This window comes from Camarhynchus parvulus, chromosome 1, assembly GCF_901933205.1.
Source record: "Camarhynchus parvulus chromosome 1, STF_HiC, whole genome shotgun sequence".
Lineage (NCBI taxonomy): Eukaryota > Metazoa > Chordata > Aves > Passeriformes > Thraupidae > Camarhynchus > Camarhynchus parvulus.
Window position 1 is genome coordinate 29200069 of NC_044571.1, and position 72089 is coordinate 29272157.

Genomic DNA, 72089 nt, shown 5'->3' on the forward strand with positions numbered 1-72089 from the left:
GAAAGAGTTTGTCCAGCACTATTTTTCTTAATATTCATCTATGTGAACTTCTCTGGAAAATCTTTCTATACTTCTTATTTGGAATTTGAAGGATGCATGCTGGCCAAAATGCAATAGCACAAGGAAATTGAATAATAAACTTTCTGAGCACCTGGGGTGTTTTTTCCTATGTCCTTCTGGGGTCACTGTGTTGTTTTTCCAAATTGTTTGCATGTTGTGACTTGCTCTATAGAAGAATTACCATCCATGATACATTAAGATATTTTTTGATCTGTGATTTTCCACATTGGCATGTCTATGTGTTATATTCATATAAATCATCTGTGTCATCAACTGTTTTTGAACATAAGTCAAACATGTCCAGACTGGTCAGTCTATTCTTGAACTCCCAAGTAGGTATTTGAAAAAGTCAGTGATCATTTTCCCTTTTTTCACTAAACAAACTGAATGGGATACAGAACCCTTGATGATTTATTAAATGGCTCCATTGTAGTTGGAAATCTTACAGCAGCTGGCCAACAGCTGCAGCATGCCCTAGCAGTCAGTACCTCAGTCTTCAATCTGTTGGAAGGATTCCACTTTATTCACAGCTGTGCTTTTGGTTTTCAGTGGGGTGATCCCGAAATGCCCGGGCAGTTTGTTCCATTCACCCAGTCAAAGGCATTAAATAATACAGCCGCAACATTCTCTTAAGACTGTCTAACTTCTCTGCATGAATGAGCCCTTCTTGTTTTTATAATAAACCCTTGGAGAGTGCAAGTGTAGTCATTCATAATGTTCTCAGGTTATTGTCCATTTAGAATTTGTGAGGTTCTTCAGTATACGATTCTGTGCATGGAAATTATTTTCTACCTATGTCCAAAACAAACAGGATTGTGACAGTGGGCAAAAAATAACCTGTTCCAAATCACACTAAATTTACTGGACTTGTGATTTCCGAGGAAAAAGAAAATAAAGAAGAAAGGATAGTCACTGTTTAATCAGATTGTTTTGGGTTGGTTTGTAATTGGGTTTTGGTAATATAATGTGAAAACCTGAGGAACATGGACATAAATCTAGTTTGAACTCATGTGAAGCCCTTAATGTAGACAGACTGAGAAATATTACTAGCAGAAATAATACTTCAGCTATGAGAGTGGACTTTTGATTTGTCACACAGATGCTGGATAATACAGACTCAAGCACATTCCCATGTGGTACAACATGCTGTAGCCTCCACTATTAGCTCTTCTTACAGAGTTAAGCATAGAAATCATTGCTGATTATGGGGAAATTTGTCCTTTTTTAGATAGAAATTGTATCAGTCATAATATGCATTGATTTTCTCTCATATACTTTATTTTGTCTAAAAGCATATGGTGGTATATGGTGTCAGACACAGCTGATTGGCCTTTGAACACTGCATCTGTGCCCATATCACTTTCAAACCCAACTTCAGCAGGTTGAATGATGTTCAATGCTCAGCCAGGACATACTTTCTCAAGTGTAACTCAAGCTTACTTGGAAAGAAGGTGTTGTTCAGCCATTTGTGACAGACAATTTCTAAGTTACCTCAGTGCTTTATCTTTAAAATCATATATTAAAGACATTGGCTTGATGGAGTTTGGCTCTGGAGCATCCTTCCCTCTTTAGAAGTGCTTTAACACAAGCTTGTAACAATTTCTTAAGGGTTGTCTGGGTTGTCTCTGTAGCTTAGCATAAGTTATACAATTGGATCAGCCAGGCATTTGTCGCTGGTCCCAAATGTTATCCTTGAAATAAGTCTTTACTTTAGGCAGGTTCGCTTGCAGTGTAATGTGAAGATGGTACATATGATGGGACAGCCACTGGATCAAAAACTTTTCAGCTTGTCAGCCAAGAAGTCTTTCTCCTTCAAATTTTACAGACAGCAGAGGAGCAGGTGTGGTTCAGGTGCCTTAGATGCAGATCCTTTTGCTGGTCAAGAAACATTACTCATACCTGGTTATTCACATAGAATAAAAAGTGTGCTGAGGAGAAGCTGTGACTACTTGAAGCATGAGTGTGATCTAACTTTCCAAATGCTAATTCACTAAGTCTTTCCAGACCTTTTAGAAACTGCTGGAACTGAATCTGTTTTAAATTATTCTATTTTAAGTGATCACCAGAGTCTAGTCTGACATTCTGCATAAGACAGGCCAAGGAATTTCACTGAGTTCTCCAGACCACAAATCCCTTCTTAGATCCATCAAACCTTCATATCTTTGTCATGCAACTGCAAAATCACAAAGGGTTTGTAGGGTGCTTCCAAGTTGTGAATTTGTGGTTTTAAATCCAGATCTTTAGTTATTTAAGTAATAATATAATTTTTGTTAAGACAATAAGTTTTATGGAAAACTGTTGCAATGTACTAAAATTTCTTGCTATGGAGAAAGGAAATTATACCAACTATTTCCTTTAAGAATTTCAATAAAATAATCCTGTGTTTGAGCTTTGAAGTATTGTTGTCACTCAGTTTTTACACACATTTCCTTTTCACCTTGTAAGGCATCTTCAATAGGCATCTTATCCTGGCAGGACTGTAGGTGAAAAGGACTCCTGAATTCAGCCAGAATGGCCTGTCACTTTCCTGCATGACAAATGGGAACAGCAACAAAAGAGATATGTGTACTCCTTTATTTAAAAGTGTATTTTCAAATCTTTATTTTCCCCTAAACATGATTTAAAAAAACCTCATAGAAGTCCAGAAATTCTAAAAAAGATAACACCAGGTGTTTTGAGGGAAAGCTATGGGAACAGATGGCCTTACTGGAGGAGGTAAAATAAAAATTTCTAGATGCTATATTTGAAACCTGGTGAAGAAGAGCAGCTGAATCTGGAGGATGGTGCCAGTATCTACCCTCTGATTTGAGTGAAGAACTTGACAGAAGTGCAGAACCAAAGCAATAAGGTCTGTATTCCTTCTTATTTCCAAAAATCATACTGCAGGCTGAGACCAAATTAATAATATCACTTTCACATAAAGGCTGTGCTCTGACTTCATGTGTGCTACCATGTATGGCCCTGTTCCCAACAATTGTATAAGTCTAAAAGCTTCCATGGAGCCAGCACATGTAATCTCCACTGCTGGCACCAATTATGCTTGGCATTGTATCCAAACACCCACTTTGCACCAGATCTGTCAGTATCAAAGCCATGAGGCTGGAACTTTTCCTGTGCTCTGGAATACATTGATTCAAATAACTCGTCAAAGCTGTAATTACAAGTAACTGTTATATCTGCATGCTTCTTTGGGACTCGGTATCATGAGAGCCTAGAAAGTTAGGATTAAGATAATAACAACAGAAAACATTCCATACCATTCCATTCCATTCCATACCATACCATACCATACCATACCATACCATACCATACCATACCATACCATACCATACCATACCATACCATACCATACCATACCATACCATACCATACCAAGATCTGTTGTGCAAATGGCATCCTGTGCCTCAGGCACTTAGGGGCAGCAGGCTGCTGCCCTCTTGCCATGTTGGTCTACAGTTGGAAATGATAGCATATACCTCCTTTTTAAGTCTATATGCTCTTAAGGGTTTATACATATAAAATAAATATGCATATAATTTGTAGGATTTTAAATAGACATGCACACACACTTTAATCATATTTGTAAAGACTAGTCTAGACTGTGTGGAGGCAAGCAGACCTATGAGACAGTTAACAGGTGGGATCTATGGAGGACTACAGAAGGAGCAATGAGCTGAAAAGGCTCCTTGATGATCCACATAGGTAACCAGCAGGATATTAATCTGTGGTTCACATGGTATACTTTGCTGTTCACTCACCAACCTGTAAGAAGTCCTGATGAAATTCATGGGGCAGTTATTCAGCAGGCAGCTCTGCGTGTGCATGTTTACCAAGGAAGCTCTTAGGGTTTGGTTGTACCTTTCACCCTGCCTGGTGCAGAACACAGTCACACAGCTGAACAGCCCTTTTGTTCACAGCAGGTCTGCACCCTTTCCTGCTCTGAAAAATAGATCCTGTGCAGCAACAAGCACACACATTGACTATTAGTCCTCATCATGCAGCTTGTGCCACATTATAACAATCAGGGAGAAGACATGAATATACATCAAAACTTTAGGTCCCTCTCTGAAAATATCTTGAAATGCTCTTAGCAGAATCAAAATTTAACCATAATAGCTACGCAAGTTGTTTTGCAAATTGTTCAGAAGAATGAAAGCTGTATAAGTAAGAATTAAAAAGTACAATGAGATATGTATTTCTGAAAATAATTTTAGGGTATTCAGTCCAGCTGTGCATCTCTTTCATTGGCTCTTAAACACAAGTAGTCAATTATGTGAAATATTTAAAAAAGAGACATTGTCTTTGAAACTTGTAACATCGTTTACTTACAGCTCTGTTCTTTCATATTAGTTTGCATTACTAGAAAATGGAAATAAAATATTTTTTACTGCAGCTATATATCCACAGTAAGAAAAATGGGTTGCATTGCAAAAATGGACAAACTGATGCAAGCTCTTTCAAATTTCACACATGTGGCAACTGCATGTTATGGTTTGATAGACATGGAAATAGCAATCAAAATACCAGCTTAACCCTCCTGTCTTATATTACTCACCTCTCTCCTTTGTTCAAAGATTTCAACTGCCCTCCTCTTTTAAAAAGGACTTGCTTCCCTGAAGTTTTCCCAGTTTATTTCCTTAAATCTTGCCTCCCCCTGCTGGTTGTGCAAAACAGATATTCTGACTAAAAAACCACCGTCCCAGAGGTAATTGATGCGAGACAATCATGATCAATAAGAAAGTATAGTCCCAATTTATGTTCTAAAGCAGCAACAGCAAATCTCTATGTAGGCAATGGAGGCTCTTGGACCTCTTTCAAGCTGCATCTTTGCTTACTCAAAGAGAGCAAGATCCACTTTCTTCTCAAACATGCTAGTGGTGTTTATTGGATTTCTTCCTAATTTGTATGGAGTTTTTTTGGGGTTTGGGGTGTTTTTTGTTGTTTGTTTTTTGGGGTTTTTTTGTGGGGGTGTTCAGTTGCTTGGTTTGGTTTTTCTTTTTGTGTATGAAAAGGGCAGTACACCAAAGATTCTGTAGAAAGAAGATTCCACCTATCTTTTAATAATTGGGTTGAGTTAGAAAAAAACACTAGTGGGAAAATAATTATTTTTAGTTTCATATCCCGTGCATTTTTACTGAGTGACTGAAAGCCCATACTGTAAGTTGGTGCATTTTCTAACCTGCTAAAAATTTACGGAACAGCCAGCAATTTATTTCTGTAAAGTCTTAATTAGCTTTAATTGCCATAGGTCTATTTATACCTATTTTCGCCAATTTATTCAGTCTTCCTTTATGCTTCCAGAACCACTATAAGAACATCTAGACTGTGAAAATGTTTTGCTAATTCAAACGTATATGAACCACAGGATGTATAATTTTCAGAACTATGTCTACATGGGCTGCAATTTACATTAAATTGCTGTTTTGGTTAAATGGCACCTTAGCTACCAAGCAACTCTTTGAATAGTTGTTTCTTTAATTATTATTTAATTTTGTGGTTATGACTGGTTTTCAGTTAAAGAGGGTACTACTGACAAATTCAATTAAAGGAAAATAGAGGACTTAATGGTCCATGCTAATGATTCATTTCATACATAATATTTTATCATTTTCTGTGCAAATTTATAATGAGTGCTTAGCTTGTATTAATAAAAGCTTACATTTAGTCTACATAAACTATAGTGATTAAAATATTTTACTAATGATATCTGTTGATAAATGCTTTTAAAACAATTAGGTCCTTTACCTTAAAGTACTTTATCAGTGAAAATTTATATGAAAATGCATATTTTGTCATTAAGAAGGAAACACAAGTAGAGGAACATAATAACATCCATAAACAACACCTTTTGATATTAAAACAGCTATGATATGTATCTGCTACACTCAGAAAAACAAACTTTGAAGAATTATATCAATCAGTTCAATATGCTATCTGATTTTATAGTATCACATGAAGAAGAAGGAGTTTGATAAATCACCTTTTCAGGTATCTGAAGTAAGAAAAAGTACTTCTCTATTTCACAGAAGAGAGAAATTTCAGCTTCTAGAGTTTCTAAGTAGTGTGTGTGGGAGTGAAAGGGTGGGTAAGTAGCTATTACAGTCTCAATTTTACATTTTGCATCCTCACTGATGAAGATAGATTGTCTTCCAAAGTGAAAAAAATCATCATTTACAAACATTTAAGCATATAACATCCTTTTTTAAGATACCATGCTGTTTCAGGACAATTTTGTTTTCATGGCTTTTTCTTGCACTGAGAAATTAGTGCCCAATCATTTGCTTTAACAAAGAATGCTATTAGCTTCAATGGTAAAACAGACTTATTGTAATTACTTCGGCAAACTGCTTGACTGGTACTATTGGGACCCAAAATACGGGGGGTTTTTCAGGATTAAAGGCACAACAAAGCAAACAGAAGGGAGGGTCCAAAGATTTTTAAGAGCAAAACAATAATTCTGGAATGCAAGTCAATGCAAATTCAAGAAAAGTCCAATTCCTACATCACTTACATAATTTGTCAATATCCTAGTGATTTCTTAATTTTAGGTGGTGACAGTGGTTAAAGATTGGAATAAGCAGGTTACAATTAGTATAACTTCATGAGTCTTAACAGTGCTGAAATTCAGTATGCCATTTGGAAGTTGCTGTCAATTCTTCTATAAAAGGTGAAAAAAGAGGTGCCAGATTTCTTCTTTGAATCTTAGATCCTTGCCTGAAGAAACTCTTTATTTTGTCAGTCACAGCCAAAATTTTTGTGATTTGTGTTTCTGAAACTTCAACTGCAAAATCTGTTGATTCTAAAATCTCATGTTATTTAGGTTGCTCAATAGTAAATGATAAGAATTTATGAATGAACAAAGGTCAGGATTATCAGGATCAGTGCATGACAATCAGAAGCTTAAGCTTGTTTTCCTTTGTCAAACAGTAATGGTAACATATTTTTCAGATGTCATCAATAAGCAGGGAAGTTGCATTCTTTCCTTTATATGCTTCAGAGCTCCATACATGGTCATTTCAGTAGTTATATGAATGTCAGCAAAAGCAAAATGTTCCTTAGCCATGCTCTTTTTGTTTCTGGCTATTTCCAGAGAAAGGAGCTGAAAACTAAGATTTGCTGGTCAAGTACAAGCTAATAGCCTCCATAGCAAAACCTAGAACTGGCAACACAATCTAAGTCCTACGTAGATGTGTTTTTTCACATAGGAGGCCTACAAATGTAGATGACATACAAGGACTACAAATGAACTTGTTCTGTATGATGCATTTTCACCTCCTTCTTCAAATTTTAGTTAAAATTTCATTGATTTGTTCTAATATGTAGTCTATGATTTCTTGCCAGAACCTTGGTAAGACTGACTGACCCAGTGGTATCCCTGAAACATCACTACGAGAATCAACAGCCCCCAATGACCTTAATTTCAGACAACTGGCTGAAGGTGACCTAAATGGGGGCTTTGCCACCAACAGCTAAAACCTGATCTGCTTGGCTGTATTGAATCTGATTGAGGCAGCTGAATGGCAGCAGAAAGGCTGGGGGAGGGAGGGTGACCTTATTGTATCTTCTCTCTGTCTCTAGGATTTAACCCATAAGTGAGATTATGAACTGAAGTTAGGAACTCTGTCATTACCCTCGTGTACTTCTTGAGGAAGTATTTCAATACACAACTTGTTATTTATCTGTTTTCCCACTTAAGGTTATTCACATACTGAAGGATTCCCAAGTGTTTTGCAAGTAAGGAAAAAAATCACCTGTCAAGAAAATCCAGATGTTTATTTTTTAAAGTTTCTAAGGCATGGAGTGCTTACAGCTATCAATCAGGGAATAAGCCAAACAGGTGACATATTTTAAAGGATTCTTTGGCACTGCACAGACTTTAAGTGCTACACTCTTGGCAGAGGGGTTATGTTGCATTCATAACTTGATGATCTGGGTGGATCCCTGCTGCAACTGATTGCCAAATAGTATAAGTTACTGTGAGATCTTAAATGCAGCCTTGTGGCTTTTTCTTCCCAGCAAAGGGAGACAGTGGCAGTGAGATAGGCAGCCTCTAGGAGCAAACTCCACAGAGGTGCTTGCAAGCATAGCCACCCCTCCTGCTGCCACTGACCCCTGATGATTATCATAAAAATATTGAAAGGCGTTTTTACTTCTCATACTGACTGGCACAATCACTGAGAGTTATTCTCAGTAATATTTTCCATCTGTTTGTGGTTATAATCTTTGTTACTACAGTTATATAACACAGTTGTTCATTTTGTGGCACCATCCTCTGAAGTACTCTTTGGGGGTCAGCAGTGTTAATTGCCATAGCACACTGGTTTTCCACATCTAAATAGTTCTTGATATAATTTAAGGAATTTTTGCTCATCACTGGTAGCCACCACTACACTGAATATTCATATAGTGAAGACTGTGAGAGAAAATTCTTATAATTCCCTAAGATACCTTGTAAAAGATACATGAAACTGTATAGATAACCTTATATCACAGCAATGTCTTTGAAAGAGACAATTTTGAGACAGGAATGGTAAAAGGCAATTTCCCATGAATGTACAGTTTTGTTAAAAATTTTGTCTACAAAGAGACACCATTCTAAGAGACAACAGAAAACAGATTGCTAAAGAAAATTAGAAATACTAAATTTTGCTACCTTTGCTGAAGATTTCTAAATGCCTGTTTGATACCTTTTGATATTGTTGATACTGTTTGATAGGAAAGCTTTCTAAAAAGGAAAAAACCACATGGACTCAAATACAAGTAATGGGAAAAGGCTGCCATATCTCCCAGATTCCAATCTCTAACCTGTTAGATTATGACAGATTTCACAGACTTCCCAGCTATATAATGAAGTTAAAAGAGTGCTCATATGATCTCAGGCCTAGGGATTTTTAGAACATCTGGAATTTGGTCTTCTAAAGTCTCCTGATTTCTTTTTCTTAGTTTGCATTTGGAGTCATGGTACATTTTTCATTTTAGTGTCTACAGTTTAGTCTGATGAATTCCACCCAAAAATTTTCCAATTAGTCCAGTAAGTAATGCTGGGTTTAGTTGTGAAATTGCTGTTGCCTCCTGATTTTTAAGATGTCCACCTCCTTCTATATCAGTTTGATAACAAGATTATGGTCTAAATTGTGCAAGGTCAATACTTAAACTACAATAACACCAGCTACCTCAGACTTATTTTCACCAAGACTGATAAGGTGCTTTACAGAAAGACATGGAAGAATATTGTCTGACTTTATTTTATTTTTTAAAGTATCTATCAGGTCTTTAATATGCTACTCAACTTAGTAAAACTGATTTTTTGTTTTCGAAGAGCAGCCTAAGAAAGTTGATCAAACCTGTCTGAAGGCTGCAACACAGCCTGGTCATTTGTACAGCATAAAATTTTACTAATTATTTAATTTTTTTAACTGTACCATAAAAGACAATTTCAATTATTTTAAAATAGAAAACAGATGTTAGTGAATTTGCATGGGCTAATTAACTTTCTACAAATACCTCACTGTGAGTTCAGAAAGCTTCAATTGCAAAAATTAGACATATCAAAAGAACACAGTCTAATATGCCCAAAACAAAGTAGAATTGTCTGAAATGTGAGCAACATATTAATGGTTATTCAGAAATTGAATTCCATTGGGTTTTTTAATGTGAGCTGCATTAAAAAGGAAAAACAACAGAACAAAAAAGAATAAAGAGCATTTATTGTCCTTTTATAACTACAACACCACAAAAATCAGCCCAGAAGTCCCAAGGGTTAAATGTTCATCTGCAAATAAGGTAGGGACTCCTGTGTTTGTCCCTGAGCAAACACACAGTGTCACATTATTTAGCAGCCCTTCTAGTCAGTGCAGTTGCCTAAAGGGTTAAAATGAAAGTTCAGGCCTTTTCCTGCAGCTAGCAGAATCTCTCTAGCAGGGTGATATCTCCACAAATAGATCTTCTCCCCTCTGCTCTTAAACCCACTTGTTGGACCAACAATGTCTAGGAAGACAATGACTTCTCAGGACTTCAGGCATGGAGTATTGTGTTTACACAATTAATTACCAGCAGGTACATTGTCTTAATTTTTACACATAATTTGCTTTGTTTCTCATTCCTTCTTCCTCTTTCAGTCACCACTGTTCACTGCTTCTCCAAAAGACCTACTGTACTATTTAGAGACCTAATGTAGAACAAACTCTGGATGTCCTTCAGGAAGCCAGCTAGTTGGCCTTTCCATTGGCTGTGTAAAGGATGTGGGCATTCACTGTAGGATGGGTCCTGCACTGACCACTTTAGGTTTCAACACATTTTTGTCCCATGCAATTATTGCCTCATGTGGATATACTGGATCTGAATAAGAAGATTAAGCAAAAAAACAGTTTAGTTGTGAGAAAAAATGGAAGGAAGTGGCGGAAGTGGCGGAAGTGGCGGAAGTGGCAGAAGGAAGTGGCGGAAGGAAGGAAGTGGCAGAAGGAAGGAAGTGGCGGAAGGAAGTGGCGGAAGGAAGTGGCGGAAGGAAGGAAGGAAGTGGCGGAAGGAAGGAAGTGGCGGAAGGAAGGAAGGAAGTGGCGGAAGGAAGTGGCGGAAGGAAGTGGCGGAAGGAAGGAAGGAAGTGGCGGAAGGAAGGAAGGAAGTGGCGGAAGGAAGGAAGTGGCGGAAGGAAGGAAGGAAGGAAGTGGCGGAAGGAAGGAAGGAAGGAAGGAAGGAAGGAAGGAAGGAAGGAAGGAAGGAAGGAAGGAAGGAAGGAAGGAAGGAAGGAAGGAAGGAAGGAAGGAAGGAAGGAAGGAAGGAAGGAAGGAAGGAAGGAAGGAAGTGGCGGAAGGAAGTGGCGGAAGGAAGTGGCGGAAGGAAGTGGCGGAAGGAAGTGGCGGAAGGAAGTGGCGGAAGGAAGGAAGGAAGGAAGGAAGGAAGGAAGGAAGGAAGGAAGGAAGGAAGGAAGGAAGGAAGGAAGGAAGGAAGGAAGGAAGGAAGGAAGGAAGGAAGGAAGGAAGGAAGGAAGGAAGGAAGGAAGGAAGGAAGTGGCGGAAGGAAGGAAGGAAGGAAGGAAGGAAGGAAGTGGCGGAAGGAAGGAAGGAAGGAAGGAAGGAAGGAAGGAAGGAAGGAAGGAAGGAAGGAAGGAAGGAAGGAAGGAAGGAAGGAAGGAAGGAAGGAAGGAAGGAAGGAAGGAAGGAAGGAAGGAAGGAAGGAAGGAAGGAAGGAAGGAAGGAAGGAAGGAAGGAAGGAAGGAAGGAAGTGGCGGAAGGAAGGAAGGAAGGAAGGAAGTGGCGGAAGGAAGGAAGGAAGGAAGGAAGTGAAGAAGGAAGTGGCGGAAGGAAGGAAGGAAGAAGGAAGTGGCGGAAGGAAGGAAGGAAGGAAGGAAGGAAGGAAGGAAGTGGCGGAAGGAAGGAAGGAAGGAAGGAAGAAGGAAGGAAGGAAGGAAGGAAGGAAGGAAGGAAGGAAGGAAGGAAGGAAGGAAGGAAGGAAGGAAGGAAGGAAGGAAGGAAGGAAGGAAGGAAGGAAGGAAGGAAGGAAGGAAGGAAGGAAGGAAGGAAGGAAGGAAGGAAGGAAGGAAGGAAGGAAGGAAGGAAGGAAGGAAGGAAGGAAGGAAGGAAGTGGCGGAAGGAAGTGGCGGAAGGAAGGAAGGAAGGAAGGAAGGAAGGAAGGAAGGAAGGAAGGAAGGAAGGAAGGAAGGAAGGAAGGAAGGAAGGAAGGAAGGAAGGAAGGAAGGAAGGAAGGAAGGAAGGAAGGAAGGAAGGAAGGAAGGAAGGAAGGACGGAAGGAAGGAAGGAAATAGGGATGTACAACAGCAGAAAACAAAATTGTAAGATTTCTTGATCATCAGAAAACACAAAAACTGGTATTAATATTCAAATATTAATCTTCAATTAAAAAAAAGGTGGCTTCAAGGAGAAAGACTGCAGATTGCTGTCCATGTTTGTTGAAGATGCAAGAGAGGATAATGATAAAAACTGCAATATGGAGCTTATTATTGAGTTTAGACATTAGAAAAGACAAAAGAAGAAACAAGCTCTCTCACTATGAGGATGGTGAAGTAAATGAATAGATTGCCTAGGGAATTTTTGGAATCCCCAGACTGGAGGTTTTTAAAAACAGGATAGACAAACATCTGCCAGGGAAGATTTAGATACAGCTGGTTCTGCCTCAGGGTAGAAAAAGGGATTGAACATTCTTTCTATCTCCCTTCCAGCCCTACTTGCTATGAATCTATGATAAACAACAATAATACTTCAACAGTAGACACTGAGAGGTCACTAGGTAGGGGTAGAAAAGAAAGAGTAATAGCAAGGAAAATCAGTGAGGATTTTCTAGTCCTGTGTATCTCTTGCTTTCCCAACTGTGCCTTTTTCAGGAATGTTTCCAGAGAATGAAAAGGTATTATGAAAGAACATTTTATTAATATTTTGAGATGACAGAGCATAAGACCAAAGTGGAAACCTGCTATGGAAGATAAGACAAAAGACAAACTTAATCGGAATCCAAGCAGAGATAAGGTACCTGTCATAGACAAAGATATTTGTTCCCACAGTGGTTTTAATTGTGTATCAGGCCAAAAAAGCAAAGATTTTATATATTAATCTTTAAATGTTGCAAAAAGGCAATTCTTCTTTGGGTCACTTCCCAGAGACAATTAAGACAGATCAGATAGATGGTTATGACAACATTAATGCAAACATACAAAAATGGCATTTTTTCCCCCTAGGATTAATGTGCAAAAGTATGTAATAGTTTGCATTAAAATATGCAAGCTGAGAAGCTGATATATGTGACTATATTTGTGAAACTGATTGTATTTAAATACCTTTATTGCTAGGCATATGCACAAAACAACAATGTTAAGACAACCACATTATTTTTCCTTTTCATGAATTTTGCATGTTTTGCCATAGAGAACTAATGCTGTGTTCAAAATTACAATGGTATAAAACATTTTCCGTTACTTAAAAAATATTTTTGAATGCCTTTAGCCTGTATTTTTTGCTACATTTTAGCCTGTTAGAGATTCTCATGTTTGTTTGTTTGTTTGTTTGTTTGTTTGTGGGTTTTGGGGCTTTTTTGAGGGGGAGAGCAAATCACAAAAATCACAGCATCCATGTATACACTCAATCAGCTGTCACATCATAAGCATGCTTTGCATTTTCTCTTTCTGAAGTCAAGCAGCAATTATTTTCTGAATCTCATTCAGATGACCGGTCAACAATTTTACTTCAAACGGCACCAAATACAATATTTTAAATTCAAATACTGATTTTTAAAAGGTTGTACGAATTTTACCATTTTCTTTGACAGAAGTAAGTTTATTTTCAAAAACACACCTGGAAATCCTTCTTAAATACATATGGAAGCAGTAAGTAAAGGTCTTGCTTGATCAGCTCTATATTGCATGCTTCCTTTCTGTTCCTGTTTCACAGATAACTAATGATTTGAGGGTAAAAATGAAGAACTTGCATATGTATTAATCCTTTAAGGCTGTTCAGTCATCACTATGCATACATGCAGGTAGTATAATGCATAAATGTAAACAAGGGATGTGTTTTTCTTCTCACTTATGCCATCATTTTTCTGTGCTGTTTTTTCCTTTGTATGCAGTCAAGGGGTTAATCACTGGACTTTTTAAAAGGGATTATTTCTGATATATATTAAAATGGAATTAATTTAAGTACTCAGATAAGACCATTTTCCGCTATCTGCTGCCATTTTCATTTTTTACCCCAGAATGTCATTATCTGCAAAAAATATTTTACTTTTTCAATAAAAAGATCTGAAGAATCAACATTATCACTGGATCAGCCTTTATAGCACAAAATACACTCTGATTGCCTTGACTGTTTTGTTTGATGAGAGGGTGTATGCTTTGTGGGCAAAGCAAGAGGAGAGAAGAATCATCGTAGTATCCCAGTAAGAAACAGGATTTAAACGGCATAAATAGCACAGATTCTGTGATACAATGGAAACATCTCCTCAGCCATTCCCAGCTAAGCTTCACATCCTGCATTTCTACTCCAGTGATCCTGCAGCCTGTAATATACGCAATAAAGTTTGTCGGGGCGGCATGCCTGTGCTGACCGCCTTTGAAGGCTCCAAACCGGCACTGAGCTGCTCCTGTTCCTGCCCAGATTTCTGCTGGAAATTTCTGCTGTGTGATTGTTTCCCAAATGCAGCACTGCTCAGTGCAGTCACGTGTATCCCCAAGGGGGGAATGAAAATGGGGCAAAGTAGGGGTCAGCAGCAAGTGGCCATGCACAGCTGGGGGTTGGATGGAGTGGAGTGGAACAAGGACAACAAAAATGATGGCATTTTGTTTTCTCATGTTTTGACAGCAACTTATTGGAGACACTCTCCACCCTCTCAGAGACACTGCAGAGTAAACTGTCTTTTAGCTAAGAAGAGAGCCATAAAAGTCTAACTGCAGATGAGTTACAGACCTGAGCATAACATGTGTTTGGTGAAAGAAAGTGTAAACATCACTGAATATACCAGTTAATACTTCAGATGTGTAATTTTCTCCACTATGGGTTTCTCCTTAATCTTGCTCAGTTATTGGCACTCAAACAGATCTAGCCAAGCCCAAGAGAAAGCAGAGGATAAATACTTTGCTGCCCATGTCACAAGGAGACTACTTTCAATATTTCTATATTTGAACAAAGTCTAGATTTTAAAATATGTACCATAATTTCCCACAGATTATCTTAACTGTTTGCTATATTTAACATTACCTAAGTTAAAATGGGTTAAGAAATATTCCACAAAGACACTGAAAAGCCAGAGCTAGCATAAATTCTGGAATATGTACAAAGAAAAACAGGCAAACATCTACAATTTTTAATGTCTCAAACCAGTTTTAGTGACTGCAGCTCTGATTTATTTCCCCATCCTACTCTTTCAAGATCTGCACCTTTTCTTTCTTCTTTGGGATGAACAAAGATAATGGAATAGATTGTAAGTGAGGCAAATTACATGGCTGTTTATGGTTGTGTTACACATATTATATATATCATTTGCAAACTATTCCCCAAAGAAATGGTATCAAACTTTTGGGGACAGGAAAGGATCTGATGACAGTCTTTCGTTTATTTTCTTTCAGATGCTCCATGATAACTGAATGCATTATTTTCTTAGATTAATTTCTATTACTGCAGCTACTGATTTCCCACCATTGTCTATTTGGGGTTATTTTTGGTTTGTTTTTTTTTTTTTTTGCTTTAATGTCCATTAACTATATTATTTGATTGAATGATGCCATCACAATTAGAGGAATACAAGTCCAAATATATTTGAACAGAATCATATATTTACTCCATAAGCACTCTACTTTAGATAAAATGTAAAGGCTTCTGTATTTTTTGAGTTTGGGATTGGTTTTGGGGAGGTTTTGGTGCCTTTTGTTAATTTGTTTAACACATACACGCATTTGAAAATATAGCAGTATTCCAAAATCCCTAAGTTATGTACACAATTAATCTGAAAATTTCAGCACCATGGTAATTTTACTTGGATTTTTTTAAGTGACTTAGCATGAATGCCTTTATTTTTTAAGAAGCAAAATTTTAAGATAAAGTTCTGTTCTTCATCTTTTCATCTTGGTACACTCTGCATAGAGTTGGTTTAAGCAGTAATTATTGGACAGTTTGGACTAAAAGATAACTTCAGCTAAACACTAGGTAAGTGTTCAGGAAAGAAAAGGACAACTCCTCTGAAATGAACAGAATTATTAGCAGCATTTGCCAATGACAGAACTATTATCAGCACTTTGAAATACCTGTTAGTTAAACAAAAATTTATCAACTTTGACAGAACTTCCTGCCTGGAAGGGTAGTTTAAAATTACTGTTAAAATAAAAAATAATATCTATTTTTTTATTCCTTTTAAATGAAGTTTGAAAACCTGTAAATAAAAGAAAAATCTCCCCCTGAAGAAAAAAAAGAAAATATAGCCTTAATTTTCATTTCAATTCCATCAGCATGCAGCAGAAACAACTCCTTTAAATCAATAGGGTGTCATAAGTAATTTGAAGACAAAATCAAGCTGTTAAAAGCAGTTGCAATTTAAATATTTGGTTGCACTCTATGTCACAATCTAGAAAAATTAGTACAATGGTTTTTTTTTAATTTAAAAAGCAAGTAAGCAAACAAAACAGAAAAAGATTCAGTTCTTAGCTATTTCATGGAAGGAATAAAAAGGCTAACTCCAACCCAGGGAAAACTTTCAGTCAATCAAGTTGCACTGCAGATTCAGTCAGTAAGGAGTGTTAGGAAACTAAAACATTGCGATGTAAGCCCATTGTATTTACAGGTAATATTTGCTTATTCAGGTAATTAATCATCACGACTAATTATACTAGAAGGTGGAGAGATTATTTCAGTAAACCAAGATTACTTGCCTATGGGTAGAGATCTAGGAGCTGGATATGTACACTTTCACTAATAAAAGATAAGGATCACTGGTGAGGCAGGTTGTAGAGCTTGGGAAAAGTAGTAAGTTACTAAGTGAAACTGCTTTTGGCAACTATTGACCTTTGAGTTCTTAAACTGGAGCATATATAAACAACACAATGTTCTCTAGCAAGTTTTGCCTGATAACCTGCTGGCAAAGGGACAGAATATCCTCTAGCCATTTTGCATGCACAATTTAGCAATTATGTGGTCACAGGAAGGATGATTCTTTTAAGGTGTTGGTAGATGAATGGTAGATATTCACAGGCTTTACACATTTACAAAGGAATTTCAAAATCCAACACAGTGTAATCAATATCAACTCCAAATCTTCTATACTGAGATAAATGATATCGATCAGTCTACTGGGAACACACACACAAAAACAGAAAGAGAGGAAGGATTCAGAAAAGCAGGTCATACAGATCAAAAGCATAGCACTGACAATACTGGCTTAGGGACAAAATGTTAAAGGCTGTTTCACTCAGCATGGAAAATCTGAAAAATTATTTTGATGTATTTAAAAGCAGTGCATTCTAAGAAAGAAACTCTAAATTTATTTCAAGTTACTATTATAGTTGAATAAAAATTTTCCAAAGCATATCAAAAGTTAGTTTTAGATAATTATTATAATCAGGAACCATGCTTAGAATGAGAATACAAATGATTTATAATTCTACCCTTACTTGCAAATTAAATATTAATTTCAAACTTGAGTAAAAATTTTTCAAAATAAACGTTTTGTAATACATTTTGCAAAGTACTACAAACATTGCAATGCAATCCAAATTAAGGTGTGGATGTACAGAGTTTGCCTTTTGAATTTCTTTTATTTGTCAGATTTTCCAAGTTTTCTGGGAGCACTCAGGAGCACAGGGTAAGAGAAGCACATCCAAAATCCTTAGTGGCTAAGGTTTTATTTCTAATTGGTGTTTCCACACTCTTGATGCATTCATCAATCAGATGTAAATTACAGTATGCCTGATTGGGTCTCCTTCACCCTAACCACTCCCTGCTGACTGGCAGTGCTTGCCAACTGCTGCAGCAGGCAAGATGAGCAGCAGGAGCAGCAGTAACAGCACCTCTACTGTTCTGGAAGGTCTTGGCCACCAGCAGTATCATAGCTAACAACTGCTCACTTAACACCTATTGAATGTCTTGAGCACAATTGTCCCTTTGAAGAATGCAGCTGTCGCCTTTGATCAAGCATGAGACATCACTGGCAGCAAGTAATATAAAAGAGTAGGTCCATAAATTCAAACACTGTGGCAATTTCAGAGGAGTTCCTTTATTCTGGAAACAAGCACAGAAAAATGTCTAATTGGTGTGGAGGGAAGTGGCACAGAAGATAGAAGCTGCAGAAAAGCTTTTTTTCATAATATTTAAACCTAGTGAGTGATCAGAGAAAATACTATATAGTCAATAATCCCAACAAACAGGGGGATGGGTTGTGCACCACTGGAAAAATTTAATAAATACACAGGTTGAAATACTTGCAATCACTTTCCAATGTAGCACCCAGATATTATTGTATAGTCTTCAGTCTGCTAAAGCACAGTTCTTATGCTACATTACCATTGATTTTCTGTATTTTAGAGCAGAATGCTATATAAAATTACCTTCAAAGTGGCATACCCCCGCTAGCTGGCTACACTCCTAGCTGGCTATACCCCCTTTGAGATGATTACCAAGTCCAAAAGGAGCCTGGAGATGTTTATGTGAGGGGCGGTGGGGAGAAGGACAAGGAGGAGCAGTGGGAGGAGAAGGGCAGATATGGCGTTTTTTGGCCCAGTGGACAAGGAAAAGCAATCATGGAAATTCATAGATCAAACTTTTTTGGTTGTTTTTTTTTAATTGAGGTGTGCCAGTTTAATGGCGGTATAGATGGTAGCATGGAACTTCATTGACCCTAGCAGTATTTTCAGGGAATGGGAATAATGAGTCCTGTGGGTGTTGGTGACAAAAAGGTATGGGCAGAAATAGGCTCCCTTCATCTTAACTGATAGATGTCATTTTCTTCTTTGTTTTTCTTGAACCAACACCTTAAATGCAACCTTCTCTTTCTGGTTGACTAACACTGATGTTCCCTCATTGCTGCCTGTGAATACTGCAGGTGAGTTTGCTGTATCTGTGGCCAGCACTGAACAAAGGCAATGGGACATCCAGAATGGAAAGGCAGTAGCTTTTAAAAGGTTCAGGTTTGAACATCAGGAGTGGCATCTGTAACACAAACACCTTCAGCTTACATGAGAGGCAAATATACCATTTAGAGCACAAATATTAGTCCTTGTTGTGAATATCCAAGCTGCATGGGGGTTACAAACATTGTCAAATATTATGTAAAAGTGTACAGTAGAAATAATCTCATTTAATGATCCACTGACTTTTGAATATATTTAATGTCAATACGTGACCCAACAATATTTCTAACATCATTTGTATATCACAACTAAATCACTATTATATTACAAAATATACCTTTGTATAACACTAAGTGTGTTTTGTAATCAAAGGAAGTAGGAGTGTGGGAGGAAATAGCAAATGAAAAGTTTTTGCGGGATGTGTTATGAACATAAGATAATTTAAGAGGAGTGGTCAAATGCTGCCTGGAAGGATTTGGAAGGATGGGTGCTAGCTGTGACAAAAACAGAAACCCTTTTGCTGCTTCTATCTTTCTTTCAGGAACACAATTTTCAGTCTTTGTGCCCCTATTTTTCTTTTCATCCTCTGCTTTTCCTGTCAATTAAGCTGTACATGCTCCATGGACAGAAGTTATAAATGTACATCACGCTTAAAAAGCCATGAATGTGAATATGGCTGGGATGCATTTCTCCAGATGTTACTTCACTAGTAATAAACCCTGTGACTGTTTGTTTTATCCTCCAGAGCTTTGTGTTTAAGGAGATCCCAGTTTGCTTTGTCTCCCCTCTTATCCAGTGTGGTTAGATTATTCCCCTAGGTCATGGAAGACCCACAATCAGATTGGCACATTTGTCTGAGCAGACTGACATTCCTTCTGTCACATCTGTAAAAATCATGACATCATATGACATTTCAGAATGGGTTTCTTAGCATGCTATGCTGTTAATGCTGTTCTCAATGACAACAGGAGCATCAATTTCAATCAACCAGAAGGCCACTGTGTTTCTTTTAGTGCTGTTTTTCCTCCTTGACCCAGTGGAGTTAAACAGCAGCTCCTGCAGTGGGGCTGAGTTTTTCTCTCTTCTACTTCCAAGTCACCTCAGACAGCTGAGCTATCTGAGCTACATGCTTTATCAGTTGGTAAAAAGCCAATGGCAGTGCTTTTTGAATATTTCTAAATGTTTCTTCAGGCACAGTTAGTTCACACATTTGAAACTAAAGTTACAAACAGCTCTGAGTTGCCAGAAATTTAATTTCTTCAGCAAATAAATTCTTTCCCCTCCCACAAAAGAAAAAAAAAGTCACTGCACTACTCTGTTCCATCACTTTCATAGCTTTATGAAGAGAGTGGCTGAATTCATCAACAAAGGATGTTGGAAACAGACAGATCCATCTAGGGACCAAAAGTACAGCATTTTGGATGAAATAAACATAAATTACCTAAAAAAGTAGAGATAAGTCAAGAAATAGGCAGTATCTGTCAAGGAGTTTAGGATTACAGGTTGCCCATGAACTTGAAGAGGAAATTCAGCGCCTAAAGGAGACAACAAAATATTCAAGTCATCAATACATGCAGAAGAACTAATGACAGGTCTCAAAAAAAAAAAAACAGCTGCTACATGGTGGAAGACAATTTTTATTGACAGGGTCCAAAGTTATGACTGAGGAGAACAACATGGTAATTTGACTTTAAGAGGGAGTTAACTGTGGCACTTCTACCATAATGAAGAAGGCAGATTACAGGGACTTCAGAGAAATTAATTCTCAAATATGTGACATATCCTGACAATTATAAGACTAACTAAGCAACCCTAAGAAAAAAGAATTCGAAAATAAGAAGTCCTGAAACTCTGCATTTTAATTCATCTCTTCCCACTTTGGAGCCTGACAAAAAAATGCATTATTAGAAATAAATAAAAGGAGGGCATGAAATGGCTTCTGAGAATAAGCTGTAATTTATAGAAGGAAAGTAAAATGTCTTCTCTTCTATTTAAAAACCCCTGCAAACCAGAAATGCACAGAGTGAATGGATTTTGAGATATTCTCAGTGAAAGTAGAAAGTCACTAACACATCTGTAATTGCCAAGGGGCCTATTCTTCATAAAAATTTATATTCTCAGGATGTCCATGTCATCACAGCCTGTTACAAGCAAGTATTTTGCTCTTTTGCAAAACACCTGCTTAAATACACAAGTGGCTGTATTAAAGTACTTATCTCCGAATATAGAGAGGGCTTCTTTTTAGGTATGCAAATATTAACTTAAAAGAAAATACAATAGAGGTGACAAAAAGTTTCCATTATGGCTCAAATTAAAAAAATACCACAGTACCCTAAAAGTTATTTTCTTTGATTCCTACTTTATAGACCATCCTTCTAGAAGGAGTCAAAGGAGAAATATATTGGAACTCAATTACCTGTGCTAGTGAACCACGTACAGATATTTGAAAATGGGTCCCTCTCACAGATATCCAGTGTGAACCAAGTGTGTGCCTCTCATCTATCATTAACATTATAAATTGCAGTATGCGCATATTTATGCGGGTGGAAGAAGCAAAAAATGCTCAATAAAAGACTAAATGTGACTCAGTGACAAGTAAAATTTTTTTGTGGTCACTCAAATAGTTCTCTTTGCTTTTCCTCTGTTGAGTGAGTGAATGGAGGTCAAGCAGCTGCACCTCAGTCAGATACGCTTTGGTTTACCTGGATGAAGCACCAAAAGATGAACCTTGTAATTTTGGTGCATTGCTATAAAAGTGACAGACATCATTAAAGGGAAACAAAAGATTGGGGCATCACTAAAAATTGTTTCCGCTTGGCATCAAACGCCTGTGGAAACCACATGGTTTAAAAGGCAGATCAACAACCTTCTCCAAATATCTCAAAACATTTGGCCTTCTCCAAATATCTCCAAAGTCAAACATCTGCTGATCCTTATTGGCCAATGAAGGCAGGAGTCAGCAGGTAGATACTATTAAATGCCAGCATCTCAAACAAATTTTTCTGCAGGTGTTCCAATCCTTATCCAATATGGAAGAGAAACATTGGCTTATTCTTCAAAGAAAAAAAAATAAAAAAGAAAGAGGACAACTAGAGGGATATGCTCTTTGGAAAAAAGAAAGAAATTTCTTACTCAGACAATCCCTCACAATTTCTAGCAATTTCAAGGTGTGTACAGCTATCATGAAACCTTTAACAACATCTCAGACAGTTATTGAATTACTCTTATTTATAAACCTCCAGTAATGCTCTTCCTTGTCAAATTGCTTACCCATGTCTTTTATATATCTATATATGTATTTAGATATAGTTCTTGCAATAACACTGCATCAAGTAAATATTAGTCTCATACTAAAAAGATTTTTTTTCTTGTGTCATTATAATTTCTTTTATTGATATATTCCTGACTTGAAATGGCACATTTTCACTAGAATTTTCCAGCTGCATTCATGTATCCTTAATATAGTTCCCGTTGTTTCAGAGTAGCTTCTCCTTATTGACTTGTTAGCATGATATTTTTGATAAGGTGCTCCACTACTAAGGATCGGAATCTTTTTTAGGATCCACACACTTTCATTTGTGCATAGGAATCTCTGATCTATATTTACAGTAGCTTTATAATTTAACAGATGTTTGGACAGTTACAGTCCCCTCTGGGACAGTAGTGTGTGGTTTTGAACTACTCCAGAGTTGTTCTATGAATATTTTTCCTCACTCTCTTATAGTCCTGGGGGTCTGTAACAGATGCTAATTGCAGTTTCTTCTTTGTTTTTTGATAATCTAGTCTTACCCCAATTATTCCACTGCTGCCCTCATCATTATTGAATTGTATCTTACTGATTTTCAAGGTTTCAAGCAATAGATAAGACCACATTATCTACAGCTTATACACACACAGCATAGCTTAAGTTTCATATGTGCATATGGAGATGGTGAGAGCATTCAAGAAATAGGGGCTTTTGGCAGAGAACATCCCACACCTCCTGTCCTTTCAGAAATATGCCTTGGAATAATTAGCAGCTCCATCTCAACTTCCCAATTTGCCACAATGCTCTCAGATATTATGCTGCTGCTCCACAGTTTTCAGAGGGGCTTATCATGCTGCATGCAGATCTGTTCTCTAAATCAAATGCTTTAAGACATTATTAACATGACCTTGAAGCATTTTTAAACAGTTTATCTTAAGTGAAGTTTACCGACTTGTACAGGTGAAGATGCCGCATTGTGTAACGGCACACATTGTGTGCCCATGTTCACCATGCACTGCATGTTGCCTGGGACCCTGCCAGAGTAGCCAGCTTCCTTGGTTCAGAGAGAATGGAAACCTTTCACAAATAACAGCCATAATAAATGCTCAGGTTGCACTTCATCTTTTAGTTCAGTGGAGGCAGAAGGCAAAAACTATTTTGATAAAGTAGCAAATATTCCAATTCCAGAACTTAGGACTCCAGTGAAGAATGAAGAAGCAGACAATGCTATCTATTTATAGTAAATTTTGCCTGAATCCCTTCTTTGTACACAACAGCCATGGTCTTTCATGCAGAACCACTGTAGATGGACAGCTGTGTGTCTAAACATCTGTGATGAACAGAACTCAGATGGGAGCTTAAAAAAAGAGAAAACGGCATCAACATATTCATAAGTTGGTGTGTGAACAATGAAAGCACATATTGTAGGTCTGAAGGAAAAAGGCAGAATCAGCTTTTAAAAAAACCTACAAAATTCTCTAAGAAATTCTTTTTGCAGATGTCAGCATAAGCTTTTTGCCTGATTTAGTGTAGCAGTAAACTCAGGAAGGGGACTAAAGAAATTGCTTTGACCAACCAGGAGTTTCAAGTACCTGTAAATCTGAAAACCAAAATTTCATTATAACTTGATCCAGAAGAACTATATCACCTCAAAAAATAAAATAAAAGAAAAAAAAAAAAAGAAAGTAAACTGAATCAGCTCTGACTTGATTGTGTATATTAAACAAGATCAGCCTAAAACTGAAGGCATGCAGATAATAATCTCTGACCCTCCCAAGGTTCCATGGGTGTCTTTTTTGGACTTTCCATTTGTGAATAAGGTAAGTTAAATTCTTTAAAAAATTAATAAAACAAAATTAAATAGCCTATGTTTTTGATCAGACATCAGCCTGAGAATCAGGCTTTGTTGGCCTCACTCATACTGATGCTAACTTAATTTTCAAGTAGCTCTAATAATAACTGGCAGAAGTGATAACATATGACTTGAAGGATGTTATCAGGATCTCTGTTCTGCAGAGAATTATAATGAAGCATATAGAATGTATGCTTCACCTGAATTTGATCCCTCTTTTTCTTTTAACTGTTTACATGGTTTCTAAATCTAATATAATTTGCTTTACATTAAAATATATTGTCAAAGTAAGAAGAAACTGCCTTCTCCTTGTCTTTCTTAAAAGAATAATGAGTAGTGCTCTAAGTAAAAATAAAAGATCCTTGTCTTTCAAGCTTCCCTTTCTCTGTTCATAAGCAGTTTCCTGGAATACCTACTGATATTCCTCCTGAGAGAGACCAGAACCCCACTAGAGAATATTTTCCTTATAGGAATTTCCAACAGTCTTCAGTGGTTTTGACATGTGCAAAAATGACAAGATACTGCAGACTCCAGCACAGGCATACATTTGAAGAATACATTGCACCAAACTGCATATGCCAGTTCATTGCGCAGTTTCCACTGCACTGGATATCTGCTGTCTCTTTTGCTGTAGTTTCTCACATGCAAGAACAAGTCACAGCTTCTGGAGTAGAAAAATCTAAAACTTTCTTACCTGAAAGGCAGGGTATTATAATTTTCGCTTTTTAAAATTGCTTGCTTCTTTTCAATAAACAAAAAATCCAAGCCTATGGTACAAAAAGAATTCTGCCTATAAATGTATGCTCCCAAAATTACCTTAAACTTTGAGAAAGAGAGGCACAAAATCATTGTTTCCAACCTTTTAACTTTCCCTAAATGAAAAAGGGGTTATCACAGGGTGGTAACTGTGAGTTATCTGTGAACAGACTAATTTTCTCAAACATATTTGCTATTCAAAATTAATGTATAAATTTCTGTGAGTGATTCCTAGCTTGATCACCAGTATGAGAGCAGTCCATTGTAGGCAAAATAATGATGGGATATAGAGGTCATACATTACGTATCAGAGTCCCTAAGCAGTAATCTCAGCTCAAATACAAGCTCCAAAGTTACTTATCCTTATCTTCTTGCCTTTTGGGATTGAGACAGTCTTGATCAATAAGAGATTTTAAATAAAATATAATAGAGTAGTAGTCCATTTTCACAGAGAGAAAAAGGAAAATCTGGCAAATGACAAAAAAGAAGATATACCAGACCATCATTCCTTTGTTAGCTACTACTAGGATCTAAAGCCTTTCCTTGTTCCTCTTCTTCTTGACAAATGCTGACATGATCCAAGTGTTTCTTAGACTCTCCTGGGAATCTTCAAGGATGGAGAAAGGACTGCCTATAAAACCTGTAGACCTATCTTTTCTGGAAGTGGTCTGAGGGGGGAAATATTCTGAGTTCCATGTTAGGGAAGCCACTGCTAAGAAAAGATTTTAGTCAGTGTCAGGGCTGGGCTCCAGACAGCACATCCACATGTTGCATGCTTTGGGCAGAAGCCAGAGTCCCTCTTCTCTCTTATCAAATATTCTTCTGCCCTTGCTTGAACAGGGGGACCAAAACCTCCACACTCAAAACAAATAGAAGAAAGCCACAGTGGACTCAGTCTGAAGCACAGGATGGTCTCTGTTGTACAGTACTGTGCCCTGCCTTGGAAGTTTCCATAAAATGACCAGACAAGACCCTAAAGAAGCTGGTTAGCCTTGCTTTGGTCAGAAGATCATGCTACAGACCTCCAGAAGTTCCCTCCCACTTCCTTTGACTCTCATCCAAACTGGTCTTGTGACCAGTAGCAAGGATTTTTGTTGGATACTGTTGAGATGCAGAAGAACACTTGCCTTTAAGAGGCAAAATTAATGGCTATGGCAAATTGATAGCTGGTTAGCTATATCAAAACATGACAGACTTAGAACAAACATAAATGAAAATTCAAAATTAGAAACATGGATGTAACTGCAAAATTACACATTAATTTACCAAACATTCATTGTGCTAGAATTAGAAGGTATCTTTTTTCAGTGAGATGCACTGACTTTTCTCAGACAGGGGAATGGTGCAGATGAATAGATCTAGTCTCAAAGAAATCATTAAATCACAAAATTATGACAAGCTGCTGATCTCATGCAGGTGCCTGAAACTTACTTGTGATTCTGGAGTCTCTGAAGTGAGGAGGGAGATAAACAAGAAATCAGCAAGTATTAATACCCTAGATCTTGCTTAGAACAGTCTCTACAGACCTGTTCATGAGAGGTAAATTTTAACTAGAATAAAGAAATATTAATATGATAAAGCAATGAAGGCATCACTATTTAAGAAGAAACACCAAGATAAAATTATTGAACAATAGGAGAAGGACTATATGTCTTATTCATAAATCTAACAGCAGACAAACAAAAGGAAGGAGGAAAAAAACCCATTTATTTAAAGCAAAGCATAAGAATAAGAAAACACAGTTATAAAACCAAGATGAGTAATTTTAATCTGAAAACTACCATGCTTCTCTTTGCTACAGAAATCAGCTAACACTGAACATTTTCTCACATTCATGGAATATGCTGATTTGAAAGGGATCTGCAAAGACCATTGAGTTGAAGTCCTGACCCTGCACAAGACCATGGTCAAAAGTCACACCATGTGCCTGTGAGCATTGTGCAAATGCCTCTTGAACAAATGCTTGGTGCTGTGACCACTTCCCAGGGGAGCTTATTCTAGTACCCAAACATACTTTGGGCGAAGAACTTTTTTGTAATATCCAACCTAAACCTCTCCTGACACTATTTCAGGCCGTTCCCTTGGGTCCTGTCACTGGTCACCACAGAGAAGAGTTCAGCGCCTACCACTTCCATTCTCTTTGTGAGGAAGCTATAAACTTTGATGGGGTCCCTCCACAGCCTCTTCTTATCCAGGCTGAACAGACTGAGTAACCTCAGCTGCTCCTCATACAATTTTCTCCCAAGGCCCCTTTACCATCTTCCTTGCCCTCCCTTGGACACTATCTAATGAGCTAATTTCTTATATTGAGGTGACCAAAACTGCACATGGGACTCAAGGTGAGGCTGCACCAGTGCAGAGCAGAGTATTGGGCAAGAGCTGTACGGGGCAGTCTAAACACAGGGTTTGATAACCATCTCAGTGAGATTGCATTATGATGTTGCTTATCATAAGAACATTGAAATCAACAATCCAATACTCCACTGCTAATCCTATGCTCCTCCTGACGGACTGCAGTCATGAGGACCAAAAGGGATTATCTCCTTTCTTAGATGATTCTAGAAGCAGAGACTCTCTAAACATGGAATTTCATTTCAGGACCAGTGTGTGCCTCTATATTTGTATCCATCGTGCAAGCAAATGAGAGGGAAGGCAGGAAAAACAAGTTAATAGGTAAAGAAATGCACACAAGATACCAAATTTCCAAGTTGCCCAAGTAGGATACTTTCAAGAATTTCTGGTATCACACAATCACAAATGAAAAAAAATGCTATTTTCATTATTTCCACACACAGAAGATTCTGTAATAGAACATGCTTATTTCGTTTGCAAAGGATTCTGGTCAGTAAATCCTTTGCATTCCCTACTCTTTCTACTGTTATGCATGCTTTACTGAGAAATGGAAGTGGACATGTAATTTAAAATACAAAATCTTAAAAAAAAAACTAAATAAAATTTGATTAACATTTTTTCCACTCCTAGTTTTTGGAGTTGCCTCTCATTCATGAATAAAGGGTAAGATTACAGGGAGGTTTGTCAATATTTTATTTTTCTCCAAGAACAACGAACCTGTAATTCAGTGCAAAACACAGAAATTCTGTACAAACTAAAATTATAATGGTAAGAGAGTTGAACAGAAAAATATTTGGTTCTTCAAAGCATCAAGTGTGAAGAGCCAACCTCTGGAGTTGTTTTGTATTTGATTTTTAAAATTTTTCTTTTTGGGAAATGCAATAGTCCATTTATCCGAAATTAAGTCAGAAGAGAAAACTGCAATCATCTGCAAGTTTTCTTGAATCTTCTAAATTTCTCTGTTGTGAGGAGTCCAGACAGTGAAGTATAGATTTACATGTGGATCCATCAAAGCTTAACTTGATTTGGAAGAGCAAAAGAAGCTCAGTTTGATCTTCTAGTAAAGAAAAGAGGGCACTTGTGCAGAAACATTTTAGCTTAGTGAAAGAGCCATAAAAAGTTACAAAAGATAAACTGTGTGCCACAACTGCTAGTTTATGATTCAACAAATGGAGTAATTTTGGGGCCATGTTCTCTTCCCATATCTTTGAGCAAGGTGCATCTAATCCAAACTTGACCATTAGGGTCAAGGCAGGATCAAATATTGTTTCTCTTAAGAGCTAAGGTTGCTGTTGGGTCTCGTCAGAGATAATGGCCTTTCAGAGCACAGTTCATGTAATCTAAGTATTTGCACAGGAGTAAGTACTGTAGTAGACCACCAAATATTCTCCAGTGTCTATAGAGTCAAGAGACCTGGCTTAAACACAGTATTGAGATACTGCCTCAGTGCCCTAAGGTTCCTGTGAAACAAGGAATCTACTATCCCAAAAAGTCACTTAGAAGCGTACAGTCCTTCATCCAATATTTGTCTTCACACACTGTTCAGTGCTTTTTCTTGATAAAGCCAGGGCAAAATTACAGTTGCTATTGCCACACATTCTAAGTGTAATTTTTGCAGTTAAATGAGGTAATATTGCCTGAGAGTCAAAACTAAGACATGACAAGAGAGATGCTCACAGGCACACAAAAAACTCATGTCATACAAAATAACTCCAAAATAAAAACTGAAAGGCAGTTTAAAATTTCTGTTGTTAAAGCAACCTATAACTTTGATATATGAAGAGGAAGTCTGAAACATAATGAATCAGAGATCTATTTCTCTTGATCTGAAGGTCAATTAAAAAAAAAATTAAGGTGCTGGCACATGAGTGGTATGCAGAAACCAATTTATAGGAGTCTTCAAGATCAAATATCCGCCTTGGTTTCAGGCACCCTCAAAAATTACTGATTTTCAGACTTCTATTGAACTCTTCTATTGTTTCTATTGAGCAAAACCTATCTAAAGCTATATAAGTTCAAAACAACTAAGTAAATACCCAATGAGCTTAAATATTGAATAATACATAGTAATACCTTCTGATTAAATAACCATTTTGTTCAGTGATTACATTCAGTTTCCCCAGTTGGTAATTATTGATTACAGGATATAGTCATTTGTTTCTGCTAACCACTTGCCCTTGTAAGTGTAAACATCAAGGACGGGGCTTGCATTCGTCTATTTTCCATGGCACCAGGCTGCTATGCATGTTGGACAACGATCCATGACATGGTAACGATACACCTTTTGTTGCAAAATAAAGAGTTGGTGTTCCTGTAGTTGTATTGATACTTGGGATCATTCTCTCTCCTTATTGCAGGTGAAGTTTTCATATGAATACTATAAGAATCATGAATACGAAATCTTAATAACTGTGTAATAATTTTACATAAGTAATTATATATTTCAGCATTTTGCTCTCATCATTTCCATGTACTTTAATAACCAAAAATTGCTCTTTCCAATTTTGTTGAGCCACTAAGGCACCTCCTGTTAAAAAATAAGAAAAAAATAACAAGAAAAAGTATGCAGATGTCTATTAAACATGTTAAAAAATTTGGGTGCGCAGGTCTTTTTTAGATACTTTCCTGTAAGGAACAAAAGTTCACTCAGTTGTTGTTTCACGTGGATAACTATCTCGATTCCATGTGTCTAGTCATATGTTCAGTCAAACTTTGTCCTGAAACAACACTAGACTGCTTTCAGTGGTTAAAAAACATTCCCTTTTTTTTTTTTTTTTTTTTTTTGGTCTTTATGTTTTTTAAGTACAACACCACAGGTCAGGAGTCCCCTCTGTATACTTGCAGTGAGGGTAGTGTCGGGGTGTAGGAGCACACAGATATGCACCTAGAGAGGCTGGTGCAGACTCACAGCCCCTCAGTGAGGAGATCAGGCTTTCTGGAAGTTGAAGACATCTCCAAAGACATGTATAGAAGAAGTTAAGTTTTGCTTTAGTTACAGTTGAGGTTGAAAAGTGATTCTGCAACTTTCTATCTCTCACTTTCTTCAAGACCCCTGTTTTTTTTTCCAGAAAGTGTCACTACCTTTCAGTTAAAGATGCTTTCCAGCCAAGATCAGATGAAATCTTTTGGTTCTTTCCATATTCTACTGCTTATTCTTTGGATAATTTTGTCCTTTCTTTGCACCTTCTGTCTCATATCTTTAATGTTTCTGAATTGCTCTGAATTTCTAGCATGAAAGAATATTATACTGAAGTTAAAATTATTTCCTGTATATCATTTTCCCTTATGAAACTCTACCCATGCAGAATAAAATGAAAATAGTATGTATGCTTTCTTGTTCTTGACATGAAAAACCTATTTCTCAAGCACAATGGTGATTGATAAATATGATTAATAAAATGGCTATATTTCATTTATTTTGAGTGATAGATTACCTAGTAAAAGTTTTCCATAAATAATACATTAAAAAGTCATAACACATAACATCTCATTAGCTGATGCTTCTAATTTTATGCCTATCTGAAATAGTGTGCTGTCTCATTTTAAATCTCTAAATACATACGAAGTTGAAAGCTTCCCATAGGTTGTATTTTTTAACTGCTTTCCCAAACCTACACCAGAATTTCACAGTGACTGAAAAAGTCATATTTAAATTAGCTAAAAACAGCAATTGATGATAATTTATAATCTTTAACAAATGCACCTGTTTTTAACTATTAAGATATCTTTATCTTTAAAGTAACTAAGATTGATATTTTTCTAATACAGTATTAAATTTTATGTTTCTAGTACTGATATTGCTTAGTTCTTATTATTCAGATCTGTTTGGGCAATGTCTCCAGTATGTTTCTCTATATATTACCCTGAAATATGGATGTAAAATGAATCTTCATGCTGAGGAGTCCACAGTGAACTTTTTTTGACTGACCACTATCATTAAAACAGGTGGAGTGGTGATTGTTGTTATAAGACAAAGATCTATCTCATTTTTTAAACCAAATTGTAATTCGCCTGACTTTGAACAAAATAATATTAACACTTTCAACAGAAACCTATTGCAGCCATTCCTTCAGAAAGGAATGAGATGCTTTCGTAGCCAGGGGGCCCTCAGTACCATTGTGGATCCAGGTGCTTCTGCCACATCCCAGTGTACTTTGAAGTTTCACCATTTGCCACAGATTGTTACCACATCCATCCTCTGCATAACATGGCCAGGACATAATCCTTGTTGAGTAGGGTATAATTAGCATTAATTTTAATTGCAGTTGCATTATTCTATGTGGCCTTGAGAAACTTCCCTACTCATATCAATCCAGACTGTTGCTCCAAGGTCCATTCTGCCAGATTCATAGAGCTAATCCTCTCTCAACTTTGTATCCCTTCTTGGGCTTGTTATTGACCATCAAAATTTACACTCTCAGATTGCCTTACTGCCAAACTTGGGCTACTTTTTTATTTTACTTTATTACTGTTAAGGGACAAGAGTTGGTAAATCTCTGATGCAAACATTCACTCTCGTTTGTTAAATTCATTGCAAGCACCAATGTGTGGTTTTCCAAGATGTTAATTTCATTTAGACTAAAGAGGATTTATCTGGAAGAAATATTTAAACTGATTCATTATTCAACTTTCAATTTCTCATTAAGTCACCTTCTGCAGTGCATCTTACAATCTTGATGTGTTCACATGGTCTACTATCACAGCAAGCTGACTGCTTCCTTGTGCTTGGTTATTTGTTTGAGTCTGTCTCTATTGTCCTCCCTGTCTCTGGGGTGAGGGCAGTCTGTCTGATCTCTGTGCACCACCTGGCACTGCAGAATCCTTGTTCCTTTGGCACCATGTAGATGCAAACAGTAAACAGCAACAGCCATGTAATGTTTCCAGAGGTCAGATCTAAACCATCAGCAGCTTCATGGCACAGTGCACCCTGTAGTAGCAGTACTCCAAATGTCAGGATTACAAACCTGGAAGCTCTGTAGCATTCGCGGATCCCAGGGGTTGGATCCAGTCTGTAGAACACATGCATGTTGTACTTACTGAATATTAATTCTTGCTATAATTGAAATGAAGAATGTTACCACCATCTCTATCCCTGCCCCTCCCTCCAAAAACAAAACCCAATAACCCATTCTGCCCATAAACTGGAAATGTATCAGCACACTGAACTCTGTTCCATGTATCACTTAAATAGTTCCTGATCAGTACAATGCAAGCTATACATGCCCAACCACCTGTTTCTTTAAGGAGTATTATATTTCTGCAGCAATAGACTTGACTCACAAATTTATAATCACACAGTTTTGAACTACTTAACATAAAATTTTAATAAAAACTACAGCATTTGTAAAGCATGTCAGCTTGAAATAAAGCTAGGTATTTCAATAACACCCAAGTGCCCTATTTAGCATTTTTTGAATTGAACGTTTATTTCAAAATTTCTTCCCAGAGTGAAATTGCTTTTAGAGAAAATCATTAATAAGGAAATCAAAATGAAATATTTAAATTGCATTGAATAAAATAATTTGGCCCAAAGCATTATGGGGAAAATTTCATCATTTTGTGAGCAAAAAATATGTTTTTGTTAGTTTTTATTCCTCTGCAGTATAGAAATGATTTTTTTCTACTTCGTTTTCATAATAGAATTTCCAGGAGAGATTTTCAGCCTTTAATCTAAAATCTCATCTTTTTTGCTTTTTCTATAGTACTATATTTTATATAAAACACAATGTGCTGAATAGATTTCCCTGAGAGGTAATGCTAGTCTCATCCAAAAACCACATTACACTCATTCTTTATTAATATTGATGGGACTATGTTGGGAATCTTGGTTATTTGGGGGAGTGGGACATGGAGGAATTGAAAGAAGTGACAAGTTCATTAACTAAAATAGGACGGGAAAACATTCAATCTAGATTAAACAGAATTTTGATTTTTTGTTGCACTAGAAACAGAGAAAAGAACAAAGAAATACTTTGTTTATATTTCTCCCTATCCAAAATCAGCTGTATTCATTTGGGCACTTCTACTTAAAAATTGAAAGAGTGAGGGCCTTTTCTTCAAAATTGCTAGAAGACACCTTTTCCCCATTAACTAAATATTTTAGATATTCTACACGTATGTACTATAACACAACAATTCAAATTTCCTCTTTTACTTGAAGCTGAAGAGATCTTAGCTCCCAGGAGAAGGTCTACAAACAGAATGTAAATTATTTTAAGATACAGTGCTGGTAACAGCATTGATGATTAAGACACTGTTCCAGGAGAAGGCGAAAACAGTTAGGACCTCCCTCTGTGGGATAAAACATGGGTAAAAAAGATGTCTTGCTGGTTCAAGAAGGTATAACCCTCCCTTCTCCACCAACACTGGCCAATATATAACCCTCTCTCCTTCACAGACACTGGCCGAGATTTTCAGCACATAACAATTAGATTTTGTTTTTCAGAGAATTTACTGTCTAAGTGAAAAAAGCAGATAAAAGGAACAAGTTCTATGTCTTGCAAGTTGATGAGTGAACTTTCTCCATTGCAAGTTTATTTTGGGCACAGACACTCCCATTCTGGCAATTAAGAACTCCACATCTTCAGTCTGATGTGTTCAATATTCAGCATGAAAACTCTAATCTTGATATCCCCTCTGGTAGTATGATATAGTGGTACAAAATTACCGCAATGTCTATGAACTGTACTGGATTTGATTCTTCTAGAATGTACTCCCTGATTGAACTATAAATGGAGAGCAGCTAAGAGAGATTAATTAACTCTTCATTTCCTAACAAGGAAGATGTGTGATGTGAAGCTAAACATTTTCTGTAGAGAAATACATGCCAGGTGTTATTCTTCATCTTCTAAAAGGCAAATATAAATATATGTATGCCTTCCTAGGAAACAGATTTCAAATAAAAACTAGGTATAAAATATATAGATTTTAACCATGGATCAGTTCTGAAAATTTATTACATATTTCTATATGCAAGGGCAATAATATGTGTAGCAAAATATACAAAGAAGCTACAAGTAGAAATATGGGGAACATGAAGCCTGTAACTACCAGGCAAGAATTGATTTATAATGCAGGTGAATGAACACTATCACTTCTTTTCCATTATGTTCTGAAACCTTCCCTTTAATTTAGTTCCCTCTGTAATTTTATTTCTTAATTAATTTTGAATTAAAGCATTTTAAATATCAGGGTCTGATTTCACATCAAACAGATTGTTCTTCAACATCTTTGTAAACAACCTGGACAGAAGACTAAAGGGATACTAAGTAAGTTGGCAGATAAGACAAAGCTGGGAGGAGCTATTGACTCCCTGGAAGGCAGAGAAGCCCTGAAGGGAGAGTTTAGACAAATTAGAGAGCTGGGCACCCACCAGGTGTATGAAGTTTAACAAGGGCAAGTGATGAATTCTGCACAGGGGATGGGATAACCCTGGGTGTATGGAGACACTGGGGAGTGAGATGTTGGAGAGCAGTGCCATGGAAAGGTCCTGGCGGATGGTAAGTCAGCACGAGCCAGCAGTGCCCTGCAGCCAGGAGGGCCAACCCTGTCCTGGGGGGAGTCAGACACAGCATGACCAGCTGGGCAAGGGAGAGGATGGGGGATTGAGGTGGCCTCACCTTGAGTCATGTGAACAGCTTTCAGTGCCACAATATAAAAGAGGCATAAAGCTATTGGAGAACATCCAAAGGAGGGCCACAAGAATGATGAAGGAGAAGTTTATAAGGAGAAAATGAGGTCAATTGGCTTGCTCAGCCTGGAGGAGAGTGAGTGGACACCTCATTGCAGTCTAAGGTTCTTCATGAGGGAAAAATGAGGGGCGGGCACTGATCTCTTCTCTGTGGTGACCAGTGACAGGACCCAAGGGAATGGCCTGAAGCAGTGTCAGGGGAGGTTTAGGTTGGCTATTAGAAAAAAGTTCTACACCCAGAGCATGTTTGGGCACTAGAACAGGCTTCCCAGGGAAGTGGCCACAGCACCAAGCCTGACAGAGCTCAAGAAGCATTTGGACAATGTTCCCAGGCACACAGTGTGATATTTTGGATGTCCTAGGATTTGGACTTGATGACACTTATGGGTCCCTTCCAAGTCAGAATATTCTGTAGATCTGTGATTATTTTGTTCCTAGTGTTGGACATTCATGCAAGATCTTAAACAGGCATTAAGTTGAACTAGGTATATCAATTTGATATAAGAAGCAAGATATTAAACTGCATGGCCTTTGCCCAAGAGCTCTGAGGCAACTTAAATCTGAATTTACAGGACTTTTGGCTGCCATCTGTAAGCTATATTATGAAAGGTTACTGTGGCAGAAGACTGACAGATTGCCAATGCACCTCCCACCTCAAAAAGGTCTCAAGAAATGATCCTAGAAAAGGCAGGATTCCATCCCTACTTAAAAAAAAAAGAAAAAAGAAAAAAGAAAAAAAGGTCGTTACAAAGGAAATAGCTTGATTTCTGTAAAGGAAATACTACCTTGCTATCCTACTGTGCTGACAATGTCAGCAGAAATGTGGATGTACTTGCATTTCTAAAGTCCTTGACACTAAAGATCACTAAAGAAATTAAACTGTGGCAGGATTGGTAGAGGGGGTCTTTTATGGATTAAAAGCTGATTAAAGGATAGGAAGAAAACGTCCTAACATAGACCTTTATAGACCAAATGTTCTTTAATTTTCTAGATGGAAGACAGTAGGATGTTGTCCCATCAACTGATGCTTGTGCTACTCTTTTCCAGCATAAATCATCAGTGGTCTAGAAAAGGGTGTGAACACTGAAATCTCCAACTTTACAGACCATACTAATTTTTCCTTTTTTTTTTTTTTTTGTTTTTTGTGGTTTTTTTGGGGTTTTTTTGTTGTTTTGTTTTGTTTTTGTTTTTTTTTTTTTTTGAGCTGTGCAAATGTTGAGGGCTGCAAACACTTCTCTCAAAAAAGAGTGGCCAGAAGGGTGGCAGCTGGGCTTTAGTGGCTAAATATAAGGTAATGCATCTGGGGAATACCAATGAAGTCTACGTGATTCTGCTTTCAGAATTGGTGGTTACAGCTCAGGAAATACATGTTGGATCCTCCATAAAGAGTTCTCCGAAAGCATTGGCTCGACGTGCAACAGAAGCCAAAGACAATGACAATGGGAATTCAGCAGTGAATAGTTTAAATAAGGCTTTTTTTTTTAGGTTAAAAAAAATTAAACTGGTGTATCTATCAAAAATGAGAGCATTTATTTAAAGGATAATCAGAAACAATATTAACATTTTGGGTTTGGGAGTTTTTTCCTTTTTATTGTTGTTTCTGGATGATTTTTCTCATTTAAATTTTAGCTTTCTTTAATGTTTTGAGTTATTCTTCTAGCAAAAGACCTCCTTCTAGCTCTCTTACAATGTCTTCAGAAATATGAGCACACATATAAAAAAAGGAAGTCAGCACATTAAAAATCCTAAAGTGAAGTAAGAACAAAAAGTTTCTCATACCCACCAATAGAGCCCTCCAGCTGCATTCCCAAATGAAAAAAAGTAAATAGTGAAGACTGTTCTATCTTCTACATAGATCTGTGGTAAAGCCAAGGAGATGGCAGGGAAGCTCAGAGTGGTTGATGACAAAGCAGAAAGCAAAATAATGGGGCAACCCTGTTTATTTTGAGGGTAAATGCTGCATCAAGGCACAATATGATTTAGATGGTGACACGTGGAATAGCTGGGAAGCAATCCACAGCAAAAGTTGTATTTAACTTAATTCTGAAACAAGCCTTATCTCAAAAATTTGACATCAAATACTTATGGTAAGAGTAAGCATAGCCTGTTCAAACTGAATAAATGTAAATTCATAAAACACAGTCAAAATTCATTAGAACGGTATTTAATATCATGTAGGAGGACAAAATAAAAATTAGAGAAGTAAAATACAGGTGGTGGATGGCTTAAAGACATTAAAGACATAATGTTATAGTAAACATAAATAGAAATTAATATTATCTACTAAAATGAAAGATTCTGTACAAGATTGCACACACAAAGAGAAAAAAATAAAATCTATAATGAACCAAATAACAGCCATTCTTTGTCAGTAATTTAATTATAGCATTATCAGATGGTAAGCAGATGCAAGATGCTGTACTTTCTTACAGCATTCTATTGAATTATTTTAAAATTCTTTAATTTTTCAATTATTCAAAAGTAGAAGCATTGTTCAAATTAAAAAAAAAAATTAAAAAATAAATTAAAAAAAAAAAAAAAAGAAACAAAAACTTGAAGCCTTCTTAAAAGTTAAGACAATCCAAATGGCATTTATAAATAGCTTCCCAAATGTCTAAAAATAATAAGACCTTTTCCAACAGTTGTAGGGAAAAATTTGGCATCAAAATGGCCTCTGTACAATAGAAATGTAAAGTGACAATTGAATTTTTCAAAAGAATTTGGGGATGTTTGTGGAAATTAGAATCATCAAACATGACTCCCATAAAGGAGAAGGGAAGGGAAGGGAAGGGAAGGGAAGGGAAGGGAAGGGAAGGGAAGGGAAGGGAAGGGAAGGGAAGGGAAGGAAGGGAAGGAAGGGAAGGGAAGGGAAGGGAAGGGAAGGGAAGGGAAGGGAAGGGAAGGGAAGGGAAGGGAAGGGAAGGGAAGGGAAGGAAGGGAAGGGAAGGGAAGGGAAGGGAAGGGAAGGCAAAAAGAGGGGGAAATAATGCCTCTCAGAAGCTACTGACGGTCCTGCAGATGGCAGTGGTAATGTGCAAGGATGTGTATTGCTCTGTAGCTATCTCTAGCTCCTCAGATTTCTCTGTAGAAGAAATTTGTGGTATTATCACTGGGCACTTGACATGTTTCTGTACTTCTTGGCTTCCTCCACCAGCCTCCACTAGAAACAGGGGTTAGAAAGCTTTGTTTTGAGCTGGTACAGCTATTCCTATGCTTGCTCGTGACTGTTCTTTCTTGCTGTCTCCTGTCTCTACCAGAGAAAATTTATGATCATGGTTGGCCATAGCTCAATCCTTGCCCTCCCACATGAGTATAAACAATGTCATCTGCACTGATATCTGCAGCAGACAACCCTCAGGGGCTGTGTGCAATCTCTGCTGGTACCCCCTCAAGCAATTTCTGTTCTGTATGGCATTGTCAGCCACTGATAGCACCCAAACAGGGTCCAGAAAGTTGTCAAGTAACTGTTTGCTGCATCCAGTTTTGCTTGCCAGAAGCCATCTCTGGCATCCATGACTGAAAAGACTATTGTGTTCGCTTGATTTGGCAATATTTCAGTGACTGTTGGCAGGGAACAGTATAAGCACTTTAGTATGCTATTGAGGTCCTTTGGATTGATGCAGATCATCAGTTTGCCTGTCTTTCTAACTGCCACCATACTGCTGATCCAGTCAATTGGCCTTGCAACTTTTTTCAGCCACCTTGTTCCATGACAGTTTTAACTTTCACCTTGAGCTCTGCTTCAAGTGGCAGCACTAGCATTTTATATATAGCTGATGCCACATCATCTTAACCTTGCAGACCTTAAAAGCACTCATTATCCAGAAACCTGATCCCTTGACCAGAGACTATCTTTTAATAGTCAGAAAAGTTATATCTCATATACGTTTCCCTCACCCTCAGTTAGCTCTGTGATGCTCTGACTTTGCAATAAACAGTCCTATGTCCCAGTAAGTTCTCCACCAGACAATAGATTTCTGCATCCATCCTACTGCAGCAAAGAGATGAGCCTAATCTTTATTTACATGTGAGAATTTCACAGGTTTAATACGATCCCACTCTAAAAAAAAAATTCAAATTGTTTTATTTTTTAGAAAATCTGCATCCCAGCTTCACCACAGAATCACATTCCTTTCAGTGAAAGCTTTCCTTTGCCAGTTGCTTGTCATTTTTCATATTCAGTTTCTGAACCACATTATTTTCTTGTTACTGCCATTGCACCTACTTACTATATATTATTCAGACCAGCTTCGTCACAGGTGCTCACTTTTCTCTCTTCAAGCACTTATGCAAATTAAATCACCAGTGTAATTTAGAATCCCTTCACTTGCATGTGTGTCGTCCAAAAATTGTCTCATCCAAGTTCCAACTACACACAGGGTGACACCACCACTTGCTCTTAAGCAGGACTTTTAAACACTAGACCTCACACTTTTGTAACAAAGAGGTCAATATCATTATCACAGTTTTATAAGGGTGCTGTGTAGGGGTGAAGTGACTTGCTCAAGGTCATCTAACAGCTTGGTGAGAGCAGAACTTAGGTCTTGCGAGTTCCAGTCTAGTGCTTTATCCAGCAAGAAACCCTGACTGTGCTGAAGTCTGAGGTCTCCCTGTCCTTGGCCTGTTCTATTAAAACGCTGCACTGGCATTCATATAAACCATTTACAAAGGGTAACATCCATTTGTTCTGCATCAAAAAGCAAGAGAGATTGACACATACATAATCTTTTCCTATGTGTGATGGATTGATCCTTGACTTAGGATCATTTCAGTTGCCTCTTTGTAGTCTCTCCATTACAACAAGAATTTCCCAGGCTTTCTATGCAAGATGAGAATGGAAAGCTGTTAAACAACCATTTTCTCTTTCTTCCTGAGGAAACTTTTTACTGCCAATCCAAATTTGCAACACCTGCGGTGTTGAAAATGAAGACTTAAAGGCGTTCACTCTACATTTATGTTTGTCAAACAGTGATTTAAAAACACAAAAATTCATACAGCATTTTTTAAAACACTTTCCAGAGAATTTTTCTTTTCTTTTTTTTCTCCCCAAAATAACATCATGTGTAAGCACAGAGCATAATCCTCATACACAGGTTTACCTAGATTTTTGTGACATATTAGGATAAAAATTTACGAGGATATTTGTGCCACCTTTGTGTCCATCAATGGCTTCTCGGTGGAATTTCAGGTGTATGAAATAGGCCACCTTTGTACTGAAAAACCCCAGTAATACTTTGGATTTGGAATATGTGATGTTCTGAAAACAGCCTTTCATTGTTACATGCTGTTTGTGTTTGACAAGAACTTTACTGAAATCCTGAGGAGGGGATGCTTGCTGACCTTATAGGCAGCATACAAGAATCTCAGCCTGATTTACACACTGCTTCTCTTGTTCAGGTGCTGCCTGAAATAGCAAAGAGGTGTTCCTTCTGCCACATGGACCATGTCAGTTTGCAGTATTCCCGCTTACAGGCACTGCTGGATTTCTGGTGTTTCTAAGCTGGGCTGGCCCTTGAAAGATTTAAACCCAGGCCAGAAGGAAAGAGTGCATATCAATGTGGTCTCATACAATAAAAGACTCAATTCACCACTGAGCCTCCCTAGAGTTTAGCAGGAACTGGTTGGATTTTGTGCAAACAAATGACAAACCTAGAAGATGCACACAAACCTTTTCCTGATGTGAGAAGAAGCAGCAGTGCTGAAAACCTCACGGACTTCAGCAGAATTCATAGCCCACCGCAGACCACAGCATGCCACCTATGTACATGAACAGGAACTGATTAATGGGCTGTCACTTTATTTGTTGACTGCTGAATTATTTATACTTATAAAGTGTTTAATAATTTAGAGCTTGTATCTTAACAAATTACAGCTGAAAGTGACAAGGGGAAGGTGGCACAAGAGTCTCACTTGAGATCAATGTCCTTGTTCTCAGGGCACTTTGGAACATGATTTCTGCTGACTGTCATCAGCAAAAAAAGGAAGGGGGAAGTATGTTGATTTGATATTACGTGTTAAATAGAGAGAACTGCATATTTCAGTAATCAAAGGAAAAAAGTTGCTTTAAACCAAAAAGAACATGAAATTACTCTGAAGAAATCTACATTTCCATATGAAATGAAAATCATTGTCTTAAAAAAAAAAGACTAAATAAAAGCTAATTACAGTGTTTGTTTTTAAAATTTTGTCTCAAAGCATTTTATCCATCTTTTCTTGCCACAAAGGATTTGGATACATATTGATTTTGACCTGCGTACTACATCTTTGCAAAAAAGCAAAGTCATCTTAATGCGAAGAGGTTATTTTTTACTGTTTGAGGATGGAAACAAAATTACCATCTACTGGCTCTATGTGAGTTAAACTTAGAGAGTGCATGAGAAATAGAGACATAAATTCAGATTTTTCAACAAAATCCAAATGCTAACCAACAGAAAAGCTGGCTGAGTCAATGCACCTGAAAACAAAATTCCTGTAAAAATCCTCTATATAGGTAAATAACATTTCACTCCAGGATGGTTTTTCCTTCAGAGACACTTCAATAGAAAAAAGAATATATTAATGTAAATATCCAAAATAGTAAATTCCATTCTCTAAGAAGGAATTTCCTGGGCATTAACTCACTCTATTTCCTTTAAATACCATGAGAATGCAGTGTCTAAAAGAATCATATTTTGGTGAAATAAAAACTCTTAACAAAGGCACAAGGCTCCTATAACAGAAATTATACCATCACTGCTGCAAACAAATACATTTTTCAGGGTAACCTCTCCAGAGATGAGCACAGTTGCATCTTTTAACCCCAATTCTACAATGTCCACAATGGAAAAGCAAGCTGTGCTAACCACTGCTGAATTCCAGTAGCACCGTATATCCACATGCAAGATCCTGTTCACCAGTGCAAGACTGACCTCTGCTTGTATTCGGCTTGCTTCAAGCAAGCACCATATGTCTTTCCACCACAGTAGCACAGGCACTGTGGCCTTGAACAGTGTAAATCATATCCAGCTCTCTTCCCCCCCAATATGCTTAGGAGATCAGTGTTTTCTACTTTGGTGCATGCAGAATGAATCCTATAAGAAATAATGTTACACCTGCAGTAGAAACTTGGTTTTGTGGTATTTCCCAGTATTAGCTTCTTCAACAGCAATTGCTTTCTGCCTCTCTCTCCCTCTCTCTCTCTGGGATTTAATTGCTGTTTGTCTCCACGGAGACCTTTATATGCACATGCTGCCAGCTGGACCAGGATCAGTAGGTGGCCATTACTGGACATTTGGGAGCAATGACTTGAATTAAAGCCAGCTGAAGCCAACTATCTGTATTTTTATTCTGTCCTCAGATACAGGCTCACCCATGGTATTTCTTCTGCAATACCGACGTTTACAAGACTATCACCTCCAGCAGGAGACTTCAGCATGAACAAGATCTAGTCAGCTCTTATTCTACTAATTCTACTAATGACTTCAGGGTAGAAACCTGTCCAGCTACCTAAGGGACCTAGGTCATATCTATACTGTAAACTGCTCTAAAGGAAGCCATCCTAAATTTCCTGTGGTGAGCAAGTGGTGAACTACATTACAGGGCCATTCTCTTCCTTGGTGTCCACTCCACAAATCTAAAAAGCTGTGTTTCCTTGAGGAAGGACAAGTAACAAATGTGGTCCAATTTTCTTTATACCACTGCAAAATTTATTAGGAAAATAAGCTATATAGCAAGATTGGTATTTTGCATAGAGATCTCCCAATAGTGGCGCTATGTTTTGGGTGAGGAGTGTTTATGGATGACTAAAACTGCTAAACATTTTTTTCTGGTATAGAAATGAAAAAATGGATAAAGACAGCAGAATTTTAGCATGAATAACAAATATTGGCTGAGAATTTCTTGGTTTTTTTTTTTAAATCGTTATCTTCAGTTATTGATGGATACTATATCTTCTGATGTATATTTTCTGAGTTTTCTAATATGAAAATGCTCTGCTCAACTCTTCCCAGGGTACCAGAAACATATGAAAATGGACAGTATTTTTTCATATTTTTATGTGGGGAATAAAATAGTAAAAAACAAGGATCATTTTTGAAAATGATGAAGAAAAATCAGATTGAGTCAATATTCTTCCAATATTTTATACTCAGAAATGCACTGTTTCTACTGTTCCAAAGACTATTTTTTTCTTTATTCAAAGTTGTCTAGTATTGAGTGTGGACAATCTATAAAAATGTGGGGTTTTCATGAACATATATGCTGAACATTTTTCACAATTTGACTAGGAGGCCATATCTATAATTCCTTTCATATTAAATCTAAATTATTAAATTGAGAGATGAGAATGATCTCAATGAAAATTAATGCTGTAAGTGTTACAAAAGTATCCAAGGCACATACAGATGCTCCAACACATGCAGATGCTCCAAAGAGCACAAAATGCAGCATCACGTCTACTAAGGTGTACACCACTAATCCACTCAAGGTCTTCAGCCTGATCTTCAGAATTCCCACTGAGTAAGATCTATACTATTTGGAGGGTAGTTTTTCCACCCCTCCTCCACAACCTAGGATAGTAAATATGACCAGCAGGAAAGCCTGGAACTGACAGTATCAATGACAGAGTGAAATCTGGAAGAGCATGGCACAGAGGTTTAGTGGTCACAGGAGGTAGTCAGCTATGGCATTCCTTTCCTTCACAATTCACATGATGCCCTGACACACTTCCTTGAAGATAGCACTCAAAAATATCCCTGAAATCTAAGCATAACAATAACATATCAATTACTTATACACTCAGGAACATGAACAGGATATTAAAAGGGAATTAGAGAAAATGCAGTCTTTCAGGTAGGTTATTGTTCTCTGGAATGTAAATTCGTAAGGAATGTCTGGGATTAGTATCAGCCCAGTAGAAATGAGACCCAGTCAGGACATGGTACAGAAAGCATCCCAGACTGATTTCTCCCTGTTTCTTTGGAGCCCACGTTTCACTTCCCAGTATAGCACTGTGTGTGCATATTCATGAGTTAAAGTCTCAGTGACCCCTCATCTCCACACCGCACAGCAGAAATTTCAACTACTGTGTGAAATCCTAACCCCAAGGAAGTCAATGGCAAGATCCTTGCTCACTTGTTGGGGAACAGGAATTCACCCATGATATCTTGTTAGTTCTGGCAGGTTTTCAGGATTCAGCATGGTTTTTGAGATGAATCAGTAAGCACTGTGCTGCTTTCTTACACCGTTCTCTGCTTGAAACAGAAATAGTGTTGTACTGCACAGATTCTATTACCCTTGGCAGCTAATTTTCTCCTTTATCCACTCAAATGCAACCCTCCATCCCTTACTTTTTTCCTACAATACATTTTTATAGAACAACATAAAAATTGTTATTAAAAAATCAATGCTCTGCTATCATTTATGGTTTATGTTTAAGAGCTGTGGACATCTTCCCACTGTTGGCCCAGACTTTTTTTCACTGTTTCTGGGCAGATGCCTTCTGAGATTTCAGAAAGCTCACACAAAACCTCTAACTTCCTTTTAATTTCCTAAATTAGTAGTCTTTGTCCACTGAAGGGTATTTTTTTCTGTAGGATGTTGTTTCTCCTGACAGAACTTCTAGACAGCAGCAAGCATCATTAAAAATTGAAGTGGACAAAGCACTTCAGACCACACTATCAGTAACAAACCTCTCCTAGAAGAAGGGAGGAGTGGATGACCTAATAGGTTTTTCGCTATTTTAAACACTTCAGACTGGTGATACCTCAGTTCCCTCACTGGTCCTTGACAAATCTGTGACAGATAAGAAAAAAGAATAAATCTTCAGGGACCAATAGTATAACATAGTCCTTCCTGCTTAGTATATGTTGATAATTCCTTTCAGATTGTGCTTACTTTGAGTTATAGTGATGCAGCAAAATGCTTTAAATCAAAAATTTTCATCTTCAGTGTTCATTATTATAGTAATTATTATTTTTCCCTAATATGATTTAAACATTCAGATGAACTGAAGAGACACATTTTTGCCTTTTGAGGAGGGTCAGGATCTTTCACTCCATAGCAATGCAATGGAGATAGCTGGCTCCTTCCTGCATCTGGACCAAGGAGCTGGGAAATATTAAGGCAATGGCAATGAAAGGCATTTGAGAAAAAAATAAATCTTGTTCTAGAAAATCTGAGAATTTATTCATATTAATAATAAAAAATTACTCCTTCTAAAAGTTCAAATGATCAGGTCTGAATTTTTCTTGGAAAAGGTCAGTATTCCTTCAAATTCACTGAGACTCAACATGAATAACCCCAGTGATTCCATCTCCAGGCAAAATCCAGAAGCTCCAACATAGTGGTCACATTTGCTTGTGTGTATTTTCATTTGAGGTCTGAAATGAAAGGTTCTACCAAAGCAGCAATCAGTGAAGTCCCCAAAACTTAGGCAAGCCAGGAAGGAAGGAGTGGATTGCATGAAGTCATATGAGACATTAGGCCCTCGCTGCACTCTCCTGCTCTGTAACACTAAGGAGTCATGCTGCTTGGCTACTAATCTTTGCTAGCTCTTGCTTTCTCTCCATCACTTCTAAAGTGACTTTCTTTCATGATATGGAAATCATTATTAGATTACTTCAGCTAAGGAAATTACAGCACCTAGACATCATCTGATGAGGGTGCCACACGCACAAGGGCCAATCCAGCATTCCTTTTAGGACATAATTAGTATCTGAGCATACAGTCAGGATTTGGCTCTGGATTGCAGCTACAGAACTGAGCAGTTAGAGCTTAATAAATGCAGGCATTTGAGTTCCTGCACATCTCTATCAAAAGTTGAACACAAAAATCCAGCTAAAATTATGTAACAACCATGGTAGGAAGGACTTCTTTTCTCTCTCCTTTGAAGCTAGAGAAAAACAGACACTATATAGTACAGAGAGTGACTATAGTAATTAGCCTTTTTTTTCCTGAATGCTATAGTAAACACTTTCAGAGTAAGACTCAATGCATAATCACTGCTGATCTAAAAATGACAGCTGTTCTGGAGAAGACCAATGTACACACCAAACCCTCCTGTAAACTATTCCACTTCCTTTAGTTATGTTAAGAGTTTCTTTTTCCAAACTGAGTATGACTCAGTTCTTTTATGTGTGTTTCTTTTGATTTGTAGCTATATCTAGATAGATTCCTTACTCTGTCACTTTCAGTATAATCGTAAATGGACAATTCAGTCCAGCAGCTAAGAGATCAGTGAGACAAATGCCCAGGAGCAGTTATGAAGCAAGACACTCAAAATTCTGTCATATTATTTCAACACTGTTGCCAAAATGTTTTTCAAGGACTAAAAACCTTTTCCAGTATGAAAGTAAATAACAGGTACCTCACATGACTCCAATTAGAAACAGAATGATAATTGTCTATGATATTACTTGAAAAAGTCAGGTTTCACTGTGATTATATATAGCAAAGAAACATCAGAAGAAGGAGGTAGGAAGAGCTTATTGCTCAACAGAAAGCTTAGAGTTGAATTGTTGAAACATTTTCCTATTTACACTAACAGAAAAAAAAAACATAAATAAAAAGTAAAGGAAGAACAAATGACCAAAGCTGTAAGCATATCAGAACAGACATTGTAGTATGAAGACAGCATGAAACCTGAAGGAGACTTGCATTTTTTCATCATTCCATTACCATTGCTGGGCAACAGTTGTGAGGAGAAAAAACTACTATATTTTCCTCAAAATATCCTTCCTGGAATGTCAGGAACCGACAGCACCAGCGCAAAAGGAAACAATGGCTGATCTCATGGTTCTGCAGTCATCCTCTTGCAGGCTTCCCTCAGCATAACAAACCCTTCAGGTCACACAGTCCTTGGGGGCCATGCATTAAAATAACTCAGTTATATTCACAGTCTCTATTTGTCCCTCCCAGACACCTTTGTATGGAATCAGCATCCACATCAGAGGAGACCATTTTCTCATTCTCATCCCAGCTGGAGAATAAACTCTGCATTCGAGTTTATCAAGGGGATGGTTAGCTAAAGGATGGAAAACAGCAGCAATAAAGTAACATTACCATGAAGGCGTGGGGAATACCCTGAAAACATGTAGGCTGACTTTTCTTTGGTACACTTAGTTTTGTCTATGGGCAGATTGCCACAAAGGGAAAAAAGGGGGGGCAAAAGAAAACCTATACTTTATTTATTATTTAAATAAATAGTTTTCTGCTGCTTCCATTTTGTGCTCAGTTTTATAACAATATGAGTCCATTTCCCCATCATTCCTTAATATCTATATTGTTTAGGACTTTATATACTGTATGATTAGTTGGCATTGGTACCGTTCAATCTGTACTAATCTGTATGCATTTATATTGTGTGAGCAGTTCTCTAATTGGTTTTCATCCAAGTAATCCCACAGAGAATAAGGTTACATGCTGAAAAGGGCTGAGGTGAGAGAGTGGTTAAAAGGGGAGTGCAAACTCTTTTCCCATCCTTATTAAGAATGCCTTACACATCTGCATTTTCTAAAAACATTTCTAAACTCCCTCTGTGTGAATAAGCACAAAGTCTATTCCACAGCACAGAAATGCACAGAGAGAAAATGAATTTGTTTTAGAGAACCCCACCCATATCTGCTTTATTTCTCCAATGTTGCTGTATCTCTTGGTCATCTAAGGCTGTGAAAAGTAAATACTACAGTTTACAAATGTGGAAAAATGAAAACCAAAACACCAAAACAAATCCAGAATACAATATGCCTCTTGGTAGAAAATACAAAATTAATTTTAAGTAAACAGAGCAGAGAGGAAAGATCTTTTCCTAAAAGGCTAATAAAATTGAAAAAAAAAAAAAGAAAAAATAAAATAATTAAAAAAACCCAAAAGTGAGCCAGCATTTTGAAACTTAGCTACTTAAATCCATATTTGGCTGACTTGAGTAACAATAGCCCAAATTTCAGATATTCCTTACATCGAAATTTCTGAAACATTTTGACATGTGCTGCAGGTACTACAGGTATTGTTTGTAAATGCTGATGACAGCACTCGAATTTTAAGAAAATATATATTCAATTGTTTCATTTAATTGTGCAATAATTACACTGTCATATTTCTGGCTAGAGGGACATTACTTTCATTGAGTTTTTTTTAAAGATTTTATATTATTGGTCACACACCACCTCAAAAAGAAAAAAAGTTGTGGAAAAAAATTATGTATGAGTTCCTCTCCTTTTCCTTACACATAAAAAAATTTCTTTGTTTTCTTCATAGAACTGCATATTGAAATTTATCAGTACCTGTATATGATCACTGTCTTTATTAACTCCCAAATTAGAATATTTTTGTCACTCAGATCAAGTTTTAGATTTGATTACACTTTTTTCTTCTTTCCTTAAAAAACAAACAAAATCCTCACTTAAATCAACATACTGAAAACTTTATTCAAACCACACTTTTTATACATGCCCATCCCCACATTCTGAACAGGCATTAGAATATTTATTTAAAAAACACAGGGCTGCTTACCATATTCACAACTTTCAACGGCTGGATTTTAGAGCACCCTTTTTGAAATGAAAGTCTCCTGCTACTGTACATTCTTGCGAGTGAAAAAATGCAATTTCACTGCATACGGCTAAGCAAAACCTTTTTTTACTGCTGAAGAAAAAGATATTCTCTAGTGTTTTTTCTGGATTTCAAAATGGAATAAAAGCTAAACTTTTAGATTTTACTCAGAGCCATGTAGGTGACAATTTTTCTTCAATTAGTTATCATCCTGTCAGTGCCATGAATATTAGTCTGGACTTTAAAGAGAGATAGCTGTCCCACTAAACTTAACAATGATTTACACTGAAGGACAATGGAAACCTGCTCTTTCCCTCCCCCACCTGCGAATACCACCATGCTTCATTTCTGCATTATCTTCTGGTAACCATCTCCGGAATATTCTTAAAAGCTGCTAACATGATACATTAGAATTCAGGCATGTGACAGATACAAAATTAAAGTTGACCTTCTCTGTCAGAAAAAATAAACAGTAACCATTAGCAGCTTTGTACCTCTGCATTTAACTCCCTATTTTCTGCCTCCCTAGTTTGGGTCCATTAACTGACTGGTGCAAAAAAGATCCCCAGCAACACTGACTCCCTGTGGATGTATTACAATCTCTGGATATTACACTTGACTATAACCTTTCCTCAACCTAATTTTACATTTGAAATAATTCAATCTTGACTTGGTCACACAACAATATTGTAGTCAAGAGTTGCCAAAATTCTGTAAAATCTTCTTATGTCTGCATGTGTGTCAACAACTTATGGTTTGCATTGGGGGTCATTAGGAATTCATACTAACAGTTGTATTTTCATTATTTTATTAGTCATTCCAATTTTTTTTGCTCAGCCTCATCAGTTATAGTAAGAACATCCTTTAATTCACATGAAAATATATTTTAAATATTATTTTATGGGGAAAGCATCCATTAAAGTCACTAGAATTCCAAAAGTTATTTTATCCTGTTGAATGGAGCAGAAAGGAAATTTCACATCTACAAAACTTTTAAAACTTCAGAAACCTTCAGAGTAAATAAGCTAAATGATTGCCATATTAAATTTGATGGAAATAAACACAGGATTCCAGCAGCAGATCACACCAAAGCACCCATTACTTAGAATTAAATGGAGTAGTTGTACAAACAGAAAAGTGATTTTGAAAACATTGGTGCTGCAATTCTGTCATGAACTTTGAAAAACAGGCAGAGTAAGACAGCACTATTGCGTTGATTCTGTCCATTTTCCAAGCACTGCAGTATGATTTCAGGGAGTCACCATAAAAGCACATCCTGAGCCCTGCTAGGTCTTGATGGCAAAGTAAATGTATTCCCACCTCCATTTCCTTTCAACATCTACAGTATTTTTCTCTTGCTGTCTGCTGGGATTTGCCACATACTTTTTTTGTGTTTTCTTGTGTCTCGTCTCTCTTTGAAAGAGAGAAACCCACCACACTAACCGTTAGACACAGTCCGTATTAAATTGGTGGTGGGACAGGGCTTATCATTTTTCCTAAAACTAAAATATATACACCCCAAAGTCAAAAAATTCTCTTGTCCTTTGACCTAGAAAAAGAGAAATTTTATAATTCTCGCTCCATCTGTGCTGTGGTGCATGCCATTTCCCTTTACATTTTGATATTTTCCTGTAAATTTCATATTTACTCTCTGCGGTGACAATATTTAAAACTTTCTTCTGTTTTTCAGTGCACATAAATTTTAAAAAAAGTAAACTCCAACACATCCTTTTTATTAATAGATGCAGGTTGCTTTGACTTTATATAAAAGATATCATGTAAAGAACATTTGAAAGTTTTCAAAAAAACCCACAATTTCAGTGTGAAAACTGTCACTGTACTGTCCCAAGATTGTAATCATCCTGGTATCCTACAGGATGAGCTTCTACCTACTTCTTAGCATCCCAGTTTGTAATACTTTATCCGACTGATTAGATACCAAACCACCTTCAGAAGGCTGGTGCTGAACAGATGTAGCAAAAAAAAGAATTTGTTTCTGCCAAAAACCTCATAAGCTCAAGGGCCGTTTAACTTAGCTCAGTCACTTAGTTTATTTTGCATTAGAGGAACTTCTCATTTAATTTACCAGTCTATAATAGGTAACTTTTTCAATATGAAGCTAAAGGTCACTATTATATGTAAGGAAAATTAAGCCAATGTTCTTGGTTGCCTTACAGTTCTCCTAGTTCAACTACTCCAATAAATGAACATGTACAACAAGCCGAAGGGCTTTTTATTACAAATTTAATTCATTTCTCTAGACAACTGTGAAATTTGCCATTGACATTAGTCATTACCCCAAGGCGAACTAAAAGATGATCTCAGTTAATAAATGATCCTTAACAAGGAACGCTCCTATCTTCTGTGATATTGGCACAGGCACATTTTATTAATGCAGGACTAGCTTCCTGCCAGAACACTAGCATTCATGACTATTTGGTGTGCTTGTTTCCTCTTCCTGCTCCTGATATTAATAATTATGCAACGGGATAATTAGCAACACAAAGAGACAGTACTATGTGCTTGCAGCTAGATTTTCAGCACGTTAACCTTCTGGGAAATAAAGAACAGAAGCAAAGAGTCTAGCCAAATAACCAATGCAGGTTGATTTCACAGTGTGTAAAAGGCTAATTATCTGTGAAAAGTCTGACCTCAAGTAACAAAATTACACAAATGTGCAGGCATTTTATCTTAAATAAAACTCAGATGCACTAGTTCATAATGTGAGGAGTCATGGTTAATAAATGTCTTCCAGAACTATTTATCTCTATATATATTTATAAAAATAAAAATAAATCCAAGAGAGAATTAAGTCTGCCATAAAATGTTAACCAGTTACTCAAATAACTGCAAAGGTAGGGTAAAATACACTCCCGCTATCCTTCAACCACTGCCATGCTAAAAAATAAAATAAAATAAAATAAAAAAATACCCAATATATGACAGAAGTAGGTTAAGTGCATTTTGTTTACTGGAGACAGGCTACAATAAAAAGCAGAAAATATTACTACTTCTTTACAGATACCATGTGTAATTCATTCTGATATAAGAATATTTATCCACTAGCAGTAATAACAAACCACAATTTTTGTCATGAAAAAAATAAATTGTATTTGCAAAAAGCAAACACATTACGGAGTGTGTAAAAATGCAATATTCCCATTTTCTAGTCAGAGTTCCAATTTATTGAAGTAACAGAGCAGAAAATGCACTGACAGCTGTTACATTTTATTGCGAATTAGTATATACGTTTTATATCCAGTGAGCAAATGCATGATACATTGTATTCCAGTAATTGCCACTGGCTTTCCAAATGGAAACTGAATGATCTTAGTGCAATTACACTCAGGAGAGTAAGTGTAACAAGCTACAGTTCTACATTATAGCTCTTTAACAATACCAAGAATTTTACTCTGTTTTAAAAAATAAAATAAAAAGGTCAACTGTATATATATAAAAAGAAATATATATTTATCTATCTACAGATGATAAAATGAGATTTTCTGCTATTCTGGCTTAGATTTGGTTACATATAACACAGATCATATGTTTCAAAAAGTTTGTAAGAATGATACTTAAGTTTTCTACTAGTTTAGACATTTGTTCAGCATCAATAGTTTGGGGGGGGGGAAGGGAAGAGGGGAATGGACAGAATGATTGGAAACTTCGAACACATAAAATCAAAACTTCTCATTTCACACAGGAAATAAATGACTGTTATTCCTAGACTACACCCTAATTTTCCAGCATCCTTGCATAGAAAATTAAACATTTGCCTTGAAAGATTTAACACATTACCTTCAGACGTAACATTTTAAATGTTTATTACCGTAGGCTTTCTTCCCTCCCCCAGTTATCACCTGAGATAGTAACCCTCCTAAGATAGCCCATGTGCTGAGCAGCTAATATTTCAAATGCATTAAAGGAAGTGGGGGCATGAGGGAAAAACATTTTATTTTTATTTTTTTACTAACCTTCGTAACATATTTTAAACCATTTCGTTGGGCAACCAGTCTGGTGACAGCCTCTGCACCTTCAAGCTGTAGCTGGAGCGCTCAGTAAAGCCGGCAGTCTCCTCCCCTCTAGTGGCTACCAGCTCTCTTTGCAGCAAACGGAGGAAGAGAAAGGCCTTTAGAGGACCACCTCAGGGCCATTTGTGTCATTTTTCTAAGCTTACAAGGAGACAAAAAAAAAAAGAGCACAACAACCAAAAAGCCCCCCGCAACAAAAATCCCCCACAAGCCCACAACCAAATACATCAGAGCAGGCAGTCTATCACTGCAGCAAATAAAATTTATCAGTCATTTAAAACAATATGTTAGTAGTGACTATGACTTAATCAACACCAACCTGCTGACATAGATTTGCAATTTGAGCAGGTTATTAGTGATCGAATTAACAACATGTCACAACTTGTATCTGATTTATTAAAGGAAGCTGACTAATGCAACAGAGCTATAAACAACATGCATAGAGATATTTTTCAGGCATGCTGACTACTGTTGTACAGTCAATGGAAAAGCAGAATGAGAAACAATCTCTCTGATTTTGCCCTTTTTTTTGCAGGCACTTATAAATTATTTCATATTGGTGTAACTGTGAAGCATGGGGATCTATGTCATAAACTTTTACCCTGGGAAGGGTCAGAACCTATGCAAAAAAAAAAATTCACTCCTGTTACATCTAGTAAAAGAACTCAATGGAAGGGCTTGGCACAGGGAAGCAATGAGAAAATACAGGATCCTGGGACATGCTGTGATCTCAGCAATAGAGTAGCTTAATCACCACCAGTTTTGTTTTTTTCTTTTTCCTTTTTCTTTTTTCGCTTTGCTGTTCTCATGATGAAAGCTTTTAAGAGGGCATGATGAATACTAAAAGTGAGGTAACATGGTTTTCTGGAGTTTACCCATACATCTTCCTAAGCATGTGGGGTGGCATAGGAGAAAGTACAACTACCCTATATAGTCCATAAGTAGCCAGCACTTGCAGTGCTTTTGCAGACATGGGCTAACATCGAACCAAATGTACAAGGCAGTTTATATAGTGCATGCATTTAAAATTCTTTCCCTTTTTCAAAATTTGTTTCTGAACAGGGCTTGCTTCAAATTCCACTCTTTGCTCATGGATCAGGCATATGCATGTCCATCAGTATAAAACTAAGACCTTTCACAGTTTTAGACAAAAAAAAAATATTTCAGAGGAGCACTGTAAACACAGTTAAGCAAGATCTGTACAGATTAGCTTTGATAGTGTATCCAAGTCCAAGGGTAACCTGACCAGGTTTTCATTTGCACCCACTTTTAATTCTGAAACAATTAGTTACAGCCCAACTAGAGGCTTGAGAGCATTTTCATGAGAAACAAGAATTTAACATAAATCCACATAACCAAGGAAATTCAGAATTGAAGCTGTCAATTCTTAGGCCCAATAGAACACATAAAGGGGCTTGTTAATGCTGAACTAATTGGCATTCTTGGCTTGACAGTCTCAGCAGAGAGACCAAGGAGTGAATAAGCATGGAGACTAAACTACCCTCTCACTCACAGGTGGTCCCTCTAGGTTAAGACTAAAGCACATTTGGAGATGAAGAAATGAAGAGAAAAATGTACACCAAATGTACTGTTTAATTTGCGAGCAAGAAACTTTAGCCTGCACTGAAGGCGATGCAACCAATTCTTAACCAGTGTCTACTCTTGCTGCCTCAATTTAGCCTGTAAATAAGCAAAAGTTTTGATTTCCTTTTAAAAATTATGCTTCATAATTAGGGGGAGAGGCTGATACCCTACAGTCATCTCCATCACCACGTTGACTTCTATGAAAATATATGAAAAATCTTTATCCGAAAAACTGTTGTCTACCAACTAACCTTTACAATCACATTATTTTCAGACGTGCACTTAGGGGAAGGACTTAACCTCTGCCTCCTTGAGGTTACTTGATACAGGCCAGGGAGTAAATGTACCTGCAGCCTTAGCCCCCTGATACACACAACAGCTCACTCTCCATATCCCATGTAAAAGTATTTCTCTGGCATTCATTGCGAGGTAATAGGGGCTTATATCATGTTTGAGCCCCTATTTAGAGGTATGTCTCAATGAGCTTCAAAGTGTTACCGGTGAAATGCTACATCTGTAAGGGAGCAATAAGGGAGTAACGCTATTTTTGCTTCATATAGTGCTGAGCAGTTCTCCACAGAACAGTGTAAAATCTCTCCCATCTTTCCCACTGAAAATGTTGGATTAAAAAAGAGAGATATTGAAAATAAGATGCACAATATTAATACTGAGGGTAATTAATCACTGGAGTAAATTATTGAGGGGCATAGTTGATTCTCTTTCAGTGGGAGTCCTTAAATCAATACTGGATAGCTTTTAAAAAGGTATGTTCTAGCTAAGCTGTAAGTTATAAGGTTCAATGCAGAAATTACAAGAAGTTCAATGACATATGTAATATAGGAGGTAAAACCAAAATATTGTCATGCATGTTTTTGAACTTAAAATGCATTAATTTATTAGTTTTAGCCCACACGAGAAAAAAAATGTATAAAAAAGAAAAAGGAAAAGTAAAAAGTTGGGAAATAATGGCCAATCTTAAAAAAATAGCTCTGATGCAATATCAATGGAAATTAATAAGGACATCTTGATCCTATGCATTTTAAAAGTGACTATTTGAAAATAACACATTTATAACACTCTGGATTTTTTCACTTGCCAGATTTTCCTGCCTTGGCTAAAGTAACCTCAGTGCAGTAGTGAAAAGTGGTGACAGAGACAGTCACAGTTCCTGCATCCTTCTTGGGACTGTTCATCCCCAATGCTGCTTTGAGCAGCCTCAGGACTGCCCTAAGTTGTTCTAGCTGGGAAATGTGCCCCATAGCTGTTGTACTGGCTGATGAATAGTCAGGCCAAAACAAGATCCATACGCCTCTACACTCAGTCCTCTGGCAGTCCTCAAAGCATGTTTCCTGAAAAAGCCTAGAGAGAGGAAAAGTAGGAGGAGTAGCAAAGAGTCATTGTGATGAGAATCACATCTCCTTATTGCAGCTAAAATAATATATCTAAAATAAATTATTTAATTCTTACTAGCAATAGACTTAAAAAAGGATAAAGACAGGATCTTCTTACAGGACAGAATCCTTCTTACAAATTAGTAAATTTAAAAGAAGTTATTTTACTGTGACTACTGCGACACTTGGACACATCAGCACAATCTCTCTTGTGGAAAGTAGACTAAAACCTTTGTAATTCTTCCTTTTCAGAAAACATAAGCCACTCAAAACAGAAGAATAAAAGCAAATCTAATTTCCTGAGTCAAACCCACCAATTCTAATGGTATTACTTTAGAATTATGATCATAATTTTCAAAGCTTTTCTGGTCTTTTAGTGAGGAATCTTCAAAAAAACAATAAACAAACTGAATCCTCCAGTATTAAAACCTAAAAGTCACAGGTTTGGCCACCACCATCACTTACTATTACACTTTTCTATGCTTGTTTAATACAAAAAATGAGATATGATATTCAGATCTCCACCATGTTCACTGTACGTGTCAGGCTTTGGTTTTTTTTTTTTTTTCCCAATGATATTTACCCTCTGCAAAAACATTTGAAATAGAATTTCTGATAAAACTTGAAAATTTGGTAGCATTTTTAATAATCTAAACAAACTGCACGGTCTAGTTATCAGCTGTTCAGGAGAATCTAAATGCTGAGCAGCTTGTTCACTATTGTTTTGTTTTCCTGAAAAACTGAGTAAATCTAATAAGGGAAGGGTGATTAGAGACAGATCATAAATGGTTCAAAATCAGTCCATACACTGCCTTATTCTTGGGGCCATTTAAACTCAGCAACCTACATCTATAATTTTAAAGACTCAAGATCTAAACTTTCTAATACCAGGTTTTCTGGTTTACAGTTTCTGACTGTTATGCATGTGAGTGCAACACACAACTTTTAACACTTTTACCGTGCAAGTAACCATTTTATCTCAGACTCAACTTTTTTTCCCCTGAAGACAAAACAATAATGTAGAAATAGATGCTAAATGTTGCTCACTACTGCTTCTTTGTTCTGCACACCAAACCAAATTCTACTTCCACAGTCCATGGGAGATAAAGGGCTTAATAATTTCAGGAATACCTTGGCTAATGCCCAGTCATTTCAGCTGAAAGTACTACATGGGATCTGATGAAAGAAATGTAGCCTGGTAACTACTGGAACCTTGTTTCCTACCTTTACAGATATACATCATAACTCACCTGATGTTCCTCTTGGGATTTCCCTCATTCCTCTCTGCTTACAACAATTGAGGGTATTCCACAGTTACTAAGAAATAGTGCAAACAGGGAGCAAAAATTTAGTGGCAAAACCACTCATAGTGAACTTTCAGATGAAATCAGACAGTCTGAGATTGTGCTCTCGTATCATCTGGCATGGCTGGGGATAATAATGGTCTTTTCATATCCAGCCACCAATCAGAACAGCAACAGAACATGATGAAGTTAAAACAAAAAAGTAAATTATGAATAGCGTGAAGAAGTAATGTATTTTAATTAATTTAAAATACACCAGCTATTAAATCTGAGGAACTGTCTGTCTGAGAAGATAAGGAGCCAAACAGATTGCTTCCTTCAGTGCTCCCTGAAACATCTTTCTAGATATGAGTCTTACTCTTCAGAAGACCAACTGGTCAACCAGCAATGCACACCCAACAGCAGCAGCAGCAACAGAAAAGAGCAGACACATTTTCAGCTACTCAGTAAGCCTTATTATAAACCAGCAGAAATGGAGACTGCTTACTGATATTGTATTTGCCTGAGCAGAGACTTGAGGATGTTCTGCATTTTTAACAATACACACAAAGAAATGGATCAAGTTATAGTTATTGCTCACAGGCAAAAGAGGAACATATTTAAGATTTTTCTGCAGATGAATGCAGAGGAGGCCAAGAAAAATATAATATATCCCTACAGATGCACAGTAAGTAATTCTTTTTCCCATATTGCGGTATCATATGCAAGGGAACACATTTGCTCCAGGATTGCCAGTTCACAGAAGGATCAACGCACAGACAGGTTTGTAGAACCCCGTGTGAACCGACAGAGCTTTCCAAATTCAGGGCAGATGAAAGGGAGCAAATGATCTATGCAGTGCCAAATTGTATATGGTGCTATAGATAGCTGATCAATGCCAGCCATGTAGCAGACCCTTGCTCTGACAATCTGAAGGTCTGCTCAGGTGATTACAAACAGTAGAAGCAAAGAGAGAACACACGGAGCACAGCGTGGGCGTTTATAAGTAGAGTGCTGTAAATTAGAAAGGCACACATTTGTAATTGGCATTGCTGACAAAGAAGTGGCACTAAAGTTACAGATGGAGTCAGAGCTGATGCTGGAACAAGCAGCCTAAATAGCTTGTCACTCTGAGCTCATTAAGAAGTAAAATGCAGATCAGGGAACAGCTAAGCAGCTGGGTCAGGTTGTTCATTGGCTAATTTAGTCTAAACAAGAAAGAGGGAAGGCATGAAACATGTTCTGGAATAGTGTAAAAGAAAGCAAGGAACCAGAAGGGTAGGGGTGGCCAACCACTTGCTGCAAGCTGAAACACAGCTTAAGAGAAAACACCAAAGCCAAAGGAAAAAAAAAGCCTTGAAAAAAACAAACCTCCAAACTTAAATCAACCTTCGCCTTCTCTTCCTTTTTTTTTTTTTTTTTTTTTTATTTCACTAAATAAACAAAATGCAAAAAAATTGGGGTTTCAGCTGTCTCAAAAAATCATTGGAATCCAAGAATCAAGTAATCAGCAACACACATGCCAGTCAAGCATACAGCTATCCACGGCTGAAGACCGACACTGACATATTCATACATATGTATGAGCGTCAGTATTTGCATGTCAGAGCTAAGCATGTAACAATGCAGGTACTTGGGTTAGAAAATTTGGCAAAAACCCCTCTCTCTTCTCAGAACTGAAGCCAGACCTGCCACCGTTGCAGTCAGAAGGCTTGACGGCAAGGAGGCAGCTCAGCACCCTCTTCTCCCCAAATTATGAGCCACCCGCTCACCTTCTAAAAACCGAGGCTTGCAATCAGCATCTCCCAACAAGCACACTTGAACTGAGGACCCTGTAAGCTCAAATTTCTGCCAGAAAACCTCCAGGGACACACCTAGGCTAGACATTTACAACAGATCCCCTCCCAGCTTGCCTTCCTTGTCACAGTTCCATTTTGTACACACTCCTTTTTCTAAAAGGGCTCCGTGGAATCGGCGTGCAACAGAGAGGAAGGCTGGTACAGCAAGTTTAACTAACTCTTCTTTGTAATTAAAGGCGTAAAATCTGCTCCACACACAGTCTTTATTTAGGTAAATTTCATGGCCGATAATCAGATCTTCTATGAAAGAGAAGGAAACAAATGAGCTAGAAATTCGTGATCTGTCATATTTAGAAGAAATCATCAGTCAACGCCAAGATGATTTTTATGCATGGGCATGTAGGTATGGGGATTGAAAGGGGCTCTTCTGTGATATTTACATCTTCTGTGATCCATTATCATTCCCCCAAAATAAGTTTTGTGACAGGTTATGACTTTTAAGAAATATTATGTACTGTGATTTGGCCAAGCGAAGGAGAGCAGGTGAAGAAGAAGTCACCAGAACCGCTGTCTGCATATCATATTCTGGCTTCCTGCAGAGCTCCCAGAGTCCCTGGGTGTTGCAGAAGATACATAAACTCTCAGGACAAACCCCAAAACTATCTATAAAACTGTCATCATACTGGCAAGTTGTGAAACAACTGCCTGTATAGAGATTTCATACTCCAGGTCCTCTTTCTCAAGATTTTATTGTCCTCTCTAACATTTTCCACTTCATTTTCCACCCCTTTGTTTGATCTACTGTGAATAGATTTGTCAGTGCTGCTAGAAAGGAAGTTGATTTTTAGATTTAACAAAAAAGGAGCTAAAAGTTGGGAGCTTTATCTATGAGGGAACTGTTATAATGTTCTATTATGCCTGCAGGGATGGAGAGAAATTCTTGTAAATGTTACTTATTTAACAGAATATTCTTAAACAACGTATCAAACTACTTAGTGAAATCATATGAACAAATCATAAGAGACTGGTGAATTGAAATGATTAAGGCTCGTTTAATTTCTTGAAACCAGGACATTTCCTCAACATCATAATATGGATTTGGGTTACAGAGTCTTGAAATAACTGCTGGAAAAATTTTCTGTCTTTTCTATTGATGTAGTACAGAGTTAGAAGATAAAAATTCAAAACACTGAGTAGGACATAGCTCCTATTCTAATTTTTTTTTTGTTTTTGTTTTTCAAATTATTATTTTATTTCTTAAAATAAATTTCTCGCTGTTAATGTGTTTATTGAAATAATTGTATTGATATTTCAAATTGTCATTGTTCTCCAGACAAACACTTTGTTCAGCGAGGAAGTTTTATCAGACTCTATGTCCCTTTCAAGACATATAGAGAACATTATCATTTAATTATTCACATTCCTTTTGGTACAGTGTTATAGACTAAAATAAAGAAGACCTGATAAATTTCGACAGAATCTATAAAAGGCAGGAGGAGGATGATATGTCTAATTTATGGTAGCAGAAACAGGCTGTCTCAATAGTTATTGCAAATAGATTCCTCGGACAAGTAGCTCTACTACAAACAGCTCAGAGTGATTGAGACTACAGACAGTTGATGTTCCCAAGCCACAGTGTTGTGCTGTGAGCTGGACAGGATGATTTGGTGGATAGAACTGGAGACTGAAAATTATTAGCCCTCAACTCTATTCTTTTCCTGATACATACTCCAGATGAAATTCTCCTCTATTCCAAAGGACTCAGATCTTAAAGGAAATAAATGATAAAAAGAGGCATTTTTATTGTTGATCAGAATATCATATAGGTAGTTCAGTCCTCCTTTAGTCACACACTTCTCCAAAAAGTCTCTCCAAATTGTTGGGCAGTTAAAAAATTGAAGGAAGTTAAACAGAGATGCTAAGTCTTCCTCTTATTGCAGAAGCCTTGCAACAAGTTGATATTGTGGCATGTTTGGAGACAAAAAATGGAAAGTGTTCTAGAAATACAGATTATTGTTGGTATTATGAACGGATATAATTTGTATTTTCTTCAGCATTATTCTCTTTTTGTGCTATTTTTTCATATTTATGACTTTTGTGTATTTATATGCATCAAAAATTAATAAAAAGATTTATTAAAGAAATGACATTGTTATAATTACTCCAACTGGAAAATCAGTACAACTTCACACACAACAAAGCAATATGTTGAATTTATGAACCTCGCCTCACTTATTTACATTTAGCATACTGAAAATATTTGAACTGTTTTGTTGATGGATTGGAAGCGCATTAGGTTAATTAAACCTATCCTGCAAGTATCCTTTTCAGACTTTATATGCTTCTGATATTGATTATTCTATAGAAGAATATATGTGTTCTGGAAAAAACTTGTGTGGTATTACACTCAAGCTCAGCAGCGTCTCCAATTTTAGTAACATCTCAGTCTTTCAAGTAGGTCTGAACTATACTGAAAAGTTTTACTGTTTGCTATGATAAGCCTGTTATTTTTCATTTTCTAATTTAACTTAAAACCTGCAGTGACTCTTCCTCCAATCTTTTGCCTTGTGATTTCCCCATTAGAAGCAGGATTTAAGAAGGAAATTTTTTTGCAAATATAATTATTTTTCTTCTCAGCCTGTGGAATTTAAGATACTAAAGATAACTAAGCTCTACCTTGCCTGGATACCTAATTTCTGGGTTTGGGGTTTCCTTCTTATTAATGTCTTTCCCTAGGTGCCCCTGGAGAGGTCTGGGCTGATATAAATGCTATACCAAATATCCTGAGCTTTCCTCTGCTGTTTCTTATGAAACAGGGTCTAAATAAGCCATCTGTGAATGATGAAAATTATGACTTTGAGCAAAAAGCCTTTAAGTCATGAATTCTGCACCAGAACTAGAGGCTGAGATTGATGCAGTCACTAAAGATGGGTTCAAGTTCATGAGAATGGAAACAGTGATTTTGTTACTGTCTTTTCAAACTTTTCTGTAGCTTGCTGACAGTTTTAATGGGCAGTCAGACATCCTGGCAGTTTAGTACTGAATATTTTGATTCCAGCTTCCTGAAATCATATATGGTTTTGTGTGGTTGTAGGCCACACCCAGAAAAAAAATCCCTATCTGAAAGATTGGCTCTCAAAGATGAGGCCTTTAAAATTCAGTGTATCCCAGGCATGAATCTGGCTCATTGCTGTCATATTTATCACTTCAGAAGGATTGCAATAATGTAATGGAATTAATCTTTAATAGAATTAAGTGTTTGTGAATGGCTTGACTTTATTTTGCACAAAGAGACCAATGAAAATCTATCCCCATAGATCATGTTAACCTACAAATCTATGATGCTAGATCAGTTTCAAGCTAGAAAACCAAACTGAAATCTGTACATTTCTAATCAGAGAAATTATATCTGGCAGTTCAATTATATGTGCAATTACTCATACTTCAATCATAGGAGATACAAAAATTTACTTTTTCATGCTAACTCTGTAAAAAGGGAATACATATTTATGAAAAAAATATTTTTATCTTTAAATTTTTTAAGAAACTTCTTCAGGGATAAAATCCTAAACTACATTGTAGGGAAAAAAACTTGCACATACCTCTGAATCCATCATCTGAACACAACTCTCATTACTCCTGTGCAGTGTTTTTACAAGTTTGTTGTTTGTTGTTTTTTTGGTTTTTTTATTGTCAAATATTGATGCAATGACTAGTAGGTGCTGTAAGTAACGATGTTTGGGTACTGTATACGTATTGAGAGCAATATATGCCAAACTCTTTTATGGAAAAAGAAAAGTTCTTTCTGTTTTTCCTAGCATCAGAGTAATCCAAGTAATTCTTTCCTCACATCTGGCCAAAAGCCTCCATGGTAAGTTGAAGAAAGGAAGTCAGCCTGTTCTGAGGCCCCTCCAAACCCCTTGATTAAACACCATGGTTTGTCTATTCCCCACTGAGATAACAGTTGTCTCCTACTACAAGGAATAGCAGTCTCAGCTGCGAAGGTTGTGGTTCAAATACTTGTTAGAGCACAGAATGGAGGGTTGTCACAACATATAAAAATACATTAAGCCTTCCTCCTTTCTTCAAAAGTCAGATGGCAAAAAACAAACATTTAAAGTTAGAAAACCCCAAATAAAGAATCCTGAAATATGTGATGCCTTATGAATAACTGTGTTCTGTTTTCCAGTGGGGATCCTAATTCATTCAGTACACATGACAAATAGGTAAGGGGGTATACACAATAATTTTAAGGGTATGTCTATAGTGAACACTATTGCACCATGAAAAGGTACCCAGCTGGCTCCAGAACTGGAAACTCTCACAGTGTGAAAAGTGAGGTGACCTAATTAGTCCCAGTGCAAATACCACACTCACATCACTATACAGCTTCCTGTACATGAGCTAGCATACCTATGTGGCATAGCAGTGTGGCATACACATATCCTCTCTTTTGGGACTAACTTGTATAAACTTACGTGAAGTGTATGTGGATTTGCCCTACAATTTTCAATTATCCCAAGTTCTTAATTATATTCAAGTGCCTTGCTATCGGAACTCAACATTTTTAAAGAAGAACTTATCAGTAGGTAATTAATATATCTTTATCTGTAGGCAATTAATATAGCCTTAAGATATTAAAGAAGAATAATGATTTTCAGCAACCAAGAGTGTTTTAAAATAATTTGCTTTTTCAGAAGATGGGTGTGACTCATTTTCTTAAAATAAGACCTCTGAGAAGCTGCAGATGAATATTTGTCTGTGAGACTCACTGGAATCCTAGAAGGGAATTCAAAAGAATTTTTCCCCTCTTGGAGAAAGGGAAGGGGGAGTAGAACTCCTCTACTCCTCTCACATGCTTTTTTTGTTGTTGTTGTTGCTATTTTCTTGTTATATTTTCTCTTTCATATTTCATTAATTTGGATGATTTCTAGCTAGGCTAATACTTTTAAAAAATACAATAGAAAGAAAGATTCTTACAAGGAAACATTATATTTACTCTTTATATGTTTCCAGGTTTGCTAGAGCCAGGAAAGGACACTATCATGATGTGTTCTTTCTTTCTAGCAAATGTTAAGGAAGTTGCAAGGAAGAAAATAGCCCACATCCTGACTAGCCTCTCTCAATTAGTTCTTTATTTTTGTGTAGACTGGATTTTAATTTCAGTTATAAGAAAAAGTACCAAGTGTAACACCATGAAGCAAAAGTTTAACTGAGGTAAAACTAGTCTAGATGGTTTCAAACCCCATCATTACCTTTTTTTACTGGCTACTTTAATTAATACTCTTCACAGAAAGTAGAGGGGAGTTAACTGAACCATTCTGATTTAATACAACTGAAGAGGTAATATTTTATACTGTGTTGGATTTTAGTATTTGTATTAAGCCAAGTGTTTTACAAATACGTATGAAAGATCTTACCCTGAGAGCTTAAAATATGAAGAGGCAGATGGAGAATAATGGGAAAAAATCCCAGATAAGAAAACTTCTTTTGTCTAAAAGTAGTTTATTAGAATCCTTACATTCTAAGAATTAGTATCTAATTTTCTGTATTATTCAGAGCAATAGAACACATGAAGGAACATCTCAGATGACATCCTCTTTTTCTTTTCTGCTAACATCTCAGTTACTCTCAGGAAGAGATTGTTTTCAGGCACTTTCCCAGTGACTAACAGCCTTTTCCATTCATCAATAGAGTTCACTTGAAGTCAGGCTGAAAATAGATATTATCTTACTGAGCAAAATCAGGACCAACTAATTTCAGACCCTGGAATGAGGCATAATGTAAAACTGTTGGACTTTATTTTTCTTTAGTCTTTTCTATCTTATATTTATCATCCACAATTGCTGCTATTTTTCCTTTTCCTTATGAATTAAATTAGAATTCAATTAAAGCATCTGAGCTAAAACATTTACTTATTTTACTTAAATGCATGACTTTTCCTTGACACAATAACTAGCACAATTGCAGTCCACTAATAGTGGACTGTTAATCCCCCTTTGCTAGGTACAGGTATTAATTCTGATGAATATCCATGTGCTTTTTTTTTCCAGAAAAGCATGAGGAGAGGTCAGAGGTAAAGGATACTGATTCCTCTGAAATCACACTCCTCCTTCTAATAAGCAATGTAGGCTTTTGTTCAGCTGCTTTTGCCACAGAAGGATCCAGCATTTTGTCTCTCACTTAGGTAGAAAGTCTTGTAGATCTTCATCTGGCCTCTGATGACCTCTCATACTTGAATCACGGCATAGTAAGCCCTGAAATCTGTAAAGAATAGCAATTCCTGCTCTGCTGCAAAACCAATCTAATCAGCTAGAACTAGAAGATTTTGTTTTTCTTTTGGTCTGGGGTTTTCACGATTATATGAGGTTTGTTGGGTTTTTGCTACCAGGGTTTTTTCTTCTATTTGCATGACAGACAACTAAATTTCGGCAGAACACCATTCTTTAAAACACAACAAAAGAAGGAAACCTAAAACTAACCCCTACTGTTTTTTTTTCCTACTGTAAAATCCTGAAAGGCCCCATACTTTTAAAAAAGATTGAAGTATCTGAGAGAAAAAGGGATTGGAACCAGAATTTTCCATAGTACAACTCTGACACAAAGTCCATTCCCGTTATACTAAAGTACATATAGACTCAGTTGTATTTCTATATTGTAAGTCATTTTTAACCTGTTTCTTCACCAAATGGCCACAAATCTTGGCATATTACCTGAATATATACTGGAAGCTTCAAAAGTTTTGAAGAGATTTTGTTAAGAAATTATTTTTTTATCCATAATCTCTTTTACTCTTGTCTTATCCCTTTGTTGACCTCTGCAGTCAAACTGTCATCTAACCTCCTACAGATACAGAAAAACAGAAGAGATCCTAGCAGGCCATGTATATGTGTTTGGCTGTATAATGTGCAGCATCTTAATGTATTGTTAGGTCTTATTGTATGGAAGTAAACACCAATGATGTAATTTCCTAAGTATTAAAAGTCAGAGGCAAAAATACTGATTCCTTCCCCAAAACCTTTCTAACAATTTTTCATCAGGGAAATGCCTCAGACTTGTGAGATATAAGCTCTTCTACGCAAAGAAAGAAAAAACAAAAACCAAAAACCCCAAACATTATGACTATTAGTAGTTGAAATGAAAAATAGACATCTTTTTAGGGAAACTAAAATACATACAAGAAATAGAAGTAAATTTTCCCGCATTTGGTTCATTCTGCCTATTTTTATTTATTGTTATTTACAGAGGAAAAGAGACAAACCTTTTCTCTACATTAACTTTTTATTCTTACACTATGTACAGTCTTAAAATTTAACTTCTGCTTCTGGAGTCTCCGCAATCAACACTTTCAAGGTTCTCATTATCCATGAAATTTGAAATGTTTTCACAGTCACTCCAATTTGAAAATTCACAAAACATGTCAAAAAAAGAGGGCATGTTTCCTCTGGTCAGCAGTACTTTAGCTTTCTGCCGAGGAGGGACAAAAACATTTAGAAATAATTTACTACAATTTCATTCATTTTGAATAAGAGGAAGATGCTGATTGCTTTTTAATTTGGTTAGAATTATGAAAATATGAGTACTTCTACAAAAGCATATAAGAAAATGCATACAAAAGAGCCATTAAAATATATTAAAAAATCAGAATTATTAAGACCAATTGTTATGTAGTGACCTGTTGCCTATGGGTCGATTTCAAGAATGGACTTTAGTTTTTCATTTTGTTAAAAACTGACAAGTATTCTCCAGCAAAAGAACACTGTGGGGCTCTTGGCAATGCAGTGAGATGATTTCAACCCAATCTGCTGGAAGTCTCATGGGGTCAACACAAAACCAGGATTTATAAGAACAGAAAATGAAAACTGAACTGGAGACTGGCAGTATCGTTTTCTGCTAGGACACTCACTTCTGCAGTTCAGGCCCTAGACACAATTTTTACATACACATATGAAGATGTAAAATTCTGAGACAGTCCTTCACATGTAGGTCAGAATTCATGAGAACCACTGTTAGGGTTGAAATGACAAATATTTCTGTCCTGCTCTCAGTCTTCCCTCTAGCCCCTTGTACATCACACCCACCCTGCCCAGGTGAGGTGTTCCTCCAAAACCAGGCAACATTTGGATTTAAAATTCCCATTATGAACAAAGACATCAAAATTCTTCCCACATGTTGACTAAGATGCCTAAGTGCTTGTTTAGATCTAAATGTAACAGTTTCTTTATTTATTGATAGATGTTAATGTCCCTTGCCATTCATTTTGTCCTAACTACAGCAAATTAATCTGGCAGCCAAAATAAAACAAAAATGTCTGTATGAGTAGCTACATTAATAATACCTTAATTTCAGCAGAGGACTCCTCTACTCTAAACAGGGTTTGTGGAAGAAGTAATTACATGTAAAGAATTTAAGTAATGTTTTCTTAGATGAGAATATTTAAAGTGCTGATATTTACAATCTGTTCAAGGCTACTTTCCATTTCTCCTCCCTAGAGTGATGCTATGACTCTGACTTTTAAGTATGTTCTTCAGTTATATGAATATCAGCTCCTAGTGTCCTGGGAGTTATTATTCAGCTTGCAGACTTCCTGACCTTAGCTCATTTTATAAAACTAAAGTTTTAGTATATTTACAGTTTTCAGAACATTTACAACCAAACTCTATGTGTATTGGACCGGGATAAAGCTAATCAAAGAGTCACTTTAATACTTTTTCCTTGTATAAAACACTAAATTTAAAAAAATGGGATTATAATACCTATTTTGAAGTACTCAGTTGTTCAGCTCGTTCTTGAGGTGGATTGAAAGCAGACTGAATGGCCAGGCCCAGGGTGTGATCAACTGCAGAAATTCTTGTTGGAGGCCAGCAGCAGCACCTAGTAGTGGACCCAATGGGTCAAGAGCAGCTCCAGTTCTATTCAACACCTTCATTAATGTTGTGAATGGTGGGACAGAATCTACCCTCCAAGTTTTCAGATCACACCAAACTGGGAGGAGTAGATGATATGTCAAGCAGCTGTGCTGTCTTCCAGAGGGACCCTGGCAGCTGGAGAGGCGGTCTGATGGGGCCTCTGGAATTTTAACATGGAGAAGTGCAGAGTCCTGAGCATTGGAGGAACAGCCAGGAACAAGCAGAGGCTGGGTCCACTCAGCTAGAAAGTGGCTTTGCAGAAAAGAATCTGGGGATCCTGTTAGATACCAAGTTGACCATGAGCCAGCAAGGTGTCACTGCTGCAACAAGGGTGAGTAATATTCTGGGGTGCATTGGGCAAAATATTTTCAGCAGATCAAGAACAGTGATCCTTTTTCTCTATTCAGCACTGGTTAGACCACAATTAAGCTGTTGGGTCCAGTTCAGGGCTTCCCATTATAAGAGACACATGAAGATACTAAAAAGAGTCCAGCAAAGGGCCACTGAAATTATTAAGGAGCAGAAGCTCTTGACATATGAGGTGAGGTTGAGAGGTTCATGTCTGCTCAGCCTGGAGAAGAGAAGGCTCAGGGGGTTCTCATCCCTGTGTACAAATAACTGAAGGTAGGTTGCAGAGACTTTTCAGCGGTGCCCACTGAGAGGACCAGAGTCATTGGGCACAACTTGAAAATAGCTCCCCTCTAAATATCAGGAAAGAGATTTTACTGTGAGGATGAATCTGCAGAGGATATATTCAAGGGATATCTGGGAAAGGTCTTGGGCAATTGGCTCTAGGTGGTCCTGATGAAACAGGAGATTGGACCAGACAACCTCCAGAGGTGCCTGCCAACCTCAACCATTTTGTGATTCTGTGATTCTGACATACTTCCAAGATACTTAATTGAAAACTGTAGAAAACCTATTGAAACCTAGAAAAGAGCAGATGAGGAGTGAAATGCTACCAAACCTAACCAATAGGAAAGATTAAAGAGAGTCTGGGTAATGAAACCTAATTTATTTCAGTTAGATAATTCAGTTAGGGTCAGAGGGAGCACAACATCTCAGATACCCTTTCAGGGGCTGAACCCTTTCTGGAGCTGTCTCCATATCCTGAGGCTCAGATTTGTGGCTTCACTGCACACTTATCACCAAAATTTTCACTCCACATAAGTCAAAAACAGCGCTTAAGAAACTGTTTGCATAGTCAGCCCAAGATGCTTTCCTAGTGAGTAACAGGAGCTCACATGAACACATCTTTTGTCAGTATGGGGTCACTGAAGAAACTTGACATCAATTCTCCCTTTTGCTCATTTTCACTGAACTTGGCCCTGCCACTTTTTCTACTGCTAACATGAGACTCTTCAAAGCAAAAGTTCTGTGCAGAGGCCCAGAGCCACATTCCAGGAGTGTTCCCTTCCCACCTTCAGGAGCCTGGATGCCTTGCAGTGTGAATTGCCAACTGGTACACAGCAAAGAATTTCACATTTCAGAAATAAGAGTAATTAGTAAATAGGGAATTTGCATAAAAAAATTGTCACATAAATACTTCAATCCCTGAATGGATTCAGCCAGAAGTCACACATAGCAAAAATACACTGAAGCAAATAAGACAATCATAACAAAATAAGCAAAGACACATTGCAAATTTAGTACCCGATGGAGTAAGTGCTGAGTAGGTAGAGAAAATAAGTAGCTGCTAAATGAAAAGGCTATCACTTCATTTTGCAAAAATTCTAAATTTGCTGATATTTTGAATTCCCTTTGTGATAGTCATAATTATATTTCCTCTTGAACTTCCATGAGATCAAATCTTGCTCTCAGGAATGTTTGTAGACAGATATACCATCATGAACATGACTGCAAAACTGCATTCATTCCAGCTTAGCGTAGGACCAACTTGCAAGTTTCAGAGGAAATATAGCTGGAAAGAAAACAAGTGAAGGTTTTGCAAAAGAAGAAAATTGATAAAAAAGCCCCCAAACAGGCACTGAATGAAAAGGCACTAAGTATCTGAGTGAAGAGCAGCACTGCACAAAATTGCACATATATACATGGATATTTTGAAACTGCAAATACTTCGGTTATGAGTTGGGGTGCTAAACATTTTTCAAAATGTCTTTCTAGCAAAATAGAGATTTGCTTTTTCCCCCAGAAAACATAGATCCACGTAATTTTTTTCACAATATTTTTCAGTCCTGTTTCCTGAAAACATTTGACAGCAAACAGTGAACAGATCATAAAAGACACACTTTGCATTACTCTACCAGTTATACTGGTTTATAGAAAGGCAGAAAACATCTGGCTTCCATACATAAGGTAAACCTTGATGACAAAAGAGAAAAATATTTCCCCAGAACCAGTCTTTCTTTGAAGTCATAACCACACATAGAAAGATGACGGGCTGTTTCTTGGGCCCTTATAGTAGTGGTAAGATGAAGGAAGACAAGAAATAGTTCTCAAAACTTTCTGGCCAGAGACCTCCTCGTGGGCTAGTTAATTATAAAGAAAGAGTTTATTGTGGATCCTGTGTAAAGAGCTCTGTAGCAGGCAATTATGACTTGTTGGAATAAGAGCTGGCTAGAAAATGAACTGCTAACTGGCAATACATCAGGTTGAAGAAATACTCTAATTAGAAAAATTATAGAATGACTAAGTGCTAGCCATGGTGACACTAAGATTTAATAATCTTTCTTGTCAAATACATGAAATGGAAAAGTAAAAAAATTTGTTCAGACCTTTGAGGCCTAAATATCTTCTCCTCTAAAGACATCCTACATCATTTCCCCTACTAACTCTACCAACTTATATTATTTAAACTCTGTGGAGGATTTAAAAAATGCTGTAATAAGAAAAGGCCTCATATGATTGTTTTTACTGTTATTGATAATCACATATGAAAATACTAATAGTTAAGAAAAAGATATTGGTTTTGTTATATTTAATCTTTAGCAGAGTTATGTGAGAAACTAATTCAGTGAAATCCCAAATGTGTTTCAGGTTTTTAAATTATTATTATTAAATATGCCTTGTTTCTTAAAAAAAAAAAAAAAAAAAGGAAAGGCATGAAGCTATAGACTAGTTCTACTGTCATTTGCTCATTTTTCTCACTTCAGTACATTATGCCAACATTAACAAAATTCAAGGTATCTTGTAAATGAATATACTTTTTAAGGTGAATGCTCAGTGTGTGTGTTAGTGTTTACTTCAACCAGTGAGATTATTTTCTTATTACATGGATTATCTCCCTCTTTCTAAAATATCTTATAAGTCCTTTCCTTACAGAAACATTCTTGCCTACCAAATTAGTTGACTTTCACCTTGAGATTTTCTTAAAACACTGATTACTTTGTAGGGATTTTTACCCAAAATTATAATTCCTCTTTGGTTAACCAAACCATATCCTCTCACAATGAAGTTCTTAAAGGAATGAAATGTAAATAGTCAGATAAAAATGTAATTTTTCTTTCCAAACTGTTGTAGGAAATTATAGCATTTTAATAAGATGTGTTGTATTCATGGATCAACTGAATGATCCTATTGCATTTTACAGGAGGAATGTGTTTTTAACTTTTTTTTGCTAATGCAATAGGATAATTTTAATATAAATGATACCAGACATTTCTTCCTTTTCTTTTTTTTTCTTTACAAGATTTTCCATTTAGAAAAACAATGCTTTACATCACTTCTCCTACATTCCTCTTTAGTTTTGTTCATTAGCTGTATGTTTTCAACTTAGTTTGGGAGAGGCTTTTTTCATTCTCAGTAATTGCTCTCAATTTAATTTGACTTAATAATAGCAATATTCAAATAACTTCTCTTGAATGCAAAGTTAGAGGTACCTGAGTATTTTTATTGGGTGGTAAATTTAATTCTAAAATATTTAATTGTATGCTATAACTCAAAAACAACCAGTGTGAGTATGAGAAATTCTGCAGCTGTATCCCAAACTATATCCTAATTTCTGAATAGCATGATAATGTTTAAGAAATAGAAGCATTCTCTTGTTATTAGACCAAAGGTTTATGTTCCCAGTCAAATAAAACTATAGCCAGCAGAATTGGCGGACATGAATTTTCTCATGCTCACTGACAAGTGACAGCCCCTTTCACAGGAAAGGTCCTTGGAAATAAATTGCTATTTCTGCCACAACTCTTGTGCTACACATCTGTGTTAAAATAATTTCTGGTTGGGATTTGCTTCAAATTTGGCTAAAACCTCAAAATTGCTACTGTGCAAAAGACTGATACAAATCACCAGCTCTGCTCCATTTGCTCTTGGAAAAATGAGATGCATAAATACAGGAGCACTGATTACAGAACAACTCAGAGGAAAGATTCCCCTGCTGAGTCAACATCAGACGCTAATGGATAGCCTAGATTTTCATCCATGTCTGTTTTACTATTTGCCCTATGCTGCTCTTTATTGGGTTTGAAATCTTGAAGATTTACCTTGAAGATATGGATGCATTTCATATTGTCACATTGATATCATTTCTGTATATATCCCATTAAAGTCACATCCTTAACATATACTTGTTTCTACCCTTCTCATCTTAAAAGCAAATTAAGGGTTCCGTGGTTATTCGGCAAGTAGAGTTGATCCTCAGGAGAAATTTGGAGTGCACCACCCATTTTCACCACTCCAGTGGTCCCATGCACTCACAGTTTGAGGTGGTGGACAGGAGTACTTTGGATTGTCTCTCTGTCTTGGTCAGGGTTTCTTCACTGAGAGTGGTTGAAAATGACACAAGGGTAATTTTGAATAGGGAGACTGAGTGGAAAATGATAGTTAGTCAATCAGTTACATTTGCATTTGAAAAACAAGTCATGTTATAAAGGTGAAAGTATATTTTCTTCTAAAAGGAACACCACAATCTATAAAAGCATAGCATACCAGAATATCTCATTGCCATTGTTATTAAGAAATAGTGTCAATTCTTAGAGTGGGAAAGGCAACACCAGAAATTTACATTTTAAAGTATATTTCATCAGTTTCTCAATGAACTCACCCTAAACTCCTATCATATAGAAGAAGGAATTTCTAACTATT

At 36.9% G+C, this 72089-nt stretch overlaps 1 long non-coding RNA gene across 1 annotated transcript; it reads right to left on the bottom strand.

Annotated features, from left to right (window-relative positions):
* Window positions 1-17279: 17279 nt before the first annotated feature.
* LOC115909277 lies at window positions 17280-52115 on the bottom strand. The gene is made up of 4 exons (XR_004061140.1): window positions 52018-52115; window positions 40185-40273; window positions 20061-20154; window positions 17280-17771 (listed from the first exon to the last, which is right to left on the bottom strand). It is a non-coding gene; the product is annotated as an uncharacterized LOC115909277 (long non-coding RNA).
* Between the last annotated feature and the right edge of the window lie 19974 nt (window positions 52116-72089).